Raw genomic sequence first — 56,907 nt, 5'->3', positions numbered from 1 at the left:
ATGGAAAATAAATGGGATCAGCAGTTTGCCCTGCACCATGATGAATCAAGAGTCGGAGTATGCAGAGGAGACGAGAAGAGGCTTAGAGCTATAGTGAAGCAGACTTCAGCCAGATGGCTATCTCCCCTCTGAGGGAGATAGCAGTGTGGGACCCCAGGGACAGGCATGCCCATTGTAAATTGGGAACGGCAGTGTCTGATGCGAGCAACGTGAGCACCGACAATGGAAACAAAATGTCCTTGGAATCAGTACACAGGGAATGTTTCGTGTTCTTTCCAACATTCTACACCAATTGTTCTGTAACAAAAGAGCGTGTGCTCTCTCGCAGCTCTTACTGGGGGAAGGTAAATACCTAGAGCCTCTTCAGAGGGAAATTTGGCAATATCTGTCAACACAAGATGCAAAGACCTGTGGCTTCGTAATTCCCTTCTAGGAATGTACCACATAGAGCCAGCATCACTGTCCACTAGAACTGCTTGCACAACAGAAATGCCCTATATCTTCCCTGCCAGAATGGTAGCCACTAGTCCCACATGGCTCTTAAAATGTGACCAGGAACTGCGTTTTAAATTCTATTTAATTTGAATTAATTTACTTTGAAATAGCCACATGTGGCCAGTGAGTATGGGACCACAAAGCTATGGATATTCTTTCCCATGTGTACCAAGTAGGCAAAGATATTTCTGAAGGTACTGTAAAAGATTGGAACCTAAATGTCCATCAATAGGGGGCTAAATTACAATACAGTACATCCGTATAATGGAATGTTAGCCCTGAAACACGCGAAGATGCTTGCTAAGTGAAAAACGAGTGGGGGCAGAACACTGTGCATAGTATAGTTGCTAATTTTTGTAGAAAAGGAGAAAAGATGTGTACATACATGTTTGTGTATGCATTGAGTATCTGGAAAGACATACCCCAAACTGGCAGTATGCTCAGCTCCAAGGAGGGAAACTGGGTGACAGAGTAGCAGGTGGAAAGCAGACTCAACTCTTTACCTTCTTCATCTTTAGAAGTAGCTGCCATATTGATGTCATTCAGATTCATTAATGAACCAATTAAAATAAAAATAAAGAACTGTTTTTCAAAAAATGTATAGATGCTGCAGTCAGGCATTACATAAACTATCTGCTGAAATGTGCACATACTATTTTTAGTATATATTTGGACACACATGGACCCTGTAACACTCCCCATCTCCATTGTTGGTCCAGTATTTGGGGGAAGATATCTGATTTGGCTCTCAAATTTGTTCTCGTAATTAATCTGGCTTCTCCCCACTGCCCACCCAGGTTCAAATCAAACTATGCACATGCTCCCAAATTAGCATAACAACTCTTGCCAGAAAAGTCAGCCTCAGTGTCATTATTGCTTGGCTGGGAGGAGGAGGCAGAGAGAGCAGGGCGATCTGTTTCCATAGTGCCCTGTGGCAGCTTAACCGCCTAGGATTTGCGTAATCCCCTTGAACTAAAAAGAAATGTCAACTGAGGGGCAGCGTGGTGTCACAGGGGGCCCTGGCTGGGAGGACACCTGTTGTCTAGACCCAGCTTGAGAACAGACTCAGCATGCAGGCTGTCAGGCCACACTCCCTCCCCAACACCAGACCTCAGTTTCTCCCTCAGGACCATGAGGGGGTTGAGTGGGACGCAGCTCCAGCATCTAAGGAGCCTACAGCTCCTTCGTGGCTGGAAAGAAAGCCTGGATCCTGACTCACTAAGCTGCTCTGAGGGAGAGCCTCAGGGATGCTACACAAGCCAGATTCTATGCCCCTGGAAATCCAATTAGTTCTCCCCTGGACTCTAGGCCAGGCCTGCTCCCTGCCCATGGTCCCCACCTGCCGCCCTACTCAGTTGCCCATTCCTTGTAGCCTGCTGGGCTGAGAAGAGCTTAGGCTTTGGAGTCACAAAGACCAGGGTTTGAATCTCAACTCTACTGTGTGACCTTGGAGAAATGGCTGCATCTCTCTGAGCCTCAGCTACTCCTACCTCCACAGGACTGGCAGGGGGATTTGTAAGGCAACTGTGTACTCTGCTCGGGCACAGCGAGTGTCATCCAGGCTGGCCCTGCCTTTCCTGCCCTGCCCTCCCGATCCTCACACTGCTAAGGTGGCAGCTTCCATCCTCACAGGGCCTTGGCTGATTCTGTGGGCCCTGGTGGGGAGCACCGTGGTGAATGCAGATGTATGCCCATCTTGTTGCTGCTGTTATAATTATTAATTATTTTCAAATATTTTTCCTGTAATTTTAATCAGAAAAGCTGTGGGAGCCAATCACCCATCTTCCTACTTCCTTAAATTCATCCAACTGTAGATAAAGCCCAATTGTTTAAAAAAAAAAATTGCAGCCAAAAATGAAATGAAATGAAAACGCCAAATGATTGGAAAGTCTATCCCTCGAGTCTTTCTTCCCTCCCTCCTTCCTCAAGCATCTATCAACACTCAGATTCAGGACGTCTAAGCCCTGGTAACTGGCCTGAGCAGCCTAGGAGGCTAGCTGGGGAGACAAATTCAGAAAAAGTCCATTGTGACACCACCTGGTGCTACCACAGAACAGGGACACCTGTGAGTGAGTGAGACAGAGAGAGCGCGCGCCCTAGAGTGTGTGTGTGTGATGGTGGTGATGAGAAGATGAATCAAGGAACACTTCCTAGAGGAGGTGACACAAGCTCAAAATCAGAGTAAGAGTTAGGAGGCAACTATGGGTGATGAGGGGTGATGGGGGAGTTTGCAGCAAAGAAGATGGCATGAACAAAGGGTAGAGCGCAAGCGATCCTCCTTCCTGACCTCCCAAAGTACTGGGATTACAGGTATGAGCCATCAGGCCCAGCCTTAAATTAAAGATCTTGAAAGCCAGGCACAGTGGTGCATGCCTGTAGTCCCAGCTGCTCAGGAGGCCAACACAGGTGAATCACTTGAGCCCAGAAGTTCGAGTACAGCCTGGGCAACATAGCATGACCCCCATCTCTTAAAAAAAAAGAAAAAGAAATATGAGGGCTCTTGAGATGGGGAGATTATCCTGGATGATCTGGTGGGTCCAGGTATCCTTGTAAAATGGAGCCAGAAGATTTGACTACACAGACAGAAGAAAGGCCATGTGACCACAGAGGCAGAGACTGGAGAGATTCAGCCATAGGCCAAGAACTGCCAGCATCCACCAGAAGCTGGAAGGGGCAAGAACAGATTCTTCCTGAAACTGTGATGGTTCATTGCCCAATGTGCACAGCAAGTCAATAGGCCAAGACACCAGGTTGCAGTAGAGAAAGGAGTTTAATTGTAGGGTCACTGAATGAGAAGATAAGAGGAAACCTTAAATCCATCTACCCAAGGAGTTTGGGGCAAGGGTTTTTAAGAGTCTTGGAGTGGGCCGAAGTGTGGAGATCATTGATGGGTAGAAGAGTGCAGGGTGAAGTCATGGGACAAGGAGATGAAACAGCTGAATTCTCATGCCGATCCCATTTCTGTGTGGGGGTCTTCAAACTGGTTCCTGGAATTCATGGCCTGGAAAATATCTTAAGCCAAACTTACACAAAAACTCTATGATTCTAATGTCAGAGATCCTGTCTATAGGAACAACATGGATGCAATCAATTGTTAAATAGTCTCAGGATCCTAATGTCAGAAATCCTATCTGTAGAAACAATGGGGATGCAAATGGTCAGTAACCAGTGCTACATGACTTTTAGCAACAAGGAAGAGGGCCAAAGTGCATCCTGATAAATGCTTAATTCTAACTATATTTCTGTCCAGAACTGGGCGGGCAATTCTTGTCAACCCTGTACAGATGGTTTCATTCCCTAGAGCCTCTGAAGGAAGCACAGCCCTGCTGCCAACTTGATTTTGGCCCAATGATACTGATTTGGGACTTCTGGCCTCCAGAACTGTGACAGAACAAATGTCTGTGGTTTTAGGCACCCAGCCTGTGGTCATTTATCACAGCAGCCACAGGAATCTAATAGAGGAAGGAGAGAATGCTGGAGAAGTCAGTGGGGATGGAGAGAAGTTGGGGGCGGTGGATACAGAAGAGGAAAATGGGCAAGGCTGGGGTGGACTGCAGGTGGGATGACAGAGGGAGGGACAACCAGGCATCTGGTGGCCTCGTAACATCAGAAGGGCCCTACACTACTGGGGCACCAGGAGGCCCTCTGCAGGCTGTAAGCAGTGGGAGCCCCTGAAAGGTTTTAACAGGGCTGTGCCATGGTCAGAGTGTGTTTTAGAAAGAGCAGGCTGGGGTCTGGGTCACTGGATGGAGGAACTAAAGGCACCTGGAGTCAGGGAGACCCACAGGAGGTCATGGCTGGGATCCAGGTGAGAGATGAGTCTGGCAGAAAACAGCCGCAAGCAGGATTGCAGGCAGGGCAGATTCTAGGGAGGTTTAGGAGGCTGTCTTAGTCCCTTTTGTGCTGCTGTAATGGAATACCACAGACTGGGTAACTTATTTCTTACAGTTCTAAAGGCTGTGAATTCAAGTTTGAGGGATCAAATCTGATAAGGGCCTTTGTGCTGTGTCATCCCATGGAGGAAGGCAGAAGGGCAAGAAAGGGGATATGAGAGAGAGAGAGAGAGAGAGAGACAGCATGAGAGAGAAAGAGAAAGGGCATGTGAGAGAAAGAGAGAGAGCACAAGAGAGAGAAAGAATGCAAGGGCCAAGTTGGATTTTCTAACAATCTACTCCATGACCTAATCACCTCTTAATGGCCCCACCCCTTAATACTGTCACAATGGCAATTCAATCTCAACATGAGTTTTGGAGGAACATCTAAACCATGGCAGAGGCAAAGGTGCCATTTCCGGGTGGAGGAGGGGTGAGAAGCACAGAAGTGGCTGCAGGGGTGCCAACAGCAGAGCCTGTGTGGGCCCTCTCTCAGGGATGGGACTTACCTGGGCCTGATCCTGGGCCCTCTGAAAGAAGTGGGGGAAGCCTCAGTGCATTGCAAGGACCCCTCTCCAGCCCCCTCAGCTGTGCCAGCTGGGCTGCCTCTGGGAAAGGACACACAGGGGATCCTGGTGGTCTTGTCCCTGGGAGCAGGCAAAAGCACATTTTTTGTCCTGTTGGGATTAGGATAATTGGGGCATTAACGGAAATGCATTTCTCACCTATTTTCTGTCTGATTGAAAAGAACTTTGCAGTCATTTAGAGCTCTTACACCCTCTCTAATCAGAGCTCACTTCGCTCAGACAGAGGCAGAAAACTGGGTCACACGTGGACTCCAAAGCCTCCCGGATGCAACAAGCCAAAAGTGCAGCATCCCCCACCTCCTCTGCTCCCTGCCACCCAAGGACATAACCACCCTATCCCAACCCCTCAGTGAGTACAGACTCAGTAGCAGGCCGAACTTGGAGTACCGACAAGATACCCTTTATTTTTCTCCCATCACTGCCTCCAATCAGCTTCCTCACATCACCCTTTCTAGACTCCTGAAGCTCCATCTCAGGGAGACTCCATGGCTTTCTGGTACTTTTTCTTCTTTCAGTAGGCACAGGGTTTTTCCATGTTGGCCAGGCTGGTCTCGAACTCCTGACCTCAAGTGATCCACCTGCCTTGGCCTCCCAAAGTGCTGGGATTACAGGGGTGAGCCACCGCTGCGCCTGACCTGGTTACTTTTAATTCCAAGAATAAATCCCATTTGATAGTTATGACTCTTCTTCAGGGACCTAAAAGTCCAGTCAAGTCTATAATAAAACCTCAATCTCACCACCCACGTGCGGCTTCCCTTCCTCATCCTCAGGCTCTTCCAGGTCTGGGATCACAGAAGATGGAACTGGGGAGAACTCACGTTGTTTTGCTCAGCAGGTGCTATATGTGGTGCTCTCTTGGCCAACCCTGGCAGTCACACCTCCTTTACTCCAGAGGGATTCTTTCAAGGGCCCTAGAGTGAGCTCTTTGGAGACTTGCCCCACCCATCCATCCATGCAGAGACCTCTGTCCCAGGCCCTTCTGAGGGGGATATGGAGTTGTACTGCCTCAGACCTCCTCATGGAAGCACCTATCACCCAGCTACCAGGAGCACTGTCAGCACCAGGGACAGCCCAGGCCACACCCTTCCAACGGCATGTCCACCAACAGGGGACATCCCTGACAGACACTTTCGGCTCCAACTGAACCCCCCAGGGGCCTGCAGCACAACTCACCTTCTTCCTCCACCTGATCCCGCTTCCTCCTCTTCTTCCCACAGGCATTGATCCTGGGGTACTCCCCTAATCTCCAACACAGAGCTGTCTCCAGGTCGGCTCCTTGGAGAACCCAAACACAACCCCTTCCCTGACAAGCCTGAGCACTCTGCACTGCCTCTCCTCACCTGTCTCAGCTCCTGCCCTGTGGCCCACCCCATCCAGCCTCCTACTGGGGGGACTCCGAGCCCCATTAGGTGAGAGGGGTACCAGCAATGTTGGCTCAAGCCCAGCTCCCTTCACAGTACCCACTGAGCCGCAGGAGCCTCGGGGGCCACCCGTTGCTAGCAGCAGAACTTACCCGGCCATTGCCCCTCTCTCTTTGCCCTACCATACAGGCTGCTCCTCCAGCCTTCCACTTCCAGGCTTCTCCTAGAAGCATGCTCCATTATCTACCTGCACGGTGATGCCCCAACCAAGTCACATGAGTCACCATTAGCGCTCTGCACCCAAGAACTCTCTTGTTAAAGTCTGCTTTAAAGTGGTCAAGGCCAGGCGCGGTGGCTCACGCCTGTAATCCCAGCACTTTGGGAGGCCGAGGCGGGTGGATCACGAGGTCAGGAGATCGAGACCATCCTGGCTAACACGGTGAAACCCCATCTCTACTAAAAATACAAAAAAAAAAAAAAATTAGCCAGGCGTGGTGGTGCATGCCTGTAGTCCCAGCTACTCGGAGGCTGAGGCAGGAGAATGGTGTGAACCCAGGAGGCGGAGCTTGCAGTGAGCCGAGATGGTGCCACTGCACTCCAGCCTGGGCAACAAAGCAAGACTCCGTCTCAAAAAAAAAAAAAAAATACAGTGGCATGGAGTAGGCTCACAGGTTTTCTGCAGCTCAGCAAGCCTCCAGCCAGATCATGAGACACCATCCTGCACTTGTGATAGGCTCCACACTCTACAAGCCAGCTGCCCATCACTTGACTTCCAAGCAGGGGAAAGCAGCTGTGACTGTATATGGTGTCTCACTAGTTGTGCCTGCACAAGAATTGGAAGAAGAGCGGCAGAGACCATCCTCATGCCCCACCCCCACCCCCTGCCCTTGGTTAGTTGGGGTTTTTTCTACTTTTTAGTAAAGCATTTGCTTACTCCCCACGCTTTGGTTGGGGAGATGGTGGATTTTTCCATAGCAACTTTACGGGTGTTGAGAGGTGGCTGTGACAGTGGCCATGACAACCTCTCCATTGGGGTCAAGGAGCTGAAGGTCACCCGCCCCCATAATCGCTCCCAAAGCCCTGTCTCCCTGATGGGGACCAAGGTAGCAGCAACCTAGGGCATCTGCAGGGACACTCTGGACCCTTCTGAGGATATGTAAACACCTAATATCCAGTAACAAATCCTTTTCCGCCTGAAATAGCCAGGGTGGTTTCTGTTTCCTGCAACTGAGAGCCTGGCTGGCGCAATACACCTTTTCCAATTTCTAATCTCTTACTTGGCCTGGAATGGGTGGCCACCGTTGGATTCATTTTGCTGTCCTTTATTAAGTCCTGTCTGGAGATGAGTAGCCCTTCTCTTACCAGCCCTTCTCATCCTCGGCTGTTCACATGAATTCCTAGGGACCCTTGTGAAAATGCAGGTGTGGATTCAGTGGGCCCTGGCTGGGGCCTGTAAGTCTGCACCTCTAGCAAGTTCCAGGAAAGGCCTTTGCAGTAACCCTACCCTGGATGTGCTGAAAAGCACAGCTTTAGACTGTCGACCCTGTCTCAGCCTCCAGGAGTGCACAGTGAGTTGGCTCCTAACTGTACACAGAGCTGGCTGGGCAGTAAGAACACGGGCCACCTGCCTTCTCTGCACCTTGAGACTGAAGGAGAAGTCCAGCCTCCCAGGCAGAGGGCAGCAGTGCTTCCTGGGTGGGCTTGTGATTCCTTGAAGGACCAGCACCTCAGGAGCACCCAGGAGCACAGCAGTCATTGTGCTGGGGGCGGAGATGGACAGGGACCAGGCAGGAAAGGAAGTCCTCTGAGGGTGGCAGCTGCTGGGCTAGGCCTTCTGTGGCAACAAGTGGGCAGAAGGCATGGTGTGAGTGATGGGGAGAAGGCAAAGAAATGCACTGGCTGTGTTCCAGGATCCAGGAAACAGCCCTCCTGAGTGATCCGGGCAGGATGGAGTGGAGTCAGTGCAGGTGCAGGCTGAGGGGAAGGACTGGAAACAGGGCTGAGGCCAGGCAGTGAAGGGCCTGCAGACGAGGCTGGGGCATGCCTAAGAGTCCCGAGCAGGGCTGTGATCAGAAGCATGGCAACACTTGGAAAATGGAGAGTGGACAGCAGTGAGGAGATGGTGGCCTGGAGAGAGTGGACTGAGGGACAGAGGCACAGAATTAAAGGGCTCCGAGTTCACGTGTCCTCCCACCGGCCTAGCAATGGGAGCCAGGCCTCATGGGCCTTATTAACTATATTTTATAAACTGATCCATTCACTCAGCCAGCTTTTGTGTTTTTTCAAAAGTTAGGGCACTAAATATGGCAACAGAAAAGAATACGTTGTCCATTCATTTAGATTATGCCATAAACTTGTGCCTTTGCAGGGCACATTGAAAATATCCAGCATGGCACTCAATATATGTGTTGAATGTGTCAAATGAATGAGTGAGTTTATAAAACTAGAGCAAGTTGCCATGGGTGGGGGTCTTCCAGGTTCCTCTGGTCATAGGCTGGGGGGTTGGCAGCCTGTTCCTGTGGGTCCACCCTCTCTCCTCTAACACACCCAGCCAGGTTTAGCAAAGTGGTCACTGATCACTAGAAATATACAGATCTTCTTATTGAATGTCTAATAAACAGCTCAACCCACATGGCAAAACTGCAACTCTTGGTTTTCATCCCATCCCCAGAAAATCCTTCCTCTGACCCAGTCCTACCTAAGGTAACCACTCACTCAGTTCAGGCCAATAGACTTTGCAGTCATTGACTCCTTTTCCTTACCCCTGTGCTGAGCTCATTGACTGGTCCAGTTGTTCCAACCTCCAAAATATAACCCAATCTGACCGCTTCTCACCATTTCTCCTGCCATCACCCTACTCTTGCCTGGCCCTTTGCCTTGGCCTCCTAACCACCTTATCCTCCAAGCACAGCCCCATTTTGCCCCCAACATCCAGAGTAATTTTTTTTTTTTTTTTTTTTTGAGACAGAGTCTCCCTCCGTCACCCAGGCTGGAGTGCAGTGGCGTGATCTCGGCTCACTGCAACCTCTGCCTCCCAGGTTCAAAGACATTCTCATGCCTCAAACTCCCGACTAGCTGGGATTACAGGTGCATGCCACCACGCCTGGCTAGGCGTTTTTGTATTTTTAGTAGAGATGAGGTTTCACCATGTTGGCCAGGCTGGTATCAAACTCCTGACTCAAGTGATCTACCTACCTCACAGTGTTATTTTTAAAGCACAAGTCAGATCATGTCACTCATTTATTAGTTTTCTTATGTTCTTTGTCTTTGGCTAGAATGTAACTCTATGAAGGCAGGATTTGTGGTTTTGTTGTAGCTGGGGCCTAGGAAAGTGCTGGGTAGGTGCTAAATGTGTGTTGAGGGCCTCACTGAAGAGGAGAGTCTATGGCGGTGGCTGAAGTGGGGGCCTCACCTTTAACCATGTCAGTTGCCCAGAGCTGTCCTGACCCACCCCACAATGCAGAGGAGCAAACGCCCAGCTCCAGATTCAGCCATGTTGCAGAAAACGGCATGGGAACACTGGCGTGCATTACAAAATGTAATTTTTAAGATGGTTTTCTAGAATGTTTCTGGAGAAACATCCCAAAACGGTAAGTGAACTCTGAATTAACAACAAGATGAATGACTAAAATGATATATGGGGTGGATTCTACAGTGTTATCTAGAACCCAAAACATTAACCAGGGTCTGATTCTGAAAGGACTATAGTGGTATCTCCAAAATGTGACAAAAGAATTAAGAAAAGGAGGGATATTTTTTCTTTTCAAAAAATAGGTGCTTAATAAATATGCATTGAATAAACTGCTTATATAATATAAAACAAAATGTGTCCCACATGTCATTCTGAGACATACTAGAATGGCTCCAGAAGCAGTATTCTGAAAAGGGGTCACTAAGAAATCCTGGCACTCCGTCCACCTCAGGGGTTTATTATATATTCCTCTGACTCCAAATTATTCAAATATTTACTTTATTATTGTATTATTTTGAATGTATTGTTGAGAGGGGCGTCTAATCCTTTGTGAAATGAGGCAGGAAACAGAAGGCAGACGTAACAAATGAAATCAGCAGACTCAAATCATGGGGGATGTAGAAAACATGGAAGAAGGAGAATTGAGAGGAGGGGAGGAGAGAGATCACTCACTTCAGGTACCAACTACAGGCCCATTGTCCTGGTTTACATCTTCCTTTCTAGAAGGGAGGTTAAAGGGGGTTCTCTAATAATTCATAAAATCTTTTGCTCTCTCAGCTCTTCAGATTAGGAGACACTTGCTGGGTGAACCGCCTGGCCATTGAGAGGTGGGAGATTCCAAGGCCTTAGTAATGGTTGTGTCTCATCCCACTGCCATGGGGATGGAGATTAGAAAGCCCTAAGCATCCAGGACTCAGAGTTGCAGGAAGGGCCAGGCAGAAGGGCCCACTGTGAGTCTCCACCAATGGTCCCTACCGTTGCTGGGTACACTTAATCCCACTGTCACCACGCACTCACCACAGGGGTACACGGGCAGCTCCCCCTGCAAACAGCAGCTGGTCAGGGCTGGGCTCCACGGCTGCCCATCTGCCACCCACTCTCCTAGATTCGAGGATGTCTCTAAGACAGGCCTTATCCCTCAGAGCATCTAATTCAGTTTCTTCTGGTTTGGATCTGTGGCTCAGATGGGGATTTTCCCTCCTTCCCACATGGCTGGCCACCTGCATGTAGTGTGAGTTCCAGATAAACCGTTTGTCCTTCCCTACTCCATGCCCTTCCCCAGTGCCTCACGTAGCAGGAGGGTAAAGATGACTGAGCCACAACCTTGCAGTCTAAGTTTGAATTCTGGCTCCAGCTTTGTGACTTTCAGAAGGTTACTTAGTTTCTCTGTGCCTGAGTTCCTTATCTATAAGAAGAAGACAGTAACAGTAGGCATTTCAGAGAGTTAAGTGGATCATAATTGACATATACAAAGAATTTTAGCACAGTTCAAGTGCCCAAGAAGTGCTCACTGTTCTTAGCTCCCCTGCACTCCTCCTGGGTGGGGCTTGTAGACGTCTGCTTTAACTCAGTCAGGGCCTTCAGCTCATCTGTTTGCACTCTAAGGAGGCCCAAAGTAATAGCTTTAGAACCCTCTTCAGAAAGTGTCCTGAAAACTATGAATGGATCTTAAGAATCTAGTGGCAAGACTATAAAACAAAAGGCCTGCATGCCAATTGTGACCCTGTCAGTGACTCCCTTGTCCTTGTTTTCTTAGTGGTTTCCCAGTCTATACAGTGGGAATCCATTTGCCTAATTCTCATCACTCCAGCAGTAGAATAATTTTTTATGCTGTTTCCAGATGTGATCTGGAAAACTCAACTTTGGTACTAAAATACTAGTATCTGGGGGCTGCTGCCCTAGATAGGGAGCTCCCCCAGGCTATCTGTGTTGCACAGCTGGCTCCAGAAGTCTGGCATAGGTGGGCTGATTGGCAGAGCCTCAGTAGCAATGCCCCTGTGAGGGAGGCTGGCCCTTGCTTCCAGTTAGAACTCAGAAAGTGTAGGACCGCACAAACCCAGAAAGAAGTTCGAATGCTATGGGAACCAATCAAATGACAACGTCGCTCAAAGGGTCTGAAAAGTAGAACCATGGGGGTGAGCCCACCGAAGTCACTGTATGGGTGAACTGAGGCCCTGGACTGGAAACTGCTGGGAGCCTCTGAATTAGGTGGCCTCGGAGACCCCACAAGCACTGCTTCAGTGCGAGGTTGCAGTATGAGACTGCCTGCGGTTCTGTGCTACCTGCAGCACTGAGTGGCCACAGCCCAGCCACTCTTTTGTATTTTCTGAGGAAGTTGTGGAAAGGACACAGCCTTCCACCGTCTTCCTCTGCACTTCCACCCCCAAGCCAGACTCCTGTTGTTCTGTGGCTCACACAATATAAAATACACACACCTAGAAGGTGTCTGCAGGCTGAGACAGGCCGGTGTTGCCTGCACAGCAGGAGAACTGAGAGGTGGTCGCTTCCTATTTTCACTTCATCAATAAGCAGCAGTTGGAATGGAAGCCAGACCAAGGGCTGTCATCTCCTATAATCTCTCCAGAAATGGAAAAAGCTTGTCCTTTCTCGCTATGGGTAGAATGACTTGAAAATGCCAAATTAACCCTTCAAACATGCACTTGTGCCCACCCTGACTGAAGGAGAGGCTCTCTGGAGAGGGCAGCCTAGCCTGGCACTTGACAAGTGCTTTCTGTTGTGGATGGCTCACTACATATTAGACCCTGGCCAGACATGCAGTCTCTCATTTCATCCTCAACACAACACTCAGCAGTCAGTATTATTATGCCTATTTATAGATGAGGAAACTGAGGCTGAGATAATACAACAGGGTCAGATAGCTGAGGAAGCATGGAGTCACAATTCTAGAGACCAAATCTTAGGCAACTCACCAGCCTCCCTCCCTTGGCGAGTGTGATGAATTCTGTCCCTCTGGGCACTCTCCCTCTCTCGCTCCTACTCCCCTTCCCTCTGCTTCATCTGAGCATCAGGTCACAGAACTCCTCTGCCTCAGGTTTCCAGGGGTCCTCGCCTCCTTCACTATCCAACCTGGCCCCAAAGACAGCATGTGCTCATGACAATAGCTCGGGCTTCAGAATCACAGATTCAATTCAAATCCTGATTTTACATCCACCGTGTGTGTTATTTAGGGCAAGTCTCTGAGCCTCAATGTTCTCATCTGAAAACAGGAACATTATTGCCTCCTTCACAGAGCTGTCGTTTAGATTGGTGGAAATGTCTGACAATTCCCTAAGACAGGTGCCCAGAGAGGGCAGCAATGCAGGCACCTGATAGTTCTCAACAGAAGCTTCAGAAGCAGAGACCACGCAAGCTCAAATCCTGACTCTTCCACTCCGTAACTGAGGGCTGGTAACTGAGCAGTCCAGAAATACCTCCTGGTTTACTTCACAGGGTTGCTGGGAGGATTTAAGCACCATGCTTGCCATACAGTTACTGCTCAAAACACTCCCCTGGGTGACTCAGCGGCTCCAGTTGCATGCTCTGCCTCTGGCTCCTCAAGCTTGACCTCCAGTTGCGAGGTCTGGCTCTCCAGGTTTATTACCTGCCTCTCCTATGCATGTTCCCACTGGGTATCTTCTCGTGAGCACCACAAACCGTGTCTGGCACCTTTCCGTCCCAACTGGCCTCTTCGTGGCTCCCCAGTCTTGGTTGGGCACCATCTTCCCCACTTGCTAACTCACCCGACTCTGTCCTTCCCCTGGTCACCCATGTACAACTGCTCACTCTCTATATCATGCCCATCCATCCCATCCTCCCCATCCCTTGGCCACTGCCAACCCACAAGCACTCCTGACCATCCACCCTGGGGCACAGGGCACTGAGGCCTGGTCAGTGTAGAGGGGATGGTGCCCTGGGGTGGGACAGGACACATGCGATAGTGCCCAGCAGACTGAGAGCTCCATCTGAGAGGCAGCAGCTTGGACAGAAGCTGAGATCTCTGCCAGCCAGGTTGTCCAACAATAGCTGTCCCTGATTGAGCACTGAGTGTGCCAGCACTGTGCCAAGCCTCCGCTGATATTATCAAGTCCAGCTGCCAGTTATAAGAAGCTAGTGAGGGTGGGAGAAGCAGGAACAAAGTGGGCAGAGGAAGCAATAAGAATGCGGGCTGAATGCAAACAGCAGGAGCCGAACCTAGGGCAGTTTCTGCACCTCTGAAAGTCTGTTCCTCCCTTTCATCAGGTCTCCATTGCCTACAGGGTGGGAGGGAGGAGTTCAGGAGTCTCCTACGCATGGATGATTTATTTCCTATGTGACTGTAAAGGCCTCTTTTCTAGACCTCCCTGCTTCCTGCATCAAATCCATTCTGTAGTCAGGGTAATCTGAAAACACAAATCTGACAAATGGTTTCACCAATTAAACTCTTCAAGGGCTCTCTAAACGCAAAAGCTCAGAAGGCTGACAAGGCTCTTCATGGTCTGCTCCCCACTGCCTCCCTGGCCACCCCAACGGAGGCACTTAGCTTTAGGTAAGGTTTTGTTTGCTGGTCCCCAAGCATGCCAAACTCTGTTGAGCATCCATGCATCTACACCTCACTGCCTCTGGCTGGAACACTCTTCTCTTCCCATTCCTCCACCTCTCCCCTATTGTCATCGAGCTAACTCCTCTTATCCTTCAGAATTTTCAACTCAGGTGACATCTTTGCCAGAAGCCTTCCCCAACCCCCAAGTCTAGGTCAGATACCCAAGGTCTCTGTGTTCCCCCAACCCTTGTGTACCTCTCTGTCACCTGATTTCAGTGAACCCCCCCAGCCCATTTATTTGTCTGTCTCTGAACCTGGTCTATAAGCTCAGGGAGTCCAAAGACCACACCGTATTGACCTTTTTAGCCTAGTGCCTAGCTCAGGGCCAGATACTCAAAAGAAACTCAATAAACGTTTGTGGAATGAATAAATACGAGGTGGCCCCTGCAGACACAGCCATGCTCACCACTGTGGCTAAAGGCCACAGGAGTCTCACACTCAAAACAGAGCTGAAGGAATGATGAGGGGACTGTGCAAGTTGCAGAGCACACATGCTCAGTCTAAAGGGGGCCCCAGTTATTGGCATGTGGGACTGTTGGGCTTCCTGACAGCAACATGAAAAAGCAGGATATTCTTAAAAACTTCAAAACTGCAAATATACTAAATAAAGCACGTCAGTGTGCAGCACCTCATCTCAAGGCCTCCAGTTTGCAACCTCTGCAGAAGCACTTGGGAGGAACCAGCCTGGTCTGAAGTCTAGTCTCTGAGCAGCCATCTCTCAAACCTGGTGAGGAAGACAAGTTGAGACTCATAGTGGTGGCTGCTTTGGATATCTGCCATCCCACTCTCTCTTTCCAAGGGCCCTAATTAGCCAGTTAGCCAGCCACCTAGGATGAGGCTGAAGCTCCCCTTGCTCCCCTTGCACAAGGTGGTGTGGTGCCAGGGCCTCCAGTACCTCCCTCTGCCAGTCCATCCTGAAAGGCAGGCCTCCCAACGGGGGGTGAGATCATTCCCTCTTCCTCAAAGTTGTACTTTTAAATCCCAGTGGACTTTTCTAGGCCATGTTGCTCTGTCTGTGTAATAGCTGGTCACATTCTGTCTGCTCTAATCATGAACTTGAAGGAGAGGAGTGGTGGAGCACCTGAACCACCAGTAGGCAGTTCAAGGATCAAGAGGTTCAGTACCACAGCTGGCAGGAATAACAAGTTCAGACCACTCTCTTCTGAAGAATTAGCCCCAGACCCAAGGACACCCCTGCCTCCACCCCAGGCTATGACGGCAGCTGAAATGGCCAACCCCTCCTCTGGAGAGAAAGGGCCTTAGAGCAATCAGATGTGAGTACTTCATGTTGCTAGGGAGCAACAGGCAGCAGCTGGCTGAGAAATAAGTCGTGTCCTTGGGAAAGCATGTTCCTGGCCACTAATTAAATGCTGCTGCAGCGTCTCCTCCTTCAGGGAGCTATAGAAATGTGCTGAATTAATGCAGATAGGAGCAGCTGGTTCCCAAGCCTGCTAAGCCTCCTCCTGTCTCTGCGCAAAGGAAAGGCTCAGGGGGCAGGAATGAAATTGCTAAACCCCTGGAAGGCTGGTAAAGAAAATCTGGCCTCAGACTACCCAGTTCAACTAACCTACAGAGTGTCTACCTAATACCACCTCTACTGCTGCAGGTGAATTCACCTGTTAAATACTTTTAAGAAAATCTCATTAAATTCCACTTCTGGGTACATGCCCAAAATAACTGAAAGCAGGCTCTCCAAGAGATATTTACCCATCTATTGTTCATCACAGCACTATTCACAACAGCTGAGAGGTAGAAGCAACCCAAGTGTCTATTGATGGATGAATGGATAAACAAAATGTCGTACCTACCCACAATGGAGTATTACTCAGCCTTAAAAAGGAAGGAAATTCTGACAGGACACCCTGTAATCCCAGCACTTTGGGAGGCTGAGGAGGGTGAATTATGAGGTCAGGAGATTGAGACCATCCTGGCTAACACGGTGAAACCCCATCTCTACCAAAAATACAAAAAAAAAATTAGCCGAGCGTGGTGGCGGGCACCTGTAGTCCCAGCTACTTGGGAGGCTGAGGCAGGAGAATGGCATGAACCCAGGAGGCGGAGCTTGCAGTGAGCCGAGATTGTGCCACTGCACTCCAGCCTGGACGACAGAGCGAGACTCCATCTCAAAAAAAAAAAAAAGTAAGGAAACTGACACACGCTACAACATGCATGAACTTTGAGGACATGATGCTAAGTGAAATAAGCCAGTCACAAAAGGACAAATACTAGTATTCCACTTATATGAGGCACTAGAGTAATCAAATTCATAGAGACAGAAAGTAGAATGGTGGCTGCCAGAGTCTGTGGGGAGGGATAACAGGAAGTTGTTGTTTAATGGGTATGGAGTTTCAGCTTTGCGAGGTGAAAGTTCTGGAGACTGGTTGCATAACTACATGAATGTACTTCAGTAGCACTACTGAACTCACAGTGGTGTTATACTTAAGAAACAGTTATGATGATAAATTTTATGTTTTTCACTACAATGAAAAAAATCTTAATTCATGTTCACAGTGAAAAAAAAAATTACAAAGATAAAGGGAAATGTCTATCTTCCCTAACTTCCACGCCCACTTTCCAGAGAAAACCATTAATAGTCTTCTATGTCCTTTCAAAAGCATTCTGACTCTACAAGCATGTATTTATATGTATACTGACTTTAAGTTCAGCAGTTTAGTTTTTTCTTCATACAAAAAATAGCATCATACTAAACACAGTTCAACTCATGTCTCAGAGAGCTTTCCAAATCAGTATGTACAGATTTGCCTCATTACTTCTAACAGCTCTATCAGATCCCATTGTATGGCTGTTTCACGATGTATGTAGTCTGTTTTCTACTGATGCACATTTAACAGTTCCTACTTTTTCATAAAAAGTTGCAATGAACATGTCTTGTTCACATATACAAATGTTTTGCCCTGACATATTTATTATTTTTTTCTTCTGATACCTTTGGTAATAACACATACAGTTAGAATTTAACTGGGTTAAAAGTTATATGTATTTTTTAACATATTGCTTTTTTGTCTTTCAAGAAATCTGAACCAACTTACTCTCCCAACAGTGGGTGACAGCACCCTACACCTTTGTCGATACTAGGTCATCAAACATCTTTAACCCTTGCTAATCTGATGGGTGAAAAATAAATATTATAAACAATTGTCATGTGGTTTTGACCATGTTTATTTATTTTTTTCTGGGAACACTCTGCTAATAACATCATCCATTTTTTTCTTTTGTAGTATTCATATTTTTATTATATGTTTATAGGATGTTTTGTAGTAAGGAAATCAATCCTTTGCTAAAGGTGTTGTCATTTGACTTTGTTTTTGTTTTTTGCCATGCATAAATTTTCACTTCTGGGATTTTTATGGGACTTTTATCCCCTGGAAGGGGCTTTCTCACTGCAGAATTATAAACAGAAACCCAGAAGACAATAGCACCGTGGCTATCATCACAGGTCTATTTTGCATACTTGTTTTTCTCTGACCTTGGCCCCTGTTGCTTGCCTCTCCCTGAATCCTCCCATCATGAGAGGCACAGAAATGTTCCTGCATCCGGCTCCAGCTTTCTCCATTCTGCCTTTTTAGGAAACTCAATATTTTTCTAACATGTTTCTTAACCTTCTAAAATGTATCCCCTCATTTGATAACCAGGTAAACCTCATGTTCCTCTAAGATTTTGAGGGGATGTACCCCAGTTATGAATCACTGCCTTCTGCATAACCTCCTCAGACAAGATGGCTTTTCAAACTCTCTGAGGTTTGTAATATGAAAATGTATGCATTTTGCATTTTCCCAATGAAAAATGTACTGAGGTTGTTTTGTTTTTGTTTTTGTTTTTTTTTGAGACAGAGTTTCACTTTTGTTGCCCAAGCTGGAGTGCAATGGTGCGATCTCAGCTCACTGCAACCTCCGCCTCCTAGGTTCAAGCAATTATCCTGCCTCAGCCTCCCGAGTAGCTGGGATTATAGGCGCGTGCCACCACACCTGGCTAATTTTTTGTATTTTTAGTAGAAACAGATTTCACCATGTTAGCCAGGCTAGTCTCGAACTAGCCTGGTGATCTGCCCACTGTGGCCTCCTAAAGTGCTGGGATTACAGGCATGAGCCATCACGCCCGGCCTTTTTTTTTTTTTCTTTCCGAAGGATATCCCTCTCAGGATTCTGACATGGCTACTACATCAATCTCATCTCAAACCTACCCTGAGGGTTGACAAACACTTTTCAGATAAACATTTTTTAAAAATTGTTTTAGCCAGAATGACATCTAAAAAAGAAGATCTGAAAGGAAAACAAGCTAGAGTCAATTTGTTTTTGTTGTTGTTGCTTTTTATTTCAGTAGCTTTTGGGGTACCAGTGGTTTTGGTTACATGCATGAACTAGCAGTGAAGTCTGAGATTTTAGTGCATCTATCACTTGAGTATACACTGTAGATTGTTATCCCTCACCTCCTCCCATCCTCCCCCTTCCAAGTCTCCACAGTCCATCATATCACTGAATGAGAGAGGCAATTTATTTTGAGTAATACATCCCTCCTTAAGACAGATTTCAAACTTTGTAACCCCCAACAGAAACTTTTAAAGACTACGGCAAAGAGACTGAATCTAAAGATTACCTTTCATTCACTTTTTATTTCTGTTCAGAACATTCCCATTCCCGAACTTCTCCTTTCTTTCAGTAGAAATATGGGCCCCTCTCTATTCTTTCAACAATTAATTAAAACTAAGAGACTCTCTGTTTTTTCAGTCTCCTCTTCTCACTCTGAGAAGTTAATGACTACACTTAGAAGAGAAACAGTAGCTGGAGACCAGATCTTGGGTCCCAGGAAGCAGAACAAGCTGGGCCAGAAAGAGCAGCTCAAGGTGCAGCAGTGTGGGGAGACTTCGAGCCCCACTTCTGCTCACTAGAGTTAATGTGTGCTACTGCCAGGCAGCGACTGCTGACAACTCGCCTGGGGCGCTGCAAATGCTCCCTGCAGGAGGTAAAACTTCAGCATCAAAGAATTAATGAAACATTACATGGATAAGCAGTGAGCTTCCACAAAAAAAAGCCGCCCAACACTCAGCTTTCTTGCAAACTCCATACTCAAAGACTGGTTCCCTGGTTCCCTCCCTGATGGTGGGACAGTTGAGAGGACAAGGCACCTCTTTCTTTCTAAGAGAGGGAGACTGGCATTCAGAGACATTACCAGACTAGAAAGGCAAAGGTTAGAGCTGTGATTTACACATTCTTCTATTCCTAGTCCCTGGCACTTAGCAGGTCCTCAATAAATGTATGACATATGAATATACACACAAGTCAACTAACAGACTAGTGTTAAGAGGGAGAAAGAGGCCAGGGTCACACCTGTAATCCCAGCACTTTAGGAGGCCAAGGCAGGTGGATCACTTGAGGCCAGGAGTTGGAGACCAGCCTGGCCAGCATGGCAAAACCCAGTATCTACTAAAAATATAAAAATTAGCTGGGTGTGGTGGCACATGCCTGTAATCCCAGTTACTTGGGAGACTGGGGCATGAGAATCGCTTAAGCCTGGCAGGCGGTGGATGCAAGAGCTGAGATCTCACCACTGCACTCCAGCCTGGGCAACAGACTGAGACTCTGTCTCAAAAAAAAAAAAATTTAAAGAAAAACACAGGAGAAAGAGAAATCATGTGGGATATATTGTCAAACTTTAATAAAAAATACTTTGCTAAGTCATCCCCCTACAAGGAAGAAGACAAATAAAAAGATACAAAAATAACAAATTTCCCTATTAATGTTTTTGGAAATCAGTAAAATACCAGTTTAGACCTAAATAAATTCAGAGATTTAAATGAATTCTGACATAGGCCAGGTTAAAGTTTACTTGACATTAACCAGTAATGTTACTTTTAGCAAATTGCTTGATCTCTCTGAGGTCAGTTTCCTTATCTACAAAATAGGAATACTGCATTTTTCAGAGGATGCCATATTGCAAAAAGACACCTTTATTTATGTGTGTGTTGGCTATACATTGCCACACAACAAATTATCTCCAAAATTCAGCAGCTGAAAACATTTATTGGCCAGGCGCAGTGGCTCACGCTTGTAATCTCAGCACTTTGGGAGTCCAAGGTAGGAGAATCGCTTGAACCTAGGAGTTTGTGACCAGCCTGGACAACACAGGAAAGCCCTGCTTCTACAAAAAATTAAAAACAATTAGCCAGGCATGGTGACACATACCTGCGGTCCCAACAACTCAGAAGGCTGAGATGGGAGGATCATTTGAGCCCAGGAGGTCTACAGTGAGCCATGATCATGCCACTGCACTCCAGCCTGGGCAGCAGAAGGAGACCTCTGTCTCAAAAAAAAAAACAAAAAAAATTTATTATCTTACACAATTTCTGAGAGTCAAGAATCTGGGAGTGGCTTAGCTGGACAGCTCTGGCTTAGAGTTTCTGATGAAGCTGCTGTCATCTATAGGCTCGAATGAAGCGGAAGGACTGGATTCTGAGATATTTCATTCACATGGCTATTGGCAGGAAGCCTCAGTTCCTCAGCAAGGAGGTCTCTCCAGGAGGTTGCCTGTGTGTTCTTGTGATATGGCGGCTGAATGATGGGAGGTGCGGGCTGGGTGCAGAAGCCTAGCCTTGAAATGTCTTTTATAAATAAGCCTTGAAAGTGGTGCATCATCACTTCTGCTGTGTTTTATTGGTCATGCCAACCAACCATGATACGATGTGGGAGGGCATGAATATGGAAGGTAGGGTCACTGTAGGCCATTTTAGAGTCTGACTACCACAATCTGTCACTCTAAGAACAAATTAAACCATGACAATGCTTATTGCTTGGAATCATTTTTATATTATATTAACCATGCCTTTTGTTTTCTGATGCTTTGACATCTTTGGGCCATCCTGACCCTGGACTGCCCCTCCCAGAGTTTGCTAATGCCTGGAGATAGCAAACAACTTGCCTGGGAACATGTCTTTTATATGCAAACCAACCAATTCAGAGCCCACACCCCCAAGCACCTTTTTATAGGGCTCTCACACTCAGCCCCAATCACCCCAGGGCCAGGTGCCAGACAACTAGGGCTAGCACCTAGACCCTAGGGCCCATCAAAATTCAAATTCATCAATCCCAAACCTGCTTACCTGCTTGTCTGGCACACTCTTTTCTGCTGAAACCACAACATAGGCTCTTATTCATGTTTTCACCTGCTCCCTCTGCCTCCAGACCAATCCAGGTGCTTACCCAGGCCCTGCATGGCATACCAAGCCTTCGATTTCTAGGGACCTACCCGTATAACAAATTTCTTTCTTCATGACAGTCATTTCCCGTGTGCCTTCCTACAGCTGATTAAGACAAATGCCAGTACCTTTGAGATATACGTATTCAAAAAGTGCTTTTGGCCTTTTTCAGATTTTGTTTCTTATCTGACTTAACCTCTAGTTTCACTTTTTTCTATACTGAATCACATGTCCCTGGAAGTTAATCAGCTCCTGTTCAAAGTCAGCAGGAAGCATCTAACAAATCGATTCACATCTCAATGATTAGTCCTGTGCTCTGCATGAATTGGTTACACTAGGCCTCTCACTACATTAAAACTTGTTCCATTTATTCCAAAGGATGGGTCAATTTCTCCTTTAGTTGCGCCTTGTTTGCTGTTTGAAAGGCAATCTTTTTGCATGAATCTCAGCATTTCAGTAAAACTTCATGTACTAGTGGGTCTCTTTCTTAGTTCCAAAAAACAACTCCTGCTTTGTAAAAAATCATGTTCATTCCTCCAATGGCAAATCTGTGCTTTACTAATATCAAACTAACCCCACTGCTCTGCCTTTCTGAGTACAAAACCACCTTTTATTATAATACCAAATCACAGTATAATCTTTTTGACGGCATCTTAAAAAGCGCTTACATTGAACACATGTGGTTATCAACAATGCACATTACTCAACAAAAATGATGACAATGGGAAGAGCACGCCCAGTTTGCACATCCACAGGTGACGAGAACAGCAATGTTGCAACTGCTGCCTGGCTGACACTGAGAAGACACCAACTTTAAGATACACTCCAGTTTCAAAAACTGCATCTCAAAATTCATGAAATGCAAATACTTTCCTATATAAGGTACTTGGCATAGCATCTGGCCCATAGTAAGTAAGCTTTTAATAAATGTTAGCCATCAACAACACATCAATAACAAACCTTCGGCAAACAAAGCTCCCTTTAACCAATGTATTTGGTGGCAAGGCAAAGCAGGTTAGAGGTGTTCTGGTCTCCTCAGACTTGGGTATGCAGGGGCAGAGGTGATACATGGCAAGAGAATGGCACCACCTCAATTGCCATGGGTGGGCAGGGGTTGGGCCTAGAGAAGTGGCAAGCTTATCTCAGTTGGTCACTAGGGAATGAAGAGGTACAACCTGGGCTGGGAGTAGACTGTGACACTAAAGAGGCAGGAGACTGTCCCAAACAGGCCACGAGATTTACAGAGAAGGGAGAAGGCAGGGTGCATTTTACTGAGCACTTATTATATCAAGAGCTTTAATTAGTACTCATTTAGTGCTCACATCAATCCTGAAAAGTAGAAATTATCCCTATTTTACAGAGGAGAAAGAGACTCACTAGAATTCTTTGCATCAAGCCCAGGGGTACATCATAGGTGACAGAGCCAGGGTTTGCACCAGGCTTCACATGAAACTTATTCCCATAATTCTATCAGGCACTATGGATAAAGAATCCAAGTCCTACTAAGTATCTCCCTGCCTCCTACACTGGTAATCAAACGTTGCCTGATGGAGAGAGACTTCAGAATTTTTTTTTTCAAACAGAGGGTTATAGCTATAAAGGATATATACTGAGCAGATAAATGCTGTAAACAAAATTGCCCTGTGGAACATCAAAATCACTTAATATGCTCAATTGCTTTCAAAGCATGCATTGCAGAGAACCGTTATGCTGATTACCAATAATTATAATCTACTCATTAAGGAAAGTCCCTAAGGGCTTCCACAAAGGAACACTTCATGACTGAGTTTAAGTTACTCTGTGTACTTGAAAATAATGAAGCTACCATTCTTTTAAAAATTATCTAATTTAGGTTTTTCACTCATTTATACTGTGCTTCTCTGCAAGGGCTCCAAATGAAAGAGGTTTTGCTACCCTTAAATGGAGCCCTTCTCTCAAGGTCCAGAGCAGCTTGGCACTGATAGTTGACATGTCAGCTCCCTGCCAAGCAGGGATGGGAGGAGAGAGGTTCAGGGAAGAATCTGGATCTGAAAGTCTATCCCTGCTTTGCTTAACATTTTGGTTCCAAAGAACTTGTTTCTCCAGATTCTTGAGATCCATCAGACATTTGTGGAGAGAAGACACTGGAATTGACTAAGAACTGCCTTAAATCCTTTAGGAATAAAACTAATATACAAAAAAACAAAGGCATTGATAACTTAATATGGGCCAAGTACTCAGTGAAGTGAGTGCTTCCCCTCTACTCTCCTTCAGCTGTTGGAGTGTCCCAGTGCCTTGGATCCTCACCCCTTTTACTCTATATATTCCATTCCCATGGTTTTAAATTCTAACTATATGCTGATGTCTTTTAACATTATAACTCCAGACCTGACTCCTTTCTTGAGCTCCAAATTGATGCATCCCATGACTTAAAACATCCTCATCTGGATATTCAAAACTAGTATGTCTAAAAAAACATATTTCCACCCACCACGACCCCACCCTACCAACCTGTCTTTCCTCCAAGTCTTCTCATATAGCTTCAACATCTATCCATTTATTTGACCCCAAAACTTAGGAATTATTCTCAGTTTCTCTTTTTTCCATCCCCCTCTGTTCTGTCCATCTCCCACATATCCGACTTCACTCTAGGGATGTCCCCTGAGCACTCTAAACCAATCACGATAGTCCCATACTCTTTGCTAGAGACCAGAATCCTAGGCCAAAACTAGTCTGCATGGAATGTCATGTGTCTTAATTCAGGTCAGTGGTACAATGAGGTAAAAGATTTCTGGGAACATTTCTTTTTTGAGATGTCAGTGAAGAAACATGTATCCCACATTTCCACTATCCAGTGCCCTATGAACATACTCAAAAAGAATCCACCTTAGGATGAGGCTGATTTTCTGGATGGCAGAAGGGAAGAGGAGGAAAGAACCTGGCTCACAGATGACATGGCTGATTACCTAGAGCAGGGGTCCCTGACCTCTGGGCCATGGACCAATACCTGTCCATGGACTGTTAGGAAGCAGGCCGCACAGCAGGAGGTGAGTGGTGGGCAAGTGAGCGAAGCTTCATCTGTATTCACGGTGGCTCGCATCACTACCTGAGCTCCACCTCCCATCAGATTAGCGGTGGCATTAGATTCTCATAAGAGCACAAACCCTATTGTGAACTGTGCATGCAAGGGATCTAGGTTGCGTGCTCCTTATGAGAATCTAATGCCTGATGATCTGCCACTGTTTCCCAACACCCCCGGATGGGAATGTCTAGTTACAGGAAAACAAGTTCAGGGTTCCCACTGATTCTACATTATGGTGAACTGCATAATTATTTCATTATATATTACAGTGTAATAATAATAGAAACATGATGCACAATAAATGTAATGTACTTGAATCACCCCAAACCATTTCCCTGTGCCCAACCTGTGGAAAAATTGTCTTCCATAAAACCAGTTCCTTGTGCCAAAAATGTTGGGGACTGCTGACCTAGAGCATACAACCCTGAAATTCACTCTACATGTGGATTTCCAATTCTGTGAGACAATAAATTTCCTTATTGTTGAAGCCAGAAATTTTGGGTTTTCTGGTTTTGCAGTTGAAAGCAACTTAATAGATGCAAACAAGGGGAAGCCAACAAAGGGGACCAAGAAGCAACAATCAATAAGGCAGGAAAAAAAACATATACTGTCCTAGAAACAAGAGAACCAAGTATTTCTTGCTATAGAGACAAATCAACTATGTCCAATATTGGGAGGTTGAGGAAAAGAAGGACTAGAGATGACCACTGTATTGGCAACATGAAATCACTGGTGACCTGGACAACTGTAGTTTCAGAGAAGTGGTGGGGACAGAAACTTCTCTGGAGTGGGTTGAGAAACTGGGCCACAGGGAAGTGAAATCATTTAATTTAGACAACTCTTTTGAGAAGTTTTGCTATGAAGGGTAGCAGAGAAATGAGCAGTAATAAAGGAGAATAAGGGGTCAAAGCAGGACTTTTTAAAGACAAAAAATCTTCTAGCAACAAAAATGATTTATCAAGAGAAATATGTTGCAAGATAGAGAAAATAATTGCAGGAACAAAGACCAGAGTCTTTTGAAAAGCCACAAGGAGACAGGATCCGGTGGACAGGTAGAGGGGCTTGCCTTTTAGAGAAGCAGTGATTATTCCATTTGCTGCAACAGGAGGTAAGGCAGGGAACAAGTACAGATGCAAGTCATAGCTAACATGGTAAAGAAAGGGAAGTTCCCACCTGATTCTTTCAATTTCTGCCAAGTGGCAAGATGACCAGCTGAGATACTGGAGAAGTGTTTTAATGTGTTTTTAATAAAAAGGGTGTCACTCTGTTGCCCAGGCTGGAGTACAGTGAGGCTCACTGGAACCCTGAATTCCTGGGTTCAAGCAATCCTTGTACCTTGGCCTCCCAAAGCACTGGGATTATAGGCCTGAGCCACCAAGCCTGGCCTACTGAAGGAGGGGTTTTGAAGTGAGAGGCAAAGGTGCAAAACAGCAATTTCAGAGAGTTGGAAAGTAAACAAATACGGAAAGTCTTACAATGTTGAAAGGATTGCTCAGCACTCTTGAGTGCCCATTTTAAGTCTGCGGTCATGAATTTAAGAATAGACATGGTTTTTCTGCAGTTATTTTCAGCTGTTCAGAGACAGAAATGTAGGGAGTTGAGAGTTTTCAAAATCTGCATGAAGGAGGCAGAATAGCAAGGAAGTCGAGTGATTATGGTGTTAGATTGTGCAACCTAGCCTGAATAAGGAAAAAAGAGAGGATCTGAGGGGAGATGACAGCTATGAAGATGCTGGTATCCCAGCAAAGGCTAGTGGTCCACCAAAACTCATTCTCTTTTCTTCTGAATGCAAGAGTACACAAGACACAGCTGGCCAGGCACACTACATTTCCTAAGTTCCCTTGCTTGTTAAGTGGCCATATGGTGAGGACCTCTTCAATGGAACATGAAGGGGAGTGATGTGGGGTCCTAACGGAGAGTCTCCTCCACACTCATCCTCTCCCTATTTCAATTCAGGACAATGCCACAGTGAATGGCAAAGAAACAAGATGGAAGACACTTCGGTCTTTCAGGCTGTGTGTGGCAGAACCACTCACTGACTCTGAACATCTGCCTTGCACTGTGACCTGAGAGAGAGGAAAAAAAAAAAACCTCCTCTCTTGTTTAATCACTGCATTGTGGGGTCTTTTAGCTTAAGCAGTTTAACCTTATCCTAACCTGGGTCAGGGATTGAAGGTTTCTAAGATCCTCTGTAGTGGAAGTAGTAAAGAGAATGAGGTGAAAAGCTAAAAGGGAGTGGTCAGAGTGGGGTGTATGGATTATGAAATTGAAACTTTAGAGGTGGGCAGTTAGAGGTGATAAAAAGATCTAAGATAGGACCAATGGAATGTATGACTAAGGTGGAGGAAAGTGCAAATTAAGTTTCAGAAAAGATAGGAGACTGGCCTAGGATCACACATGAATGAGCAGAAGGGCCCAAATTCCCACTGAGACCTAAATGACTTCACACTCCATGCTCTTCCCACTCTGCCAGGTCCTCAGGTTCAATCAAACCACCCGGTTCAAAGAAAAAGCTGCAGGTAAAGTGTTTCTATGAAGAAAGGTTAGTTTGGTCCCACGAACATGTAACACAACTTCTCCTGGGTAATGGGTAGTACACTACAAGAACACAATTACAGCCAGTACCTGACTTAATAATGGCTCAACTCAGGACTGACTGACTTACAAGACTGCAAAAGCAATACACATTGAATAAAGTCCTTAAGATGGGGTTATGCCCAGGTAAACCCATCATCAGATATCTTCAACTTACAATGGGTTTACCTGGACATAACTCCCTCGTAAGTTGAGGAGCAACTGTTTGGTTGTTTTGTTTTTGTTTTTGTTTTTGTTTTTTCGAGACGGAGTCTCACTCTGTCCCCCAGGCTGACTGGAGTGCAGTGGCGCAATCTCGGCTCACTCAAGCCCCACCTCCCGGGTTCACGCCATTCTCCTGCCTCAGCCTCCCGAGTAGCTGGAACTACAGGCACCCGCCACCACGCCCGGCTAATTTTTTGTATTTATAGTAGAGGCAGGGTTTCACCGTGTTAGCCAGGATGCTCTTGATCTCCTGACCTCATGATCCGCCTGCCTCGGCCTCCCAAAGTGCTGGGATTACAGGTGTGAGCCACCACACCTGGCCAAGCATCTGTATTGTTAATACATAATTAGAATCATCATGCTTTGCAACCCTGTATTTTTCATGATGTATGAAGTATTTCATCCATCCAGGGGCCCAGTGGCAGCATTCACACCCTCCTGTTCTCCTTTGGATGACCACCACTGACTCACCTGGCCTCTCCCTCTAGTCTCTATTCCCTCCAAGCCATCTTCTAGACTGCTGGAAGTTACCTTGTGAAATTCGTATTATGCCTTCCACTACATAAAACCCTAGCAACCTGCACAAGACCTCTCTTTCCAATATCCCCTCAGTCTACCTGTTCAGTCACATTTCCCCCGTCTCCCTCACCCCAGTGTATGCTACAGCTGTATTCGCTTATTTACCATTTTCATACTTCCATGCCTTTGTATAAGCTGGGGTTCTCCTTGAAACGTCTTCAACCCTTGGTCATACAACACACTCCCACTGATCCAACTCCAGTGCTCTTCCCCAGTATATTTTTCTTTTTCTGCCCTTCCTTCATCTCTCTCCACTGTCCCTAGGGAAACACAATTAGAGCTATTATTGTACTGCATTATAATAATCTGTCTATTTCTCTCCTCATCCTTGACATCCTGACACAGTTTCCACTTGACTCATAGTAGGTGCTCAAATCCTGTACTGAATGCTGAATGAGACTGAATTTAGCTGTTCCATTTTGATCACACTGAAATTAGATGAACTGTTTTTGGTGGAACTCAGGATTTCATATCACATTTCTTATTTTCCCAAAGAAAGTCAGTCTGGATGGCAGAGGAAATACAGGGTTCAGCTGTTTGCATCCATGGCCCCTTTCACAGTCTGCTCTGGAACCCAACATTTCAAAGCTACCTTCAAAGTCAGATGTTACTAAACAAGCCTACTACACTACTGACGGATACATTATGCAGATGAAACATAAACAGGCTGGCAAGAGTTGAGAATGTGACAGAGGATGTGGCTGGGGTCACCAGGTGTTTGTGGGATGGCTGTGATGGCTCAGCCATCCAGGAACAGCCAGTCTGGTCTCTGTAGGGACACCTGCGGCTTGCCAGCTCCCACTACCCAAATTACAGTACGTGCTACACAGTATTTGTTTCTGCTATGGCCAAGGAGAGCTGCTCACTCTTCCACCTGCATGACACAGATGGTACAGATGGGAGCATGCTTCCACATGAGGATGTGCAATTACACCCAGTTCCTCCAGCTGTGACAATTACTAAGAGAAAACCTGAGGGAAGGAAACAATCCTGGCAGATAACTGTCTTCCCTACTGGCGCTTACCACTTAGTTCTCCCAGGAACAGCTGCTGCATCCACGGCCTCCCATCTCTTTTACAGTCCTTCCTGGAACCCAAGTACCTGAAAAGCATTGGGTATGATAGGAACATAAAGCAGTCATCGAAGCATATATATTTAAGTATGAAAATACCATGGCTTTATTTTTCTCTTAAAAAGATAGCCATGCTTATGGGTTAAACGGAAAGGATGTACATTATTCTCATGAGTAAACAAGATTTAACTGCTTTCAGATGCAAACCATAATGCCAAAGAAGTGACATGAAGGGGGTAAAAGTCTAATGCTTTCATCTTCACAGCAATCAAATGCAAAGTAAAGCAAAAATGAAATGGACTTAATTAATGCTGGGCATTCCCACAGGGAAAATGCAAGAGGATATTACATCAATCAGTAGCAGTACTGTATACAATTTAAAAATTCCTTTAGGTTGAGCCACCCTCACTCTTCTCTCTGGCTCTCTCTCATCTGAGGTATAGCAGGCTGGAACTAACAGAGCTAGTAGTCAGGAGTTTTTGCTTTGGAGTCCACTGAGATAAGTGGGTGGCAAAGTCTTGGAAGACCAGATAACCTGGCTCTGGTGAGGCACCTACGTGCAGCAGTGTCGCATATGGAAGTTGACAACATACTCAGCATTAGTCCTCTGCACAGAAATAGCGAAAGGCTCAAAAGGGTGAAAGGTGAAGGCAACAAGGCGTCGCACTGTGTGGTTGATGGGGCGGCCCAATAACCCCGCCTGGATCTCAAACTTGAGCAGGCCTGAGTCCCGGGCATAGAACCTAAAAAGAACAAGGACAGAGACAGAGAAAGAGGGGAAGTATTGATATTCACCATCACACAGAAATCTAGACAGCAGGGGAATGTGACAACTCATTATTTTACCTTATTCATGAAATCTCCTCTTATATCAGCCCCAGGTTATCAGAACTATAAAATCACCTTGGTATGATCAGCTCATTTAGTGAAGAGTGATTATAAATTTCACTATGTTGCACTGAGTCACTGGTCATTTCTCTTTCCTGAGATGACTCAGTTTTACAGTCTTAATTATAGCCTCTCCGCTTCCAGACGCTCCTGCCTCAAGATTGTCTAGGCCAGGGCTAAAAATGAAATGAAAGCCACGTGTGTAATTTTAAATTTTCAGGTAGCCATACTGAAAAAAATAAAAATAAAAAGGGGAAATTTTAATAATACATTTTATTTACTCTAATATATCCAAAATATTGTAATTTCAACCTATAATCAGTATCAAACTATTAGTGAGATATTTCCTTTTTTTTTTGGAAATCTGGTGTGTATTTGACACTTGAGCACATCTCAACTTGAACTAGCCACATTTTAAGTGCTCAATAGCCACATGTGGCTAGTGGCTACCATATTGGACAGTGTGGATCTAGGCTCACCTTTGAGTTTTTCATATTTAAGAATAAATTCTTTTAAAAGGTTCTTATTTTTCATGCTCAGAAACAAAATACTAAGTAGTGTTTAATTTTTCATCTAATATGTGAGACTAAAGATGCTTCCATCCATCCTAGTATTTAAATGCCTTTACCATATGCAAAATAAATGCCCTATGGTTTGGAGAACTACTGATGATTAGTGAGTGGAGGCTGAATGGCTGAGGCAAGTGGGGGTGGGGTGGCAGGGAGGATTCTAGAAAATAAAAAGCCCTGAATTAAAGAGTCCTATAATCTCCTTTTGGAAATGCAATATATAAGCAGACCTAAAGATATTTATACCTTTTGACTCAATAATTCCATATCCAAGAATATATATCCTCAGAATTTGATTTAAATGAAGTAACTAGTATATGAATAAAGATGACTACTATGGCATTTGTTTTAATATAAAAATGTAGAAAGAGAATAAATGCTCAGTGATGGGGGAATGGTTAAATAAATCATGGTACGTCTATTTGATAGAATACACCATCATTAGGACTGTAATTGTGAGGACTATGTATAATAACAACATGAAATAATGTTTATAAAATAAAAACAGACTACAAAAAATGATGCTAACTGTGATTACAAGTGTGTAAATGTAAATATGCACACTGACAAAGACTAGACTGGATTATACAGTAAAGACATTGGAGGAATGGTATTCTGTCTTCAAATGCCCTTAATATCCTTATATTTCTCATTTTAAGTTAAAAATATAAAGCAGAATTATAAGAGAAACCCCTTTATTCAGGAGCAATAGCATTTCCAAATTTTAGATTCATCTTCTCCAATTAGAAAAGTAGGAAAGACAGAAAGGAGAGAGAAATGTATCTCATGGTACTTGACTCGTAACAGATGAGGCCCATCTTTTTTATGTGTAAAAAACACACAGCCCTACTCCCAAAATCCCCAAATACAAAGGGATTGTAATTTAAAGTGGGTTGTTTGAGTTTCTAAATCTCACTCCCGCTTTACAGGACATATGGGTAAATAAGAAATATAGTAAATACTATCCCAGGGATGCAATGAGCAAAATCTAGAATTTGGAGAACACTAGAGGAAAAACAACCTAACTTTCTCAATAATTTCATTGCAAAGAAAATAAAAGGGGGAAGAAGAACCTACAGAATAAAAATGACTGGGCCAGCCACAGTGGCTCACGCCTGTAATCCCAGCACTTTGGGAGGCTGAGGTGGGTGGATCACCTGAGGTCAAGATTTTGAGGCCAGTCTGGCCAACATGGTGAAACCCCATCTCTACAGAAATACAAAAATTAGCCAGGTGTGGTGGCAGGCGCCTGTAATCCCAGCTACTTGGGAGGCTGAGGCAGCAGAACTGCTTGATCCCAGGAGGCAGAGGTTGCAGTGAGTTGAGATCGCGCACTCCAGCCTGGGCAACAGACAGAGACTCCATCTCAAAAAAAAAAAGACTGAAGGGACCAAATGCAATGCATGAACCTTGTATGGATCTGATGCAAACAAATTAACTATAAAAAGAATATTTGTAAGACAACAGGGATATATAAAAACTGACTAGATATTTGAAGATATTAAAGATTTTTTGTTAATTTTTTAAAGATGGGGTAATAGTGTTACTTGTTTTGCTAGGATAAGTTGGATTTCCTTTAAAAATAACCTCAGACAGTGGTGGGAAGGGGAGGGAGCAGTGGTGGTGATGGAAATAGGTGAGACAGGAGCAGCCACGAGCTGGTAACTGCTCAAGTGGGTGATGAGTACATGAAGGTTTATTACGCTCTTCTACTTTTTGTATATGTTTTTCCATATACAAGTTTCCATAATAGATAAAAATATTAACTAGTTTTTGGAACTTGACTCTAATTTCCCAAAGGAAATATTATAAATGGTGATTAATTATACAGAATATGTCACACAGGCCCATTTAATACACAAGGAGGCTGGATGATGAAATATATCTATCATAAAGATCTAACTACCACTGTTTCTATGTGAAAAAGACCTTCCAAGCTCCAGCTTAGAGCTCCAGGAACACACCCACCTTGAGGTAACTCCACTAGTGACAGTAATTCCAGCTCCTCCCGCTAATACTATTACAGCACACAGAACAGGCTCCGTGTATGGAGAGACAGATGGGTCTGTGAACTAGACTTCTGTGAGGAAAGAATTTCTTGTAAGATGTCAAAGTTCTAATAATAACACAGCAGTCTATATTCCAAAATTCCTCCAAGTGAGGAAGCACGAGTTTCTTCTAAATCTGTCAGCAGTTCCCCAAATTGTCTCTGCTATTTTTTCTATTAGGTAATATGGCAGGATAAAATCTGTGTTAGATACATAATTATAAAGTCTCAACGACAAAAACTATTATGGAATCGTATTAGATTATTAAATGGGAAAGTACAGCTTCCTACCCTGGATACCTTTAAAAGAGGACAATACTTATCTGAATTAGATGTTCTGATGAGAAGCAAAGAGTAGGAATAATTTATGAGACTAGTACCTAAATGATTGTAGCACTCACCGCATTACAGAAATAGCCTGCCTTGCAACCTTATCCATGAATACGAATAGAGACAGTCACAATCAAATGATGTCCAGAAGAAGAGAAAAGAAAGCAGGCCATCTTCAGCCCTTGAGCAGTTTGTAGCTATAGCAGTGACACTGTACCTGATTGGGTGATCTCCACAAGTCTTGGGCCGCTCCATGACAGATACCCACTTGTCATCATAACTGAAGAGAGACAAATCCAGATAGGGGCTACCGCTGTAAGACTGAGCACTGATGGGGAGCTGACCCAGCAGCCGGCGTACCGCCTCTGTGTGTCCTCCATACTTGGCATTTATAATAGTGTCTTTGAACCTAAACAAAAGGGCCGGTGAGGAAGGCTTTGTTAGTGAGTACACAAAGCTGTCTTGGATTTTAAATTGACAAATATATATTTAAGAACAACTCCTTCTTTAAATACAAATTAAAACCTAGGTAATGAATTAAGACAGAACTCTCTCTCACACATTACAAGTCTGGCCAGCTACAAATACTTTTAAAAAGCAAAACATATAACTAAAAATGGAAAACAACAAATTACTTTAGAAATGTGTTTGGGTTTTGGGTTTTTTTAATTTTGAGACAGGGTCTCGCTTTGTTGCCCAGGCCGGAGTACAGTGGTGTGATCTCAGCTCACTACAGCCTTGACCTCCCTGGCTGAAGCGTTCCTCCCACCTCAGCCCCCAGAGTAGGTGGGACTATAGCCACATGCCACCACGCCTAGCTAATTTTTGTATTTTTTATAGAGATGGGATTTCGCCATGTTGCTCAGGCTGGCCTTGAACTCCTGGGTTCAACTGATCTGCCCGCCTTGGCCTCCTAAAATGCTAGGATTACAGACATGAGCCACCACACCCGGCCCTACTTTAGAAGTTAACAAAGACTCTACAAACAAGTTTAAAATGAGTATAACTAGTTTATGACAACTATTTCTACTCTTTTCTAATAACAGCTCAACTGGGGAAAAAGGTCAAGAACTTACTTTCCCCAAATAACTGCCTTAGACTGAATTAGGAAGGAGTTATAGAGAACAGAAGCAGCCTTTGACTCTTCTTGGGATCACCCACTTCCAGCAAGCCTTTCACAAATAAATTACCCATTCTTTGTTTGTTTAAATAAAATTTGGAAACTAGCTACCTATACTCCTGCAGAAACACCAGTATCTAGAAGAACAGTAACAGACATAGAGTCATATATCTAACTTATCTTTGAAAATAATGACAAAGCAGTTATTTCTCATGACTGTAACAAAATGCTAAGTTTTATGTTATTATTTTTAGAGACAGGTTCTGGCTGTGTTGCCCAGGCTGGAGGGCAGTAGCACAACCTCAGCTCACTGCTACCTCCACCTCTCCTGGGCTCAAGCAATCCTCCCACCTCAGCTTCCCAAGTAGCCAGGAACACAGGTGCGTGCCACCACACCCAGCTAACTTTTTTTTTTGTAGAGACAGGGTCTCGCCATGTTGCCCAGACTGGTCTTCAACTCCTGGCCTCAAGCGATCCACCCACCTCAGCCTTCCAAAATGCTGGGATTACAGGCATGTGCCACCGTGCCTGGCCACAAAACTAAATTTAATACTCTTTGACAAGTACTTCTATTCTTCTAGAAATTTGCCCTAAGGAATCACTCCTACATGCAGAAAAATCTCTGTGCACATTCATACAGCATTGTTTATCGAGGAAGAAAAAATAAAAAGCTAACAGGAAACTACCATTTTCAAAGATGATATGGTAACAGAGGAAATGTTTATCACATCTGTAAATAAAAGAAGTAGGATACAATACTGTCTACATAATATGGCTAAAAACACAAAGAAAACAAAAACTCACACTTAAAGCGAAGACTGGCAGAAACACATTAAAATGTTAAGTCGTATAATAACATTTTGAATTTTTTCCTTATTTTTCACTTTCCTACAGCTTCGTAGAAACAATGTCAACTGTCTATCAATATATATATATTTTAAACCTCTACATTCAAGCATATCATACGGTTCAACAATCAAGGGGATATAAATTTTTTTTAGTCTGGGAGAAAAGTAAAATATCTCATCCCTGAAACAAATGGAATAAAAAAACTTCAGTGTTGCTAACTTTCATGAGACTAGAAAGATTAATTAGTTGAGGGTAATTTTTATTTTCACTATTAACCTATGGTATTAGGTGGATATGAACCCTTTTCTGCTCCCCCTAAAGAAACCCTAGCAAGCAACACTGCTTTTCCATTACTCCTCCTGACAGTAATTTTCACAGCCTCAGTATAAAGCATAAAAATAAATCTTGGGCCAAATAGAGCTTATTTTTTCCCTTTCATTTGAGCTGAAATGAAAGATCCTGGGCACTTTCATTTTCAGCAAAGATCTGGCACCATCTCATCTACACCTTAGCCCTGCCTGACTCACCGACCCACTGGCTTTCAAAGGTAAAATGATGGGGGCTGGTTCACAGCTTTGTGATGACCACAGATCAAAGCATCTGTGATAATCTACAGGTTGAAGCAGTTCCTCTTCCTCTGCAGCACCTACCACCTCCACTCTCCATGCTCCCCACTAATTAAAAGCAGTCACTCTGATGTCTTCACACTTTAGCTCCTGCCTCAGTGTCACTCTGTCCAGCCATACCTCTCTTAATTCTCGGTAATTTCAAAATCCTCAGAGATGTTCTTTACAGCACCATAGCCTCCTACTAGTTCCTTGACCTCCTGTCAACCTCAACTGCTTATTCCACAGTCACACCCTCAACCTCACCATTACCAACGACTGCAAACCCTCTCTAGTCACAGGGTAGACCGTCACGCTCTCCAACCATCTTCTCTCCCATCTTCCCGGCTCACTCCCTCTATTCGTCCCAACTTCAGCAATCCTTCAACCGCTACAGGACCTATAATCCACTGATTCTATAAACTTCTTGCCATCCTACACTCTCAGCATATCCTCTCTTCCTTCCTTCCACATAAGATGAAATCACTAAATCATCCATTGCACACATCCTCAACAATCTTAAATTATCTTATGGTACTTGCTTAGAAAAACTACAGCCTCCAGTTAAGCTCAACTTTGCCTATTCCTTGCCTGTACTACTTGGTTTTCTCCACGGCTGTAGAAAAACATACAATGCTCACTTTAAACTTATGGCCATGAACTTTATGTAGGCTCTTAATGCTGCAGGGCACTCATATTACATTTCCATAGTCCTTCCAGACTCCCACGCTCTTCCATGACTATTTCGTCTCCCCTCTTTCATGCTGACTCTTAGCTAATGGCATCACTTACTTTGTTACTGACAAATGGAAGTTAGCAGAAGATAACTTTTTTAAAGCTCCCATCAGCACATCTACCCAACATTTGTACATATATAACTTTCTGTGCTCCCATGCAAGGCAAATCCATCTGCCAGTGCACTAGAACCCAGCCCCTCTCATGCACTTAAGAAGTTCTTCCACTTTCCTAAACTGTTTCCCCTTCTCTACAGGATCAGTCCCATCTGTATGCAAACATGCCATTTTTCCCTCTCATCTAAAAAATAACAAAAACAAAATCTAACACCACCTACCTCTCCAGCTAATGCACCACTTTTCAGCTCCCATTGTAATAAAACTCCTCAAAACACTTTTCCATACTGTCCAACTTTTCTCCTCCCATTCTTTCTTAAACCCACCCTAAAGAGGCTTTCACCCCTACCATCTTACTCAAACCTACTCTTGTCAAGGTTACCAATGACCTCGATGCTGCTAACTCCAATAAGTTAATTTTCAGTCCCTATTGTACTGAAAATTGTCAGGTGGCTGTGACACAGCTAACACTCCTTTGAGAAACTATGAGACACCTCCACTTACAGAATTTTTGATCCTCTCCCCTAAACCTGCTCTACCCACAGGTTTACAGTTTAATGGCAACTCTCTCTTGCAAGCTGTTCAATCCAAAAATGTTAGAATTATCTTTGACTTTGTTCTTTCATAGCCCATAGACCATCCTCCATTAATCCACTGGGCTCTAACCTTCAAAATACATTGAGAATATAATTACTTACTATTCCCAATGCTACCACCCTGATCCAAGCCACCACCGTTGAACAACAAATAATCACAGAGGACTTGGTATGTGCCAGACACTCTTCTAGGTGCTTAGGATACATTAGTGGACAGTAAAGAACTTAAATCCTAGTGGCAGGAAACAGAATGCCATAGTTATACTTACTGGATCACTGCAACAGTCTCTTAACTGGTATCCCTGCTGCCACCCTACCTGCCTACATTCTAATCTTAACAGAACAGCCAAAGTGACTCTGTTAAAACATAAGTGAGACTATGTCATTCCTCTGCTCAAACATGACACAATCTACCTCATCTATAGTTAAAGCCAAGACTATAGAATGGCCCTATGTATCTGCCTACCTCCCCACCCCAAATCAGGTCTCTGACCCTATTTGCAAGTACTCTGCCCCTTGCTCACTCCAGTCCAGCCACCCTGGCCTTCTTGTTGTCCTTCAAATGCATCAGATCCACCTCAGGGCCTTTAGATATGCTATTCCTTTTGCTGGGTATATTCTTCCTCCTGCTATCCACATGGCTTGCCCCCTGATTTCCTTCAAAAGCTTTCTCAACCACCACCTTCTCAGTGAAGCCTATGCTGACAACTCTACTAGGAAAACTGACAATCTCTTCTTAATATACTCAAACCTACCAGTATTCTAACAATTTTTTTTTTCCCTGGACACATTCTTCTTGGACTCCTCCACTCTTGTGCTTCCAAATGGTCTGACAGGTGGACAGTCATTCTGCAAATTCCCTTTATCATTATCCTCAGGACTCTCTTTGCCTCTCTCCAGTGTCAGACTATTTCCTACATACCATTCTTTTGTGATCTATTGAAGTACATCTCCATAGGCTTCCTTAGAAAAGGTACATGAGAGGTAATCTTTTCAGACTTCACAGGTTTGAAAATGTATGCACTCCACCCTATTATTTGGATATAGAATTCTAAATTGCAAATCACCCTTTTCATAGACTTCTGAGGGCATGATTTTAATGACTTCAAGCTTTCGGTATTATTGATAAGTCTGATGTCATTATGATGACATTGTTTTTACGTGTGAAACGTATGTTCTTTCTCAAAGTTTTCACAATGTTCTCTTCATCCCCAATGTTCCAAAATTTCACAATGATATGCCTCTCGGTGTGGGTCTTTTTCATTGACTATACTGGATACTAGATGAATCCAGTGGTGCACTGATAAAGGTTTAATTTTTCTCAGGGGAAAAAAGCCATGATTTGTAGTGCTTATTGATTTCTGTGGTGTAAATCTTCCTGCCAAGGTACCAATGTGACATTACTCAATGTGCAGTTGCCAAGAGAAGAGTAGTAGCACCTTATTATATAGTATTTACACCATATAGATAAAATAGATGCAAAAACCGCAAGTAACAGTAAAATAGGAAGTAACAGTAAAATAGGAAATAATTTGGAAATAATTTTTAATAATGACTTTGTTTAACAATCAGCTTGCAAAAATTCCTGAAAGTTTAAGTCAGATCTCATGAGCCAGTACAAGCCAGCTCCAGCACTGGATGGTCCTGCCAATCTAAAAATTTATGTTCTTCAGTCCTGGGAAACTATCTCATTATTTCTCCACTTTGTGTTCTCCACTGCTCCTTCGGGAATTAGCCAGATATTTGACCTCCTAGGCAGATACTCTATTTTTTTTTTAATGTTTCTCTTCTATGTCCCTTCTCTTATCAATTTACTCTACTTTCTTGGAGAGTTCCTCCACTACATCCAACAAATTTTAAATTTCCAAAAGTTTCTCATTGTTCTAGGAATGCTCCTGTTTTGTTTGGTTTGTTCGTTTGTTTTTGAGATGGAGTCTCGCTCTGTTGCCCAGGCTGGAGTGCAGTGGCGCAAACTCAGCTCACTGCAAGCTCCGCCTCCCGGGTTCACGCCATTTTCCTGCCTCAGCCTCCCGAGTAGCCGGGACTACAGGCACCTGCCATCACGCCTGGCTAATTTTTTTTGTATTTTTTCTTTTAGTAGAGACAGGGTTTCACCGTGTTAGCCAGGATGGTCTCGATCTCCTGACCTCATGACCCGTCTGCCTCGGTCTCCCAAAGTGCTGGGATTACAGGTGTGAGCCACGCCGCCCGGCTGGAATGTTCCTGTTTTTATACTTTAAACTGTTTCAGTGAATGTAACATTGTTTCTTTTTTTTTCTTTTTTTTTTTGAGATAGGGTCTTACTTTGTCACTCACTCTGGAATGCAGTAGCTTGATCTCGGTTCACTGCAACCTCCACCTCCCAGGTTCAAGCAATCTTCCTGCCTCAGCCCCTCCAAGTAGCTGGGATGACAGGTGCATGCCACCAAACTCAGCTAATTTTTTTGCTTTTTGGGAGACCAGTCATGTTCCCCAGGCTGGTCTTGAACTCCTGAGCTCAAGCAATCAGTCCACGCCAACCTCCCAAAGTGCTAGGATTAAAGGCATAAGCCACCATGCCAGGCCTGTTTCCTTACTCTTTATTCTTTATTCTGTTTTGTGTTGGTCTCTTTTAGGATAAAGGCTTTCCTTAAATGACTCATGATCCTTGGTGTCCATTTTTATTCTTGAACATTTATTTTGACCTATAAGGGTCCCAATTTCATTGATTTTTACCAAAAGATTACTGGGAAAAGATTACTATAAAATTTAGCATTTAGAACCATGTGTTCACAAGAAGTAAAAAAAAAATTTCAATTTACATATACATTATATTTTCAACGTAGCAAAGTATGATTAGTGGTCAACAAAATATGTTAGCATACAACTGTGTTGGGGACATAGAATAGACATATAAATTTGAGAATCAGAAGAAACAATGTAAAATTCTCAATTATGGGTATAATTTGCCATGAATTTTTCATATAAAATACTTGAATACCAAATTACTATGGTAATTAGCATCCTTTTGTTATATTTTAAAGTGTTATTTTAAATGTCAATGTTTAATATACACTGAAAATATCATCCTCTACAACTATTTAAATTTAGTAGTAACAGGAAAAAAAATTTAAAAATCAACTTAAAAATATGTGAGGGTACCCCAATTTTTCAAAATCTTTTGGTGGTAAAGTAAAATTCTTAAGATCACTGAGCTGGAATATACAACCTGTTCCCTCAGTTTTTTCTGGAGCTTTCTGTAATTTTGTTTAATTCCAGATGTATTCTGAAATAATTTTTGGAAAACAGTTTCTTCTAATTCCTGGATAGCTTCATTCATTCAGCAAATACCTACTGAGCTCCTCCCACAGGGCAGACACTGGCCTTGGTGTTGTGGATATGGCAGTGGACATAATAGACAAAATCCCTGCCCTCATGGAGCTTATCATCTAGTGACTTCTTTGATGTTTTGACTGAGTGCACCCATCTTTTGTTGTTTTTGTTTTTTTGTTTTTGAGACAGGGTCTTGCTCTGTCACCCAGGCTGGAGTCCAGTGGCACACTCATGGCTCATTGCAACCTTTGCCTCCCAGGCTCAAGTAATCCTCCCACCTCAGCCTCCCTAGTAGCTGGGACTACAGGCATGCGCCACCACACTCGGCTATTTTTTTTTTTTTTTCATTTTTTGTGAAGACTGGGTTTTGCCATGTTGCCTAGGCTGGTCTTAAAACTTGGGCTCAAGCGATCCACCTGCCTTGTGCTCCCAAAGTGTTGGGATTACAGGCATGAACCACCACACTCAGACTGTTACTTGTCAATTATCTGCTTAATTTTGAAGCAAATTTTAAAAGAAAATTCATCCAAAAATGAAAAAAAGCAAAATCTGATCCATGTTCTGCATACAAAAATTCTTCTATACTGAAGAGATACTAAGGCAAAAGATTTGTGTGAACCAAAGAAAAAGGAAAACGCAAAACAGTTGTCTGAACTCAGTAGCCATCTATCTATAATCGAGTACTATCTCTTTATATAAATACGATGCCACTGCATTAACATATTTGTTTTTCCCAGTGGCAGTAATGCTTATTCTGATTCATCCACTCACTGTGGTCTGATCTATCTTTGGACCCAGAACAGTTATTTTTCCATTACTGCCTAAAGTAAGGGAAACAATTTAAGTATGTGAAATATGATGAGGCACTAACTAAAGTAGGATTTAGTTTAGGCCCTTGGCCCAAAGGAACCATTTGTTTCATAATAATGCACTACAGCAATTATTAGAAGCTCTGGTTCGGCCGGGCGCGGTGGTTCAAGCCTGTAATCCCAGCACTTTGGGAGGCCGAGACGGGCGGATCACGAGGTCAGGAGATCGAGACCATCCTGGCGAACACGGTGAAACCCCGTCTCTACTAAAAAATACAAAAAAATTAGCCGGGCGAGGTAACGGGCGCCTGTAGCCCCAGCTACTCGGGAGGCTGAGGCAGGAGAATGGCGTGAACCCGGGAGGCGGAGCTTGCAGTGAGCTGAGATCCGGCCACTGCACTCCAGCCTGGGCGGCAGAGCCAGACTCCGTCTCAAAAAAAAAAAAGAAGCTCTGGTTCACAGGAGGGCCTTGCTGACTGGGGGGCATATATTTAGGGTGACCTAAGTGATTTGTAAAGGCACTCCAGGTGTCAGTATCTGTAAGTCTCCTCTTTGTGCTGGTCAGTTTTCCTAGGGAAGAATCTCTAATCTCCTGCCTGGAAGGTACAAGTGTGGATGCCATATCTGGGAAGGGGGTAGGACTCTTACCCTTCCGTATGTCAACTTTCACCTAATTCCTGTTTTTAGCATAACATGTCTCATCCCTACTTTTAAATATACGTCATAAACCTGACACCAGAGCCCATGTGGTTCAATCTGTTCAGAGAATAAACTTCCAGCCTTCTGCAGATGTAGAAGAAGAGATAGTCACTTGGCTATGTAGACTTAGAAAAGGGATCTAGAGGGTCTGACTACTCCTTTTAAGAACTTTACCAATCCTCTTCATTTCAGCCTACCTCACAGATACCTTTGGAAGTACTTAGAGGCACCTGGGACCTCCAACATCCTGACCCTTTCCTGAGTTCTCCGGTGTAAGGCAGCTTGTTTCTTGATGACTAAGCTCTGCAGCGTTGAGTTTCTGCTCTCTGAGGTATGCTAAGTCAGTTCTCATTCATTCCCTGGCTTTTCAGCTTTTAAAACTTTGTTAATACGTCCTATCTCCCATTGTCTCCTCTCCTATTCTCTTTGTTCTTACAGGTTTATACCTTCCTTTATTGTCATTTTAGTGGGACTTAGGGATGGAGCAAAGATAAATACATGTGTTCAACATATCATGTTTAACCAAAAGTTCTAAAATTATTTCCTTATTCATTCAATAAACATAAGTGCTTGACAGTGTACCATTGAGGATATAGCAATAAATGAAGACACAGCCTCTATCTTTCTGTAGCTCACATGCAGTCTAGAAAGAATCACAGACAATGCACAAATTTTTTTTTTCTAAAAAAAATTAAGACTGTTGAGTCAGTACAGCAGCTTACCGGCGCTGGATCTGCCTTGCAAAATTGTTGCTAGAAGCTGAGCAGGGAAACTGGACTTCACTGTGCAGGGTAGCATTACGAAAAAGGTCACAGAAGTTCTCAAAGAGCTCCAAAAGCTCATCTGACGTATTCTCAAACACAGCAATCACCTCTGTCGTCACCATATTGTACACCACAAAGAAAGATGCCTGCAGAAGAAAAGAGAGAGAGGTATAGGACAGCTGAGTATAATGCCATGCCTAGGAAACTTATCACTTATCACTTGGCTGAAAATTCAAGGCATGAATTTTCCAAAAACAACAACAACAAGCAAACACCTCAGCTTTACCACTAAGGTGGAAACATGGCTCCAAGTGGTTCTGGGAAAATAGGAAGCAACAGTGGGATTTATCAATTGAGAGCCTCAATGTTGCCAGATTTCCCACTGTATCTGTGCTGCTAGACTTACTGAGATGGCCAGCATATAAGTATAAAAAGGTTTTGAATTTTCATTTCAAACTGTGCAAATTCAGTATTTTTCCTTCCAAATGTTTATTCCCTACTTGCTCCCCAACCCACCCTGAGATAAAAAGCACTTCTTAAAATGCCAGATTTAATTTTCTTTCCTGCTGAGAAAGTGATTTGCAGCCTGGGGCTGCCTGTTGGCAAATTATTTTCTCTTGTATGTGTACAGTTGAAAGTTCAATTTAGGGGTATTTATTTTTCCCTCTTAATATTTCTAACATGCAGAGAGACACCTTAAGTATATCTTGTTCTAAACTGCCCAGGCAAGTTGTATACAAGCAAGGTACTGCTGAACAAATGAAAAATCAGATAGGCATTTTCCACTTTTTTCTTCATAAATGCTCTTTCAGCCAAGAGCATTTGTAAAATACATTTGAGATTTGTAGCAATTAAGATCAGAGGGGGAACCTGAAAAGCAGTCAAATGCCACATGACATATGTGACAGAGTTACTGCTTTTTCTAAATGGGCCCTCAGTGGCTAGCCCGCTTCCTTTAAACTTCCAGTGCTCTGCTCTGCCTAACAAGGAAGTTCCAAGAACCCCTAATTTTTGTTACAGTGAATGTAGCAGTGTGAATCATCTACTTCTGACAGGACTCTAGAAGTTCTCAGACCACTAGGGTTAGTACTTCAGCCTCCTATGATTGAGTTTAAATCTCCATTACCAATTTCTGGAGCCATTCGACTCACCTGTTTTACTAGTAATTAGCGCTTCTCAGAGCTTATATTACATGGCTTTTGCAGTCACCTGCAAATTAAATTTGGCTGTAAATTAAAGAGGCTAGAGGGTAACCTGAGAATAATATTCATAATATTACCAAGGCCTTGTGTTTGGATATACTTTTTACTTATTAATCTTACTGGAACCTATCAAATTAAACTGGGGGAGGAGTGCAGAGGACAACTAGGGCAGAAAGATTGGGTTTAGAGTTACAAACTGTATAAGCAAAGTATACAGCCCTAGTTATGTCGCTAGCTACGACTTATTGTAGCTACCAGAAAAAACTAGGCCACCTTTCAGCAAAGAAGAATAATCTCAAAGGCAGCAGTCACAGACAACTTACTACCTCCAAAATAAAAAGGCAATTATAGCTCAAACCTAAATAAAGATTGATTCAAGTCCTTTCTATAGCCCTGGACAACACTTTGATCCTATCAGGGCTTCACCAGAATCTCTCATAATTACATGGATATAAAATTACTCAAACATTTACTAGCCTTCCCTCCAAGGCAGACTGGGAAGTAAAGAACAGGAGGATAGAGAAGTCAAGGACTTCACTGCAATATCCCATGATACATAAGACGAACCAGATGCTCACCTGTGATTGCTCAATGGGTGACTTCATCATTGATAGGGAAGAAAAAAAATCCACGAAAAATGATCTCTAACCATATTACTCCCATACTTTTTTTTTAGAACACACAAACTACAATTCAGAAGGAAAACGTTAGAAGATATTTTACCACAGGTAGCTGGTGAGGTTATAGGACATGATACCCTGTACAGAATCTGTTAATGGTAGAATCAGCTACAGGTCAATAAGAGATACCAAACTCAGTTGACTTCATGATTTACTGATTTGCTGGTTGTTCTGAATTTCCAAACTAGTGTCTAAGAAGACAATCTGCAAACAGGAGAACTGGGGGGACAAAGGTGTAGCAAGGTAGTTCTCTAACTTGGTCAACACTGAAATGGAGAGGTTTTCAAAGACAAATGCCCAAATTACCCTGAATTTCAATGTAGTGTTTCAACCCCCAAATCTTAGCAGTTCTGTGCTCTTTATATCACCTTATTCCCTTTTGGGAAATGCTTCTTCCCCCTACTGAAAGAAAGGCATTCTTCCCCTAAACTGAAAAACCTTTAAGACTTGTTGTCCTGATGACTCTCCTCAGGGATCATAAATTTTGGCTTCTTTTTGATCTCTTCACTGCTCTACAAGCTATGTCCCGGCATGTGGGCAAGGTCAGGGTAAAGTCACAAAACTTAATTCTGCCAAATGAATGCACCTGCTAGTTACCTTATAAATAGGACTTTACGGAGAAGTAAATTATTAACCATTTAAGGACGAAAGTGGGGTTACTTAGAGAATTTTCTTTTTTGTATCATATACTCATTCTCATTGCCATTACTAAAACAGCCAGACCAATAAGCACAATCTTACAAAATCAAAAGAGGTTATCCATAAGTAGTCCAAAGCTTGACCTTGTAGCATTTGGGCTTCCATCTCATGAGTACCGAAAATGCTCTGCAGAAGAGCTAGGGTAGTAATCAGAGTTGACTATCTTCCTGCCAATGACTTGAACTTTAGCTTCCATTTGTCCAGATAAATACATATGACCAGAGAAAAATGGAGCTGATTTTAAGTTTGGACCCTAGGATATCAACTCAGACTACGTGAAATGTCTATTTCTGAGGGGTGGGCTATAAACAGAGAAACCTTCCCATTTTGTCAAGGAGACTGGACAAGTAAAAGGCAGAAGTGCACCTCATACCTGTGATGGATCTGTGACTCGCAGTGTTACTACATCCTCACTAGTGTACTTGATAAACAGATGGTTTTCATCCAGAAGCTGCATTTTCCACATTCGCAGCTGCCGCAGTTGGTCAAAATACTGGAAGAAGCGCCTCTTGGCCATTGCGCTACCATCCTGTTCTGCCCGGCGCCACAAATACACCAGCAACCGGTGTTTGAGGGAATTGATGAAAGGATCCCTAAAGGGATTGGCCATGCCTGTCTGACTGTCCCGCTGTACCTCAGGGAAAACAGCTGACACAGTGAGCAGGTCATCCTCATAGCAAAAGCGGCCAATGGTCCGCACATCAATGAAAGTGCCTTCAGGAGTCACCTGGAAGACATGGATGGTCTGTTGTTGCACAGACAAGATGGCCAGGATGTTTTTGTACAAGTACAGCCCTTGGTTGTGTGACAAGACCACCTTGTCACACTTGAATGTGCGTGTATCACATAAGCGGCCAGTATGAAGGTCAATGATGTGGAGGGAATAGTCTTCTAGAGGGGACCGTGGGTTGGGGGTCACTGATTCACTGTTCCGATATACCTCAAAAAATGGAGGGTGAGGCTCATCCGGGAGGTAGGCAGCTGAGCCCACGATGACACAGCGGCAGTCATCAGTGAAGAGACTACACTCCCGGTTCAGGTGCTCACCATTGGCCGCAACATTGGTAATGTGCAGCAGGACAAAAAAGCGTTCAAAGAGCCGGCCCCGGATATTCACTGACCGCTGGTCATTGCCATTGGACAGGATTTCTCCTTCATATCCCTGCAGTAGGTCCTCTGCTGCCTGGCAGCCCTGGTACTCATAGATTTCAAGAGATGTCTGGTCTGAAGAAAAAGCAATAAAGTAGCGTCCATCAGGTGAGAATTTACGCAAAAAACAAGGAGGCTTTTCAACGTTGACAACTGTGAAGTTGGGGAAGACATTCTGATGGAACACTCGGACTTGGTGCCAGTGGGTACCTGCCTTGCCTGAACTGATCCGCCGGCGCTCCAAGCGGTGAATGACATTTTGGTTTTGGATTCTTCGAGGCCTGATAGTAGAAACATGATGATCCATTATCACATCTCTAAACAGAAAAGTAAAGCAGAAGTCAAGAAAATGAAACAAAATTTACCAAAATATAAATATATACAAGTCAAACAGATTTCTCTTCTTATATCCTGAACCTAGGAGCTCCCAGGATGACAGTGACTGGCATTACTGCTTCCCCTTAAGTGGTCCTAACATTTCTAAGTCTAGAAACAGGTCTAAGGGAAGGATCCAGTTCACTAGGAATACCTTCCAAGTATGCTCAGCTGTTGCGAATGTTCAACAACTACAAATTTGAACAGTATAAGACACATTCGGCCAGGCACGGTGGCTCATGCCTGTAATCCCAACACTTTGGGAGACTGAAGCAAATGGATCACTCGAGCTCACTAGTTCAAGGCCAGCCTGGAAAACATGGCAAAACCCCGTCTCTACAAAAAAATATAAAAATTAGCCAGGCATGGTGGCACATGCCTGTAGTTCTAGCTACTTGAGAGGCTGAAGTGGAAGGACTGCTTAAGCTCAGATCATTGAAGCTGCAATGAGTCATGATCATAATACTGCACTCCAGCCTGGGCAACAGAGTGAGACTCTATCTCAAACAAACAAACAAATCATATTCAATATGTATTCATTCCAGCAAAAAATATTTATTGGGCTGTTAAGATGTCCATATTACCCAAAATAATCTACAGATTCAATACAAACCCCATCAAAATCCTAATAGCACTTTTTACAAAGATAAAAAATTCATCCTAAAATTCATATGGTATGTCAAGGGCCTCCAAATACACAAAATAATTTTGAAAAAGAGCAAAGAGGACTCAAGCCCCCGATTTCAAAATATAATACAAAACCACAGTAATCAAAAAAGTGTAATACTGGATAAAGACAGACACAGACCAATGAAATGGCCCACAAATAAACTCTGGCATATATGGTTAAACAATCTTTGATAAGGTACTACTACTACTCAATAGAAAAAGGATAGTCACTTCAGCAAATGGTATTGGGAAAGCTGAATAGCCACATGCAAAAGAATGAAGTCAGATCCTATCTTACACCCTATACAAAAATTAACCCAAAATAGGTCAAGGACCTAAATAAAAGACCCATAATTATAAAACTACTAGAAGAAAATACAGGAGGAAAGCTTCATGACATCAGACCTGGCAGTGATTTCTTAGATAAGACATAAAAGGCATAGACAACCAAGACAAAAACAGACAAATGGGAATACATCAAATTTAAAACTTCTGTAATCAAAGGACACAATCAACAGAGTGAAAGGGCTTTCTACAGGATGGAAGAAAATATCTGCAAATCATACACTGGATAAAGGGTTAATATCTAGAACATATAAAGAACTCCTATAACGCAGTAACAAAAAATCATATACCCAATTTTAAAATGGTCAAAGTACTTGAATAGACATTTCCCCTATACAAATGGCCAAAAAGCATATGAAAAGATAGATGCTCAACATCACCAATCATCAGAGAAATGTAAATCAAAACTACAGTGGGATATCACCTCACGCCCATTAGAATGACTGCTTTTTTTAAAAAAAGAAAATAACAAGTGTCGTTGAGGACATAGAGGAAGCTGAACCCTTGTGCACTGTTGGTGGAACTGAAAAATAGTACAGCTACTAAGGAAAACAGTATGAAGATTCCTCAAAAAAAATTAGAACTACCATATGATCCAGCAATTCCACTTCTGGGTATAAATCCAAAATAACTGAAAGCAGGATTTCTAAGAGATATCTGCACACCCATGTTCATATCAGCACTATTCACAGTAGTCAAGAGATGGAAGCAATCCAAAAGTTCATTGATGGATGACTGGATAAACAAAATGTGGTATATATATACAATGGAATATTATTCAGCCTTCAAAAGGAACAAAATTCTGACATATGCTACATCATTGAACCTTGAGGACATGATGTGAAGTCAAATAAGCCTATCACAAAAAGACAAATACTGTATGATTCCATTTAAATGAAGTACCAAAAGTAATCAAATTCAACAGCCAGGTGCAGTAGCACACACCTGTAATCCCAGCTACTTGGTAGGCTGAGGTGGACCACTTGAGCCCAGGAGTTTGAGTCTAGCTTGGGCAACAGAGCAAGACTCAATTTCTAAAAAAAAAAAACTTTTAATTTAAAATGCTTATCATTAAAAAAAGAAAAAGGAATCAAATTCACAGAAACAAAGAAGAATGGTAGTTACCAGGGACTAGCAGGAGGGGAAAAGGAAAGGTGCTGTTTAACGGGTTAGACTGTTCAGATTTTCAAGATGAAAAAGTTCTCAAGATCTATTTCACAACAATGTGAAGATACTTAGTACTACTGAACTGTACACTTACAATCGGTTAAAATGGTAAATGTTATGCTATTTTAAAATCACAATAAAAATATGCTTTAATATTTATGGGGCATCTATTACATGGCATAGTCTTCTAAATGTTTTATTATACCTTGATTCAAATCAAAGTTAAATCACAGGCCATAAAAGTCAACGGCATTTAGTGAAAAACTCAAGTTATAAAGCTGTTGCCAGACAAGAAGGAATAAGCAAACACCACCTTCTCTCCCACTAAAAATGCAGCTATAAAACCTAGACAGAATGCATAAGACAGGCATACGAGAAAAACCAATTGGTTAACAATGAAGTACCACTGAATGGGCAGTGAGGTTAACGCGGTCTCCCCCCGGTCCTCCTGCTGCTTGCAGAGCAAGTGTGTTGCAAGGAAGGGTAATTAAAGTCCCAATTTTGTCATCAGAAGATCAAAAGGGAGACCCCAATGGAACCAGAAGGTACTGAGGAGATATCAGAGGGGGAGGAGCGCAGAAAAGTAACATCATGAAGTTGTTCATGAACTCCCAAGCTGTGCGTGTGTGGATCTGGTCCAAATCAGACTAAAGGCTTTGAGATTTGAAATAATTACTACCCAGATCTCAGACTGGCCACTGAATGTCACATGCATGGGACAGATCCAAATAGCACTGCAAAGACTTTCTGAAAATTCATCTGCCATGAGAACCATAGCCTAAGGAAAGGGAGTTGCAAATTGCAAATTCCCTGAAGCTAATTAGGTAGACTGCCTACCAAGCCAAAAATTACCAACATTCCTCTTGGGATTTAAACAAGCCCTATCATCTTATAATATTCAAAATGTCTAGGATACAATCCAAAATAATTCAGCATATGAAGTACTAGGAAAAAACTCAATCCAGAAAAGACAATTGACAGACACCAATGTTGAGATGCTACAAAAGTTAGAATTCTCTGAGAAAGATTTTGAAGTACCTGTTATAAAAGTGTTCTAATAAGCAATCACAAACACTCTTGAAATGATGGAAAACCAAAGTCTCAGCTAAGAAACAGAAGATATTTCTTAAAGATCCAGATAAGAAGTTTAGAGCCGAAAAGCAATAACCAGCATACAAAACTCTTCTAGCTTCCATAGAATCTAGTAAAAAAATTTTTTTAAATTTAAAAACAATTCTGAAAAAGAATAAAAAACTCGCTGATGGGCTCAAGGGCAGATTGAAGTCATCACAGAAATAAGTCAGTCACCCTGAAGATAGATTAGTATACGTTACCCAATGTGAACAAAAGAGGAAAAAAAAAAAAAGACTGAAAAAAAGTCAGTAAAGCCTCAGGGCCCTAGGGAAAATATCAAAAGGTCTAATACCCTGATCTTTCGAGAGAGTACATAATCCCAGAACTTTGGGAGGCTGAGGTGGGCAAACTACTTGAGCCCAGGAGTTCAAGACCAGCCTGGGCAACATGGCAAAACCCCATCTCTACTAAAAATACAAAAAGTAGCCAGGCACAGTGGTGTGCACCTATAGTCACAGCTACTCAGGAGGCTGAGGTGGGAGGATCACTTGGGCCTGGGAGGCAGAGGCTGAAGTGAGCTGAGATCACGCCACTGCAATCCAGGCTGGGTAACGGAGTGAGACTCTGTCAAAAGAAAGAAAAGAAAGAAAGGAAGGAAGGGAAAAAAAACAAGGAAGGAAGGGAGGGAGGGAGGGAGGGAGGGAGGGAAGAAGGAAGGAACTTCCCAAATTTGGCTAAAGATATAAATCCTAAATTCAAAAGGTTCAGAGACCCCCCAAATTCAGGAAGTTCAGCGACCCCCAAATATGATAAATCCAAAGAAATCCATGTCCAGACACATCATAGCTAAAATGGAAAAAACTAAAAGATACACAGTAAAATAAAGTAACCAGATAGAAACCATGTATCACCTATAGAGGAACAACAATTCAAATGTCTAGATTTCTCATCAGAAACCAAGGAAGTCAGAAAGAAGTGGAATAACATTTTTTAAGTGCTGAAAGATCTCTGTTTCATCATTCAAGTCTCAGCTAAAATAGTACCTCCTCAGAAATATTCCCCAGCCACCTTACTTACTCAGTAGATTCCCCACCCACCCGAATCTACTGATACACCCTATTTTATTAATGGTCTTTATCTCTTTCTGAAATTAAGTTATTTGTTTACCTTTTTAGTATCTGTCCCCCCATACCAGAGAGCAGGGAACTGGTCTAATTCCTTGCTGTATTCCCAGCACCTAGGAGAAGGGACAGTTAAGTGCTCATAAATATGTTAAAATGAATTAATGGAGCAACAATTGGCATGAGCCTTGAAGAATAATACACTAAACAAAGTAAAAGAGGAACAATGGGCCAGATGCATTGGCTCACACCTGTAATCCCAGCACTTTGGGAGGCTGAGGCAGGGAGGTCACAAGGTCAGGAGTTCGAGACCAGCCGGGCCAACATAGTGAAACTCCATCTCTACTAAAAATACGAAAATTAGCTGGGCATGGTGGTGGGAGCCTGTAGCCCCAGCTACTCAGGAGGCTGAGGCACAAGAATTGCTTGAACCCAGGAGGCGGAGGTTGCTGTGAGCCAAAACTGTACCATTGCACTCCAGCCTAGGTGACAGAGCAAGACTCTGTCTCGAAATTAAAAAAAAAAAAGGAACAAACTGATAAAAAGGTACCTAAAAGACACATTTTTAAAAAGCATGACAAGGCACATTTGGGAAACAGAGCAATTTCAAGTGGTTAGAGCACAGGAAGCACAGAGTAACTGATAAGAGAGGCCTAGAAAAAGACTGGAAAGCAGGGGAGGGATTGCATCCAATCTGTATTTTAAAACATACAATGAGGTATTTATTCACATTCTGTCTCCTTCTGAAAAGGTTCCAAATGCCTTATGTAAGTATATATAATACCCAGTCAAGTTAAAAATGTACATACCTCCATGACTGAGCAAGTTTCTCAAACTGCTAGTCACACCACATTAATAGGGCCTTGAATCAATTCAGTGAATAGTCTTACTGACATTTTAAAAAATGAAATACAAGAAAATAGAAAATATCAAGCTATCATATATTGCAATGGCAAGCACTGTTTTGTAAAACGTTCGTTTCAATTATATTGGAGTTACATGCACTGAATAAGGACCTAAAATGTATACTGATCTAGAATAGAGCAAGGGTCTGCAAACTACTGCCCTCGGCCCAAATCTAGCCCACCTCTCACCTCCTGGTTTTTTGGGGGTCTCACTCTGTCGCCCAGGCTGGAGTGCAGTGGCACCACCGTGGACCTCCCTAGCTCACGTGATCCTTCTGCCTTGGTCTCCAAAGTGCTAGGATTACAGGCACGAACCACCACGCCTGATCTCCACCTCCCAGTTTTTGTAAATAAAATTTCACTTGAACCCTGCCATACCCAATCATTTACATAATGCTTTTGCCCTACAAAGGCAGAGCTGGGCAGCTGAGATGAAGATCTTACCTATGTTTACGGCCCTCATTAGATGGTGATGTCCGACCGACCAATACGCAAACACTATATTCTATATGCTCATCACAGTGTTTGACACATGGTAAGTCTCCCTTCTTCAACACTGGATCTATCTAACGGGAAGTTCTGTGCCAACTCAGGCATCCACAGAGACTACTCCCTCTGCCTGGAATGCATTTCCCCTGGCCCTTGCTGTAACTTCTCAAGCTGCAGCTTAAGTGCGGTCTCCTTTAGGAAGTGTTCCCTGACCATCTTATCTAAAACAGGCCTCCTATTATTATTATATTTTGTCTTCTCCATAGTAATCATGGCAAGTTGTATTTATACTTCCACTTGCGCGGTTATGTTTAATGTTTGATTCCCTTGTACCTGTACCCTCCAGACAGGAAGTAACCAGGTCTACCCTGGTCATCCGGTATTCTCAGAACCTAGCACTGGGGCTGGCACACGGTAGGCATTTGGTACCTTATGGAATGAAAGAAGAAAGCCTGACTGAATTGGAACACTAAACTCACTGTGTGGTACTAAGTCCTTTACCCTTGCTGGGTCTCAGTTTCCCTATGGGGGAAGGTGCACATGTCCCTCAATTCCTTGCGACGGCCTCTAAACCAGAAGGGGATGCCAAGGGGCGGGCACACATACCCAAAGGGGCGCCCCCGGAAAGAAAAGCCTGGGGCGGGGCCTCAATGGGAAGAGAATTCTGAGGGAGGGAGGGGGCCGTGGGGCCGTGGGGCCTCTGGGCATCAGCGTCATGCGGGGAGGAGCCTGCCGGGGAGGGTCTGACGGGCTTGGAGGCTGGGCCAAAAATGATAAGTCCTCACCTGTCTGGTCCGGGCTCAAAGAGCCAGGGCGAGGGATGCCCCAGCCCGTTCCGTGCGCGCCTCCCCCTGCCCCGCCCCCGCCATGTCCCGGGACTCCGGCCCCCGCGGCTGCAGGTTCCCGTTTCCGCCAGCCACCGGAAGTGCGGCCCAGCAAGAAGGGAAGTAAGGGAGAGCGCGGCACTGTTCAGCCGACACCAAGAGACGGTACAGCGCACCCTGGTGCCCGGAGGAAGGATCGAAGCCGTAGAGGCTCCGTGGCTCCGAAGGAAAAAATTAAAATGGCGCCTGACCTGGCCATGTCTGTGAGTTCCAATGGCAGTGTCTCTGCACCTACTGGACACATTTGAAAAAATATGAATAGAATTGATTTTTCACCTATTGATTAGATGCTAAGAAACTTCCTACTCTGTTATCTTCTAGATAGCGAGCGCCTTGAAGACTGAGACTGTATTGATCATCTCCGACTAGCAAGGAATTTGCCATGCTAGTTTTAAGATGGAGTTGATTTTAAAATGGTGTCACTCTAGCTCTCATAGGTTCCTAGTTCCCTAGCAAAAAGATTTTCAACACCATTAGTTATCAGAGAAATGCAAATCAAAGCAATGAGATACCACTTCATACCCCTTAGGATGGCTATAATATCTTTAAAAGGAAGATATCACATACTGGTGAGGATGTGGAGAAATCAAAAGCCTCATATGCTGCTGCTGGAATGGGTGCAGTCACTGTGGAAAACAGTTTAGCTGTTCCTCAAAAAGTTAAACATGAAGTTACCATTCGACCCAGAAGTACCTCTAGGTATATAACCAAGAGAAATTAAAACGTGTCCACACAAAAACTTGGACACAAATGTTCATAGCAGTATTATTTATAGTAGATAACATATGGAAAAAGCCTAAGTGTCCATCAGTAGATGAATGGATAAACAAAAGGTGGTATATCCATACAATAAAATATTATTCAACATTAAAAGAGGATGAAGTACTGATACTTGCCACAACATGATGGACCTTGAAAACATTCTGCTAAGTGAAAGAAGCCAGTCACAAGAGGTCGTGTATTGTATTGCTCCATTTATATGAAACATCCAGAATAGGCAAATCTGTAGAGACAGAAAGTAGATGAGTGGTTTCTGGGGGTAAGGGAAAAGGAGAATAAGGAGTTATTGCTAGTGGGTGTGGAGTTTCTTTTTGGGGTGATGAAAATGTACTGAATTAGATAATGGCAATGGTTACACACTTCTGTTAATATACTAAAACCTTCTGAATTGTACATTTTTAAATGGTGAATTGTGTAGAGTATGTCTCAATTTAAAAAAAAAAAAAAGAACAGTTCTAATTGTCAGATTGTCCCCAGCTTTGTGACTGCGATGGTCTGTGGAGTCAGCCCTGAGTGTGCTGCAATCCTCCCACTTCTCCATTCAGCCTGTCAGATGCTGCTGCTCTTCAACGTTCAGCCCAACACCCTCTCACCCCTCCACAGCCCACCCTTGCCCACCCCTGCCCACCATGGGGAAGGTGGGACTTCCCTCTGATTTCTTGTGGGAGAGCCTTTCCTTGAGGAGTGTAGGGTTTAAGCCAAAAGTGTTCTGGGACATTGAGTTCATCGTACTTTTCTCTCTACTTTTGTATACATTTGAAACTTTCCATAACAACAGCAAAAAGGACTCTCCCGTCCAGCCTGCCCAGCACTCAAGCAGCTTGTGTATATCTTCATAGATAAATTTACACTCATGGTTGACCTACATGAAGATAAAACAATAAGAAGAATTCCCTCTGCTGGAGTGTAGACCCACACTGCCCTTTTCCCGGCATGGTGATAACAGGAGAATAGAATAGGGCCTATGCCTTCTCTTCTCTAATGATCCTTGGCTTGTAAGTATTTTCCCCAAGAGACTATTCCTTTTTTATTTTTATTTTTGTAAAGGCAGGTGAGTTGCCTTTGCAAATCTTTTGTCCATTTTTCCACTGAGATTATTTTTCTTATTGATTTACAGGAGCTATTTATATATTCTGGATATTGATCCTTTGTTGGGACTGCAAACATTTTTTTCCCTGTGTGAGGTTTATCTTTAATTTTTAACCGTATTTCTAGTGATGTCGTTAAAATACTCTGAACTTCCGTTACGGTTCTTGCTATTTGTCAGTTTAAGACAGGGTCCCATGTAAGAGTCCATCACACTGTGCTTCCTGGAAAATCTGCTAGTGATAAAGGAGATTGAAGCTTGTCTTCCCTCCTTGTCTTTTCCAGGAAGTGGATTTCATTTCATTTTTCCAGCTCTTATTGCTACCACAGTACAGTGGGGTTAAAGGGGCAATCAGAGGCAAGATGATGACTGCATTGTGAGTCACTGCAAGGACTTTGCCTTCAATTCAGGGTAAGATAAGGAGCCAGGGAGGGCATTGAGCAGAGGAGTAGCTACAGCAATGGTCTAGGCAAGAGATGGCAGTGGCTTGTTTTGGGGTGATAGAGGTGGAGGTGGTGAGAAACGGTCAGATTTGGGGTGCATATTGAGGATAGAGCCAATAGGACTTGCCAGTGGATTAGATCAGCAGTGTGAGAGAAAGAAAAGAGACAAGGATACTCCAAGGTTTTTGGCCTAAGTAACTGTGGCTGCTTTTGTTCAAAAAGTAATCAAGTATTTAAATTGGGCTAAAAGTTAAGTCAGTTCCACAAATACAGAGACCATCTCTGTTTTGTGACTACTGATCCCCAAGCTACCACAGTGACATGTACATAAGCACTCAGTAAATGTTCATGGAACGCTAAATAACAATCTTCTGTACAAATGGATAGCATCAGTGGTATAGGCTTCAAGCACACCTGAGGACACATTTTGTTTCCACAACCCTTTGGCATCCATCTCAACTGTCCCAACTTCTCATTCCTCGCCCTCCCTTCCATTGTCATCTCACCCTAGGAAGAGCGCTAAGTCCCCCACTGTACCCCCATGCTCCTGCCTCCTCCGTCCTTCTCATGCAGGGTGCCCCAAGGAGTGGGAAGATGGAGTGACAGGCAGGGAGGGCCGAAGGACTGGAGAGCTTTCTCTCCGCTCATTTCAGTCCTCCTGTGGTTCTTCTGCCAAGGCTTTTAGCAACTCTGCTCGCTATCTGCATTAGCCACAAGAGGAACGGATGGGAACAAAAGCAGGATGAGAGGCTCTTGTTCTTTCTCCCTTTCTAGAAGAGGTTAGCAGAGCTCTTCTTACCTTGACATTTAGTGGCAGACATTCATTACCCTAAATATTACACCACCAACAACTACACTCCCATCATCATTGTCATCACCAATCTGCTAATCAAAATAATTGCAATCACCATTTAGTAAATGTTTACCATATGCCAGATGCTACTCATTTAACCTATATTATGAATTTCATCTGTGAGGACTCTGTGAGGTAGGTAGTGTCATCCCCATGTTACAGATACACAAACTGAGACAGTTTCACTTGACCCTTCTGTGGATCCCCTACCCTATTCTTGCTTTGCAAGGCTCACTTCCTCATGCTAAATCCTTTATTGCTGTTTGCAAAACATGCTCAGTTTCTACTTGCAGTTCTGCAGCCTTCAGATTTCAAATCCAAATTTTTTAGAGTCAGGCATGGTCTCACTATATTTCCTGGGCTGGAGTGCCATGGCTATTCACAGGCATGATCATAGTGCACTGCAGCCTTGAACTCCACCATCTGAAGACATACCTTCCCCTCATGCCCTTGACTAAA

The 56,907-nt window shown here is 43.7% G+C and overlaps 2 protein-coding genes across 10 annotated transcripts; one reads left to right on the top strand and one right to left on the bottom strand.

The window, feature by feature from the left end:
• Nucleotides 1-3,246: 3,246 nt before the first annotated feature.
• DET1 (DET1 partner of COP1 E3 ubiquitin ligase) lies at nt 3,247-53,350 on the bottom strand. Of its 8 annotated transcripts, none has more exons than XM_033189091.1 (8): nt 53,187-53,317; nt 51,054-51,123; nt 45,481-46,573; nt 42,485-42,672; nt 33,139-33,330; nt 29,040-29,116; nt 4,877-5,044; nt 3,247-3,496 (listed from the first exon to the last, which is right to left on the bottom strand). In XM_033189091.1, exons 2-8 carry the CDS (start codon nt 51,074-51,076, stop codon nt 3,471-3,473), a joined length of 1,767 nt encoding a protein of 588 aa, XP_033044982.1. In that variant the 5' UTR covers nt 51,077-51,123; nt 53,187-53,317; the 3' UTR covers nt 3,247-3,470. The 8 variants fall into 8 exon arrangements, with proteins under 8 accessions (XP_033044982.1, XP_033044984.1, XP_033044985.1 ...); XM_033189093.1 differs by having other exon boundaries at nt 4,877-5,014; XM_033189094.1 differs by lacking the exon at nt 51,054-51,123 and having other exon boundaries at nt 53,187-53,320.
• Nucleotides 42,009-54,479, top strand: LOC117070255 (basic proline-rich protein-like). 2 transcript variants are annotated; one of them, XR_004431845.1, is made up of 5 exons: nt 42,009-42,093; nt 52,325-52,447; nt 52,748-52,815; nt 53,301-53,488; nt 53,607-54,479. XR_004431845.1 is itself a non-coding variant. In XM_033189102.1 (2 exons), the coding sequence occupies exons 1-2, from the start codon at nt 53,117-53,119 to the stop codon at nt 53,652-53,654; spliced, it is 420 nt and encodes a 139-aa protein (XP_033044993.1). In that variant the 5' UTR covers nt 53,028-53,116; the 3' UTR covers nt 53,655-54,479. The 2 variants fall into 2 exon arrangements, 1 of the variants encoding a protein (XP_033044993.1); XM_033189102.1 differs by lacking the exons at nt 42,009-42,093; nt 52,325-52,447; nt 52,748-52,815 and having other exon boundaries at nt 53,028-53,488.
• The last annotated feature ends 2,428 nt before the right edge of the window (nt 54,480-56,907 follow it).

Source organism: Trachypithecus francoisi, unplaced genomic scaffold (assembly GCF_009764315.1).
Source record: "Trachypithecus francoisi isolate TF-2019V2 unplaced genomic scaffold, Tfra_2.0 Lachesis_group3, whole genome shotgun sequence".
In the NCBI taxonomy this organism is placed as follows: Eukaryota; Metazoa; Chordata; class Mammalia; order Primates; family Cercopithecidae; genus Trachypithecus; species Trachypithecus francoisi.
This window is presented reverse-complemented; position numbering and strand designations above follow the sequence as displayed.

Bases quoted from the DNA above. Each gene is read 5' to 3' on its own strand.
- LOC117070255 (XM_033189102.1), top strand. From the start codon at position 53,117: ATGCGGGGAGGAGCCTGCCGGGGAGGGTCTGACGGGCTTGGAGGCTGG. The intron at 53,489-53,606 runs GTGAGTTCCAAT...GTTATCTTCTAG, and splicing joins CGCCTGACCTGGCCATGTCT to ATAGCGAGCGCCTTGAAGAC.
- DET1 (XM_033189091.1), bottom strand. From the start codon at position 51,076: ATGGGGGGACAGATACTAAAAAG. The intron at 42,673-45,480 runs GTATGAGGTGCA...TTTCTTCTGCAG, and splicing joins GAGTCACAGATCCATCACAG to GCATCTTTCTTTGTGGTGTA. The intron at 3,497-4,876 runs GTAAGTCCCATC...GATATTTTCCAG, and splicing joins GGGCCCAGGATCAGGCCCAG to GCCATGAATTCCAGGAACCA.